Source organism: Mixophyes fleayi, chromosome 1 (assembly GCF_038048845.1).
Source record: "Mixophyes fleayi isolate aMixFle1 chromosome 1, aMixFle1.hap1, whole genome shotgun sequence".
NCBI lineage: Eukaryota > Metazoa > Chordata > Amphibia > Anura > Limnodynastidae > Mixophyes > Mixophyes fleayi.
This window is the reverse complement of record NC_134402.1, coordinates 327,921,011-327,993,099: the sequence shown is the minus strand read 5'-3', so window position 1 is coordinate 327,993,099 and position 72,089 is coordinate 327,921,011. Positions and strand designations below refer to the sequence as shown.

Genomic DNA, 72,089 nt, shown 5'->3' with positions numbered 1-72,089 from the left:
AATGCACAATTAGGGAGGACACCCCAAAAACACTGAGGAGTGCTAAAAATTATTGAGTAGATACTGCTGACAGATATGACTTTTGACAGCCAGAAATATTAATGCACAATTAGGGAGGACACCCCAAAAACACTGAGGAGTGCTACAAATTATTGAGTAGATACTGCTGACAGATATGACTTTTGACAGCCAGAAATATTAATGCACAATTAGGGAGGACACCCCAAAAACACTGAGGAGTGCTACAAATTATTGAGTAGATACTGCTGACAGATATGACTTTTGACAGCCAGAAATATTAATGCACAATTAGGGAGGACACCCCAAAAACACTGAGGAGTGCTAAAAATTATTGAGTAGATACTGCTGACAGATATGACTTTTGACAGCCAGAAATATTAATGCACAATTAGGGAGGACACCCCAAAAACACTGAGGAGTGCTACAAATTATTGAGTAGATACTGCTGACAGATATGACTTTTGACAGCCAGAAATATTAATGCACAATTAGGGAGGACACCCCAAAAACACTGAGGAGTGCTACAAATTATTGAGTAGATACTGCTGACAGATATGACTTTTGACAGCCAGAAATATTAATGCACAATTAGGGAGGACACCCCAAAAACACTGAGGAGTGCTACAAATTATTGAGTAGATACTGCTGACAGATATGACTTTTGACAGCCAGAAATATTAATGCACAATTAGGGAGGACACCCCAAAAACACTGAGGAGTGCTACAAATTATTGAGTAGATACTGCTGACAGATATGACTTTTGACAGCCAGAAATATTAATGCACAATTAGGGAGGACACCCCAAAAACACTGAGGAGTGCTACAAATTATTGAGTAGATACTGCTGACAGATATGACTTTTGACAGCCAGAAATATTAATGCACAATTAGGGAGGACACCCCAAAAACACTGAGGAGTGCTAAAAATTATTGAGTAGATACTGCTGACAGATATGACTTTTGACAGCCAGAAATATTAATGCACAATTAGGGAGGACACCCCAAAAACACTGAGGAGTGCTACAAATTATTGAGTAGATACTGCTGACAGATATGACTTTTGACAGCCAGAAATATTAATGCACAATTAGGGAGGACACCCCAAAAACACTGAGGAGTGCTAAAAATTATTGAGTAGATACTGCTGACAGATATGACTTTTGACAGCCAGAAATATTAATGCACAATTAGGGAGGACACCCCAAAAACACTGAGGTGTGCTACAAATTATTTAGTAGATAATGCTGACAGATATGACTTTTGACAGCCAGAAATATTAATGCACAATTATGGGGGACACCCCAAAAGCGCTGGGGAGTGCCAAATATGAAGAAAAAATAATAAACCTCTATCCTCCTCTCTGCACTAGCGATTTTGGTTAGAGCAATTGCAAGAACAATATGGTATTCTCTGTCCCTGCTCTAATTAGCCTATGACTACACCCTGCTCTCTCCCTCTGTCAAATGGCGATGGATTGCTGTGGAGGCGTGTATTTATAAAGTTGAAGTATCGCGAGAACCGAGTCCCGAGATCCGACGACGTCACAATGACGTTCGGCCTCGATTTGGATTCGGAATGGGCGGGAGAGTACCGAGCTGCTCAGCTCGGTACTCGGATACCCAAAGTTCGGGTGGGTTCGGTTCTCGGAGAACCGGACCCGCCCATCTCTAATTTATGCACATATGAGTCAGAGTCATCTCAAGATGCATCCAGCTCTGCACCAGTCACATATGGCCCCGATTTACATCAGATATACTTACACCCAGATATACTTACAGCCAACTAGGTCATAAGCACAAAATGTTTGAACATTTTGCTATTAGGTTTGATTTAAATAAAAACAAACTGTATAATACAGCAGGTGTAATCTTCCTTCTAATGTGCTAGAGAATGAAAGTAGCCAAAATGAAGAAAGCACCTATCAGCTTTAGAGATTAATCCGCAAACAGCCAATCAGAAGCAGCTAGCTAGACCTGGCAACCGTCATCATTCTCAGAATGTATTTGCACCAAACCTCAGGCACCCGCAAGCGATACGGCAACTGACAGGTGTATATGTGTCAGTGTGCTGGTATATTTCAGTTCAAGTGCAAAGGACCCTTACTACAGCCATGATTTCAGGGGCGGAACGGGGAGAGGAATGGGTGTAATAGTCAATTTACATTAAGGGCATGCCAAGCTAGAGCGCACGCAGCAGCGTCCGATTCAAGCTTTGGGTGTCTCAAAGATACTTGTTTTTTCAGTTGTAACACTTGCATTAGCTACAGGTCTGGTGTAAGTGCCGTTTACTAGTAATGACGGTCGCATATGTAAGCTAGAACATGTGTTTGCAATCAGGAGCAACTGTAAAAATGCATTTTATGCACAGTAGATATAATACGTCATTTTTGGACTTTATATTCCACATATGTATTGGATGTATCCTGCAGTGTATTGTCTGTTAGAGCAGAGCGTATCTTTACATTGTGTATGCCCATTTTATGTTCTAAAAATATGCACAATACATTCGTTTTGCGTTCCTTGATGAATGAGGCCCTATAGTCTTTTGATTGCAGAGCATTTGCTATGATTGAAATCATTACTTGAATTCCACAAGATATACTGTATATGTTACAAGAATATCTCTCTCTTTTTTATGAGTGTGCGCTTTTATTTGTATCTATAAATTAATTTTATTCTGTGGTTTCATTAATTTAAAAAAATGGATAATTTTTATATTTTTAATCCTGCTCATTATTGGGGTTTTTTCTTACTTTATCATATTTTTTGTGCTTTTTAGTGTTTTGCTTGCTCCTTTCTTTTCTCTTTCTTGCATTAACTCTGGTGCCATCAACAACTGATAGGAAGCTTATGCAATCATACCAAAAAAACAGATGATGGTTTTATTTCAACTTATGGCTCAACTTGATAGTCTTGAGAATCGTTCATTTTTATATGTTCTTTATTTTAGTTTTCCAGGTAGTAATAAAGTCACTGTTACTGAATATATGACTTTATAACAAATCAGACTAGAATAGTTAGAATATAAACATTACTTCAAAATTCTGACAACTAACACTTTAGGGCCACCCCGGTAGGAATATACCTAACAATACTTGTTCCAATATAAAGGGTGTGAAAGATGCAAATGTCATGCCATTGAAAGTTTACTTTGAGGCTTGGTTTCCAGCATGTCTGAGGACCTGTAAAGATCCTATTTTTTTACAGGAATCATCTTTAGCCCCAGTTAAAGGGCAAATATATCTCAATATGAGTGATATCTACCCAATGTCAATTAGCAAAACAAAAACTTATTTTCATGTAGGAGCGTAAAGAGAGTCACACGGGCGACTAGGAACTGCCACTAAAGGCCAGCGGACAACAGGCTTAAACTAAAAAAAGAGATGTGTGTACAAGGAATTGACCATAAATTTAACATTTCTAGGAGTCTGCATTAGCTTTAAGCAAGGTGACTGGACTGGTGATCCCTAATTCACTCTCCATAGTGTAAATATGATATGGATCCCTATGCATAGTTTTCTTGCTTGGATTTAGTTCTAGTGTTAAAAATGGTTCATCATTATTACCAGCTGGGGCTGTGATCCTGCACCTCTAAATGTCCATAGTAGTGTATTAGGGAATTATGGGAAATTTAAAGAATAGAGGTCATTTGATATTTGATCAGGAACACATTCTATTAAACATGTCAATTTAGATGGATTGGCCACTATTTATGGACTGCAGTGACTTTAGATCAATAATATAACCTTGATTTATGTAAATATTGTATTTGTTCTTCATAAGTATAAATTGATATCATGTATTAATGTATTGATATTACTCATCCCATCCCTCTATTATCTTACCTGTCAATTCCACACTGTTTTTTAAAAATATTGATAACATTCTTTAAATAATGTGTCTACACAAAGTGCATGTCTTAAAAGCATCTACAAGTACACTCTCTACACAAAGATGAAATATTTTAAATATATTAGAGTCCACTTCACCATGCTCTTATGTAAATAGTTAAAAAAAAGTGAAACATGGGGGTATATTTAATAAACTGCAGGTTTGAAAAAGTGCAGATGTTGCCTATAGCAACCAATCAGACACTAGTTGTCATCTATATAATACATTCTACAAAATGACAGCTAGAATCTGATTGGTTGCTATAGGCAATATCTCCACTTTTTCAAACCCGCAGTTTAGTAAATATACCCCATGGAGTCCCACAAACTGAAATGTTTAATAGTATATATACGTTAAAAATAAATAAATGAAAACATATCCATATATATATGTTATATTTCTTTTTTAAATCCTTATACTGTAAAGTAAATGAATATTGCTCTATATTTAGCACCAATTCTTTCTCTGTCTAGAACAGCAAAGGAGATGGCCTCCTTCTCATCAAACATAAACATTTGCATAAGTGAATATTGTTAGTTTAATAATTATTAGATATACTTTAAGACGAAGTAGAAACCACTACTTTTGTAGCAAGGTATATTGCTTTGCGTTAAAAGCGGTGTAAATTGATCTCTAAAAGGCAGTATTTGCAGATTATCCAAGAATCTCAATAATGTCAATATTAGGCAGTTTCTATGTATTCTTATGGTATATGATTGATATTCTAATCAAATGCTGCAGGTATCTGCAACGATTATGTTTGTTACATGAAACATTTGACATATCTAATGTTTTCCATTACTTCAACTTGATTTGTAGGCCTTGCAATATTTATCATATACTGATGTTAGATGTAAATGTCTATAGGAACCAAAATATCATGTCAGGACTTTCAACTCTATATATTTAGCACACTTCTGACCAACAATGTAAAGTGCTTGGTTCAGCTGCTTTGAATAGGGGTTACGTCCAGATGACTGGGTACATTGAAATATGTGATGACTAGCAGCTTCCTAAGCAGACACTGATGAGCTATGAGTTCTATTGTCCACCACTATTTCGAGTCTGCCTTTGCCAGGGTATAAATTCAGGGTTCGGCTGAACCTTCAGCAACAAGCCTGGTAGCTCCAGCAAGGAACAGCTCTATCAGGTAAGAAACAGAATTAGTAATAAGCACATGACCAACTCTTGGTGATAAATATGTAAGTGGTAGAAATGGATGAGAAACTTATTGTTCATGAACAATCCATACTCCTATTTATGTGCACAAGGCTCCATAAGGTAGAATAATCTTTCTCAAGCATTGTGACCTTGTTACCTTGATTTCATTATTTAGGTAATATACTATCAAATCAACATAAACTAAGATTTAGGCTATGTTTGAACAAACTAGGTTAGATATTAAATATATATATATATTTTTGTTTTCATAAGGTCACATTTTTTGCAGTTTGTAATTATTTGTTTATGGTAAAATTAATTATGAATAATTGTAGAATAGTCACTACTTTAAATACTATATTGATAGGCATGCAATTGTGTAACATGCCCATGCTGACAATGTCATTTTATGTGGCTTTTAGAACATAAAGGCCAAAATGTCTCAAACACCTAAAGCTGCTGCTGCTGCTGCTGCCAGCCAGGGTATCGATGCCAAGGAAAAGGGTACCCCTACCCCAGCACCCATCCCAGTAAACAAGCCCACAAAAACTGGTGAACCAAGCATCGGATCCTTCAAGGTAAGCATTTCATAAACATGTTCACTGTCTCCATGTACAATTATTTGCTAACTGCACACCATCAATGATATATATATATATATATATATATATATACATACACACGCTCACACACACACACACACACACACACATTTATCATTTGTTCTGAAGTGATGGCACTGAAACTATTAGTAGTAGGTGTACAACTAATTTCTACACAAATATATACAAATAATAGTGGTGTAGTGGTTAAAACTTTGGGAGAGTCATCTATTCGGGTATAATGCTTTCAAGTGCCCAATTTACCAGTACAATATTATTCCATATTGAGTCGAGATGCTGATCGTATAATGACAATATAAAGTATCTGCACTTTTTAAAAATGTATATCACTATTTATATCACTATTTATAGCACATATAGGCTATAAGCAACATGGCGCTAAATCACACCAAACTCAAAGGACTATCAAATACAGCACCTGGTAATGAGATATTTTTGCATGCTAATGTGACCAGTCATGGCTTTTTAATTAAAAAGGTGATCAGCTCCATTTTCGGCACTATTTTAAAATCTAGAATACCTTATTGGTACATTGTACAGACAATACATATAAACACAGAAATAGATCAGTATGATTTGATTGTTTCAAACAGGTACAGTGACCTTGGGTAGCGTTTACTAGGAAATCATCATCACCAGCTATTTATAGAGCGCCACTAAATCCGCAGCACTGTACAAAGAACTCACTCACATCAGTCCTTGCCCCTTTGGAGCTTACAGTCTAAGTTCCCTAGCATACACACAGACAGAGAGACAAAGGTCAATTTAATAGCAACCAATTAACCTACTAGTATGCTTTTGGGAGTAAACCGGAGCACCCGGAGGAAACCCACGCAAACACGGGGAGAACATACAAACTCCACACAGATAAGGCCATGGTCAGGAATCAAACTCATGAACCCAGTGCTGAGGGGCCGTGGGAAGTGCTAACCACTAAGCCACCAAATTTTTATGTTAATATATTTTCTACAAGTTTTATATTAATACATTTACATCATAATACATAATGAAACTCGGTTATACAACATTTCACACTGTGTCTGTTAACAGTGATGTTAGTGGTTCATTTACCGTATTTGTCACTGTTGTAATTATTTTGAGGAAATGTAATAAACATTACATTAAGTATGCATTCATTCCTGGAAAACCGTACATTCCCATTCAGTATATTAAACTAAAGATGACATCGAAAATAAGTATTCATTTTAAGTTGTTGGCTTAGTAGTGCTGTGAACATATTCAATGTACAATTATACCGAATTCAGATTTTTGAATTTCTGTACAGCTTGTTAGGTTTACACAACCCAAGACACCAAAAAATATTTCAAATGACACAAAATAAACTCATGAATAATACATAAAAACAGGTTTTATTGTTCAACACATATATACACACAAAACAAATTACACCTCAAATTGTGTTGTTGACTAAATACAATTCATTCTAAAATGTACATTTTATTTGCTGTGTAGGTGATTATCTTTGAGCAAGAAAACTTTCAAGGAAGACACATGGAACTTCTGAATGAATGTGTAAACCTTGGGGAGAGGGGCTTTGACAGAGTACGCAGTGTTATTGTCGACTCTGGACCGTAAGTACTGAAGCCCCCACTAACATTTTCCCTTCTTAATGTGACAGTATATTGTTCAAACAATGTTTGAAGAATATACCATTTTTTCAAATTTATTGTTTTCATTTTTATCTGCTAGTGGTGTCTGAATCAGCAGATGTCACAAGAAGATAGTGTTCATATAGTATATCTATTTATCCTTCATTTATTTATTATATCACAATATTTTTTTTAAATTATCTTAACAGATGGTTATATTGATTTGGTACATAGAATATATAATGAAAACTGGCTAAATAATAATTAAATGCCAAATTATGCCAGATGGCGGGCTATCCTATGGTACTCATAATAGATTTGTGATAGCAAACAAATATGTTTTGAGTGTGGTTAGTATTTAATAGGAGAAATAGAAAAAATACTTGGTACTCACAGCATATCTGTTTTTTGGCTTTGAATAGGCAGTTACTGGAGTTTTAGAGTTTATAAAATCATACACCAGCAACTGCCTAATCAGAATCCTAAAGACAGGTATACTGTGAGTATAAGAGTTTAAAGACTATTATTAGTTTTCCAGTTCCATGATAATTTCCCTTTAAGGATTCACAGTATTCTATCTGATCTGTGCTTAATCACAACTCCTTGATTAGTTTACTGTAGTTCTATGTGTTCAAAATGTCCTTATAATGGTAGAGCTACATTAAAAATACTAAATTACTTGACCATAGAGATAAAATAGATTCTATTAACATATCTGATCATTAAACCAGTAATATCCATGTTATAAAATAAAACAAAAAACTGTGTTCATACTTTCACATTGAAAATAATTTAACTGAAATTGAACTGTACATATTACTAAATATTTTAACAATTGTAATATTTAATTTTTCTTATAATATTATTTAATATGTTAATAATTGTAACAGTGTTCTTACTTATAATTATCCCTAGCATTATAATTGGCCAGTACACAGTTATTTTAAGCACTGTATGTGATAGGTTAGGACAGTATACCTCACTCTTCTGGTGAACCTCAGTTACTGTACCCATCTGATGTTTCAGAGGGATAACAAATTGGAAATATCATAGTTACCTTATAGAAATTTCATAGCTGGCACCAGAGGCTAATGTTCAACAAAGAGAAGATTGAAAGTGACTGTGCAGTCCAGGATGTCCTTTGCTGATTTATGAGTAGCAGTCTGGCCCATGAATATGACAGTTGGAAATAAGTGAAAAATGTACACAGCAATAAACCCCCATGTCTTCCCACACAAGAATGATTACATCGGTGTGTTTATACACAGGAAAATATATTGAAATGTATATAAAGTATATATGATTTATTAGCCCAGAACACGATTCCTCAAAGTATGGTAGGCCTGTTCACTGCATCGGTGCACCTTGATAAATAACCCTGATCATGTATTGCATTTATTTTAGAAATATGCAAATGTGAGGCATAGCAAGCACCTATAATATCCACGTTAAAGTGATCCAAATTCCATTTAAGCTAACAGCTATTATCAATATTAATAAATTTACAGCGGTTATTTAAACCATGTGCACCACAAGAAATGCTGGATATTTTGATACAGTTGCTTAAAAGGCAATTCAGGGAGATCAGCATATTTATAGTTAAAAAACAAATTGCCTGCTGGGAGGAGGAAAGGGAGAACAAAGAAATAGAAAAATGTCACGAGTTGATGGGCGATGTGAAGTTTCTTCAATTTTCTCCTTGGTTTTCTATTTTAAAAATCTGTGATACAGAGAGGAACATTTATTGTCAAATATAGCCTTCGGCAATTTTCATATACAAGATACATATATTAAATAATGTCTCGACTTCTACATTCTGCTTGTTAATTAAGCCCTGTATTTTGAGCAAATTCCTGTTCACCAAGTTTGGTAACAGTTTAATGCAGGTAGCTATGGATGAAGGTAACTGCATTAGTTTTGAACATTGATCCTATAGATAATTTATTAAATATAATGCAGTATCAAGGGGGTAAGATATTTGATAGATTGTGACACGTTTCCATATACTAAAATATAAAAGTTGCAGCATTCTCATCAGATTTGGTATATGTGTGTTTTATGTAGCCTTATGAATTATATTCTCACTATTTCCTTTCTCTACCCTATGTCATCATCTTGTGTGTGTTTCGTGGTGATCTTTGATGTCATTCTATCCTATCACTCTGGTTATTATGTGATTTGTGGCCTCCCTGTACACATCTTCTCAGCTGGGTTGCCTATGAGCAGTCCAACTTCCGTGGCGAGATGTTTATCTTGGAGAAGGGCGAGTATCCTCGTTGGGATACCTGGTCTAGCAGCTATAGGAGCGACTGCTTCGTGTCCCTACGCCCCATCCGAATGGTAAGGTCCATGTGTAACTGCTTTGAAATATTGATTTGAGTGGGAAGAAAGTAATTACTTTAATTGTACTCCATTGATTAATACTACTTTAATCCTAGCAACATGAATGGGGTATGGAAATATAAGGTTTTACTCCCAAGTAATGTTTATATTAGTAATAAATGCTACAAAGGTAATATAATAGGGATCAAACAAAATAAATTATCACACAAACTCCATTAGTAAAAAACAAAAGTTAAAATAGATACTAATTGGAATGTTCTTGAGTTCACTATTCACATATTTTTTATTTGAAAAATAATAAATCCTTGAAATACTGAACACTGCAGGACATTCAAGGTTTTCAAAAGATTATCTTAGAAAACATTCAGGATTGAGTCGAACATTTCACGGAAGTATTTCACAAATCTCAGTGTAAACAAAGGAAAGCAGTCCAAAGCTTGTATTAGAGCCAAGAATAATATCCATTCGTTAAGCAATACTTAGTGGTTTTAATGTGCATCCATAAGCTTGATAATGATTTTTTCATGGCAGATATATGTCTTAGATCTACTTTTCTTTTTCCTCTATAAGTATTCTGTTGAGTTTCAGTGTGGTTCTGCTGTTTTTATAAATTGCTTAACACCATATTCTTGGATCAGTTCAATTTAGCAAAAGCAAGTTTATTCTTTTAGCGTGATTCTGTCTATAGTTGTCTTTGCTGTCTTTTGTTGGCCAATATCCCAGTATCCAAATCCAGCTACCAGTCACCGTGTCATCAGAGTGGGACTATGTTCAGAATCAAATGAGTGTGAAATAATGGGACCTTAACCAATTCCTACTTTTAAAACAGCATTTTATTTACAATGACATATATTGTAGTTTATTGCTTGGGGGGGAACTAAAGTAAAGTATAAGTATAATTGCAATTAATAAGATTTGTAAACAATAATTAATATTAAAGCTGTTTCAAATAGAGTTGAACAATAAGTACATGTATGTCCAAGACAGTTTTTTAATATGAGACATTACAGCACGGACATGAGTTCTATTTGTCATGGACATTATGATAGTGCAACTTTATAATTAGCAATTTCCAGATAACAAATCATTTGTGATTAAAAGTGTATTACCCTGATGTTTTGTCAGCACTTGATAACTATACAATTGAGAAATATGTAACGGTTGCTTAAATGCTATAAATCTTATACACGTTTGTCTGAAAACCTTCAGGATAGTCAAGAACATAAAATCGCCCTGTTCGAATCCGCGGACTTCAAGGGCAACAAGATGGAAATCATTGAGGATGACGTGCCCAGCCTGTGGGCCTATGGATTCTGTGACCGCGTGGGAAGCGTGAAAGTGCCTAGTGGAACGTAAGTCATGCTTCTTTCTGATTGGTCAGATGGCAGGCCATTGATTAATTCAAACACTGCATCTTATCTCCCAGGAGAATAACACACCAATGGATAAACCCACACACAAGACACACAGACACTATTTCTAGTTATTCTACGGCATCATAGGTTAACATTGTCTTAAGTTCTTTTATATGGTATGTCAAGTCTGTTGACATGATTTGCTGAGATACCAGCAATACCAAAGCAAATTAAAGTAAGAATAAAACATTGAGAATAAAATCCAATGAAGTAGTTCTTTAAGGACATCTGCTGTCAGGCTTTACTCTTTTACATGTTTTAATTACCTAGTACAATATGTAGTCAAATAAATATAAGATAGCGGTATATAGTTGTAGCTTTTCATTATATATTATATATGTGGGGAAATATGGTGATGTGTCTGAGAGTCACCTGCAAATGTGCCAGACCCAAAGCAGCAATTAACGAAGACACCTTTGGGAAAGTCTGTTGTTCAGCAATAATATATAACATCCTGATCCTCTTCTCTACAGCTGGGTCGGATATCAGTATCCCGGATACAGAGGCTACCAATACCTATTTGAAAACATTGATTACAAACATTGGAATGAATGGAGTGCATTCCAGCCCCAGATCCAGTCTATCCGTCGCGTCAGAGACATGCAGTGGCATCAGAAGGGATGTTTCCTTATCCCCACTACCGCGGCCACCAAGTAAACATACCAGACTCCCCTAGTTTGACAGAGAAGCTTCAGTTGCAAATTGACTTAATCTTCATTTTTTAAACTACTCTGTCAACTAATTTGTTGTATATTACACATTTACTGGATGTACTTTACTTTATGATGCAAATAAACACAATTTCTGAGGTATAACGTTTTCTTGTGTTGGAAATGCCAAAATGTTTAAAATGAAGACTCTTTAGATTACCTGGTAAAAATAAATTGAGCAATTGTTAATGTTAATAGTATTTCCTTGAAAGACTCCATGGCAGCACAAACATATTGGTTAACTCGTTAGGTAAGTAGAGACAGGAACAGCAAAAATAACACTCTCGGAAGTTATATAAGGTGACTCCTTCCCTTTGGTGTCTTTGATAATCTTCCCAAGCTGTCCTGAATAACATAAACAGACAACATGGGTGGGAAATATTTGATTACCATGAAGTCTTTCAGGGAAATAAAATTACCAGTAATAATTATTCCATTTCCTTTTCAAGACCCCAAGGCAGTTACTGTACCCAAGCAATATATTACACGGGTTTGGTTACCGTAATAATCAGTTATTGAGCCAGTTTTGCAACAGAAACAAATACATTAATGAATCCGTTTGAAGCCTTTTCCTTCCAAACTGAGCTTTAGCAGGAGATGTCACATCCAGAAGATAATGTCTGGCAAAGGTATGAAGTGATGACAATCCTGCAGAGCTGGCGCAAGGTGGCAATCCCACCCTACTCAGAAGCACACACACCCTCCCTACTAGGGCTTTGTGCACCCATCCTGTTGCCATTTACCTTGGCAGGCAGGAGGTGGGGATGGCATCCTTGGCTGCTCAGGCTGTGACATCATGGCAAACACCCCACACTCCCAGAGTAACACTGATGTGGAGGTGCAGCAGCCAGCAGCTTTATATGAAAGAAGCTTCTTGCCCCTTCTCCTTCATGTCAGTTGCTGGAACTCTATGTGGGGGCGCCGCAGGGGGCATTATAAACACCAGTATTAGTGACATTATGTATACAACTATTGGCGCCCTCGGCACCCAGCTTGGTAATGCCTAATGGCAGTGCTGGCCCTGGCACACAGCTGCCCTGCATAAATCATCTGCTGAGGCCTGAGCATTCCTAAGATCACCACCACCCTGGCAGAGTGTTCTTAATATTTCTGGCACCTCACCTCCGTTACTCTTGTAAACCTGCACACCTGACCTTATTGATGTCTACATGGAGCATATCCTTGACAAGGTTCTGTTGGCAGAATGAAAAGTTGATCTGTCTTTCTTAGTTCTTTCATTCCAAAAATATAAACTGAAATTGCCCTGACAAGATCCAGTTAATGTATTTGTTCTTCTCTTTCATTAGTTGGTTGTTGATAGAGAGAAGAAAGTATAATTTCTTGATTGATATAAAAAGGGTAAACTATGTAATGTAGAAAAGTAGAGCATCTAGTACCATATTAAGATTCCAAGGTGCTAAGAAAGGTTTGATACAAGGTTGAATTTCAGGGTAGTGAGAGCAAAGTCCTTGTCTAATCCATCCTGTAGAAAATCCAGAGTCTGTGGAATGGTAGCAGAATCTGGATCAAAGGATTTATGTTTGCTCCAAAGAATGAATTTGTTCTATATCGTAAAATAAATAGAGGAGGATTTTTTTTTCCTGGCTTTTAAAAGTACCTCAATTATCTGAGACTCCCTTGCATTTCAGCAACAACCACTCAATCTCCATGCCATCAAAAACAAAGTCTTTGTGTTAGGATGTAAAATTGATCCCTGATGTAGCATATCTGACCAGACTGGTAGAGGCCAAGGTTATTCTAAAAGCATTCCCAAGGCACCTGCAAACCATGAGTGGCATAGCCAAAATGGAAGTAGCAATATTATTTCTGCTGTTCCTTTGTTGATTATATATATGTGGGTAATGAGAGTATATTCCCAAACCTTTGGAGCTGGAGTCTGTGGTGAGTACAGTCCATTGTGGATGTGAGAGGGACACTCCTTTAACTCTTAGGGGTAGATTTATCAAACCTTTTTATAAATAAAATAGAGGTGTTGCCCATAGCAACCAATCAGATTTTAGTTATCATTTTCTAGAATGTACTAAATAAATGTTATCTAGAATCTGATTGGTTGCTATGGGGAACTTTTTCTTTTTAGAATGTTTGATAAATCTATCCATTAGTCTAGTATTTTACCCCTATCTAAGGGATTCCTTTGGAGTATTTATAAGTCTGATATGTTGATCTAGGGAAATTGGATTGCAATCCCACTGACTGAGTATGTCCAGTTGAAGACTTTGCATATGCTATATTTCCCAAAGAGAAACATGTATGGTTTATTGAAAACTTTCCTAGCAGCCACAGATAATGCCTTATCAGCACCTTTTTCTGAAGTTGAGTTTTGCAAACTAGATGTTGAGGTATAATAGGAATATGGAGATATGCCAAGATGCCAAGATCTACTGTTGTAAGAAAGCATTACTCCTCTATAGATTGGAGAATAGATCGCACTGACTCCATGCTGAAATGTCTTGCAAAAATGGATTCTTGAGTTGTCTCAAATCTAATAAGGTTTGGAATATAAGCCTTTCTGTTTAGCAGAAACTGGAGAAATTACTTTTTCTTTGTCCCTATCCACAAAGCATGTGCAGTTACGCAATGGTTTTATGAGCATGACATTGATGTTATTCATATATAACAGCCTCCTCAATCACCAGATCTGATCACCATTGAACATTTATTGGATATCCTAAAACAACAATTTTTAAAATTGGCCAGGAGATCAAGGGCAGGCAGCAAGCAGGAGTAGTCCAGATAACAACGCCAAAGGGTTAAGGGCAGGCAGCAAATGAGAGTGGTTCAGATAGCAAAGCCGAGGGGACAGATAACAGGTAGTCAAAATAGCAGAACTCAGACAGAAAGCAGGCACAGCAATTGCAGGGCAAGAATGATATAACCGGCAGGGAGGCTAAGCCCTCCCTGCCTTTAAACGAGAGAGGACCAATCAGTGGAGAAGTAGAGGCACACCGTTAGCCCACAATGGTTAGTACGATCAGGTGATGCAGTGCAATTAAATGCGCCCTGGCTGCATGTCAAACAGCCGAGGGCAGAGTTATACCCTGGTTGCCAAGGCAACAGCCGGGACGTAGAGGGGAAAAGTGGTATCCTGGCTGCTTAGGCAACAGTCGGGATAGAAGTATGTGCCATACTACAGTGCGGCAGCTCAGGTGGAATTCGGGGGCAATGAGCTTTTGACTACAGTACTTCCATTCTTGAGAAGGGGTTATGCAACCACTACATCCTGGTTTGGTCAGGAATCGTTTGAAAAAGTCTTCAGTCTTTCTGCATGAAGATGCTTCTCCGAGATCCAAGACCTTTTTTTCCAGGCTGTATTCCTTTCCAATGGACTAAGTAGTGGACCTGGTCGTGCACTTTCTTTGAGTCCAGAATTTTCTAAAATACAAATTCTTGATGTCTATCAACTTTGACAGGAGAGGGTCTAGTAGGACATCGGAATCCAAGCTTATTGGAAGGAACAACAGATTTGAGGAACGAACAGTGGGAGGTGTTGCGTATCTTTAGCGATCCAGGAAGTCTTAGCCTGAAGACAAAAGAGTTCACTTGTTGAATGGCAACAAAAGGTTCAATAAACTTAGGTTCCAGCTTTCTGTAGGGTAGCCAGAGTTTGATGTTCCGGGTAAACAGCCAAACTTTATCACTATGACATTGGTCAGAGCAAAAATTTTGAATGTAAGGAAGCACGGAGCAGAGCAGAATGGACATTTCTCCAGATGGACTTGAAGCGCTATATCTGGCAAGGAGGCTAAGCTGTCCCTGCCTTTTAAACAAGAGAGGACCAAGCAGATGATGAGTACAGTCACACCCCCAGCCCCCAATGGTGAGTGCAATAATGTGATGCGTGCAATTGCGCGCGCCTTTGCTGCCTGTCAAACAGCTGGTGGAGAAGATATACAGAGACATAGAAGTGGCGTCCAGTCTGCCTAGGCAACAGGTGGAATGGAAGTATGTGTCATACTACAGGGCGTCGGCTCACGTAGGATTCAGAGGCAATGATGCACTAAGATGCATACACACCTGTTATGAGCCTAACCTATTGCATCTGTTAGAGGATAGGTGCAAATACACCATGATGATGATGTTGGTCGCCAGCACTACCTAGCCACTTCTGATTAGCTGATTACACATTCACCTCTGAAGCTGATAGGTGCATATATTAAAGTATTTTGTGGGCATAATTTAAAAATATATTTTTTTTTCTACTTTCATTCATACGCGAGAAGGAATATTATATCTGCTATATTATATGAAGCCTAATAGCAAATGTGTTTTTAGCTATTAAAATAAATGGAAACAATCTTTTCTTGTGGTTATGACCTAGTTGTGTGTATGCATATGCTAGTGAATGCATGCCTGATGTAAGTCTTGCGCATATGCTATAGGTGGAGATCTGGACACATCTTGCGGTGCATGCAGCTCAGCATATGGGCGTAAATATGCTATATTTATTGGTGGATTTTTTTAGAGTAAATTACACCTAACACGCATCTGAGTCTAGTGGCTGAGCAACAGGTATTTCTGAATTAGCATACTTTTCTTCTTTAGCTTACTTTAGCTATGTATTACCCATTCCTGTCTGCCTCTAACTCTGAGTTTTGGCCTGTGTCACAGTGATTACTTCCCTAATCACCAGGGCTGCCAAGAGGAATTCAGGGCCCGGGTACAACAAATTCATGGGGCCCCCCTCATAGTCAAGTAAGCCCCCAAAAAAATTTGCGCCGCCTTATGGCGGTGGAAAAAAAATCAGGGGTGTGGTCATACATTCAGGGGCGTGGCAATGCGTCGTTGGGGCGTGGCTAGCCTAACAACGGTGCAAATTTTTTGGGGTGTGTGGTCACACATTTGGGGCGTGGCAATGCGCCGTTGGGGCGTGGCTAGCACATCAAAATCACTAGGTCCTGAATTCACCAGAACGTCACATATGTCCCAGCACTCCTGACTTTTAAGACATCTAGCACCACAGTGTAGTATACAAAGAATGCAGTGTGTACACATACAGTTCAGTCTTGGCCTGCACCTTACATTGGGCACGACACTCACCAAAAATTCCCATTGTCCCTACTAGAATCACAACATTTCACACACTCTGCTGCTCTCTCCTACCTGTTGTTCTCCATTTCACCACCTGTAGCTGCTGGTTTCTTTAGTTGCAGCTTTGTCTGCATCCTGGAATGTTGAAGGACCTATTTGGGGGGAAAAATGGCTACATTTAGAAAATTACAGCCAGACGCAGCATTAAATCAATAGCACCCACGATTAATAATTAAGCCTTCCTCCAACCCCAACATTAAAATAATAGTATTCACATTTATTAAATAAACCTATTTCCCTTCCTGCAAACAGCCTAGCAATACCTATTTCCCGCAACCATCACGGCCATTAATAAATTCATAGTCACATTTAATAAATATACCTCATTCTCCCTAAACTCACCCCATATTCAATAGCCCCCAAACCACCCCATCTTAAATTAATAGTCCCCATTATTAAATGTGCCTCTCCCCTTTTTTTTTTTAACTCTGTGCTTCTCTCCCCTTTTTTATTTATTCTGTTTCTCTCCCCTTTTTATTTTAACTCTGTGCTTCTCTCCCTTTTTATTTATTCTCTTTCTCTCCCCCTTTTTAACTATTCTGTTTCTCTCCCCTTTTTTATTTATTGTTTCTCTCCTTTTTTATTTATTGTTTCTCTCCTTTTTTATTTATTGTGTCTCTCCCCTTTTTTATTTATTGTTTCTCTGCCCTTTTTTATTTATTGTTTCTCTCTACTTTTTTATATATTCTCAGCCTCTCTCCCCCGTTGTTTTACTCCCCCTTCTTTATAGCACTGTCCCTTTCCACCCCTTGCCTCTCCGTTTCTTTACTTACCTCCTGTCAGCTTCTTTCTTTTTCTCTTCTTCTCTTCTGTCTTCTCTTCTTTCTTCTAGCTGTGTCTTGTCCGGCGCTCCTCACTGACTGACGGGTGTGACTTGATGACGTCACACCCGACAGTCAGTGTGAATGGAGAAGTGGAGAGGAGGGACGCAGCGCCGCGCTCACGTGAGTATTTTTTTTTTTCTTGTTTTGTTTTATTGTTCCAGTTCCCCCCACCAACGAACCGACCCGACCCCCCCCCCCGCCCACCGCGGAGAAAAAAAAAATACATAAAAAAAAAAGCAAGATGTAAAAAAATAAAACATTTAAATTACAAATTAGAACCGAGGGCCCGGCTCGGGCCCCCTGGCAAGCCGGGCCCGGGTAAAATGTACCCGCTTTCCCCCCCTCTCGGCGGCCCTGCTAATCACAGATATGTTTTCAGATCCTATAGCTAAGCTGACACCGGTTTCTGCTTTTGTTCAGAAATTCATGCATTTCTAAAACAGTAAGTGTGGCAGAAAATATTTACTGAGAGCCTGATTCATTAAGGAAAGTTAAGCAAAAGTAAGCAAGTAAGGCAAAAGCATGTTGCATTGAAGGGGGGGGGGGTAAATTTAAAATTTGATGGCAGATTTATAGCTGGGGTAGAGCATGTCCTAGATCAACTTTAAATTTCAGTGTACAGATAAGCTATCAAGTATTTTTGTGCTACATGAAAGAAACAGCCAGTATTTTCCTTATGTGCAAAATAATAAACTAATTTGCACCCCTTCCATTGCAACATGGTTTTGTCCAATTTTTGCTTAACTTTCCTTAATGAACCAGGCCTTAACTCTTTCAAAAAAAAAAGTCACAAAACTCCACACAGCTTTTACTTTGGGCTTTCCCTATATAAACATAGCAAGTATTAATATTATTATTATTATTATTATTATTATTATTTATTATTTATTTATTTATTAGGAATTATTTATTAGCAATTCTTGCCCAATTGGAGCTTAAAATCACTACCATAAAGACATACACTAGTGTATATTTTATCAGAAGCCAATTACCCTACCCACAAGTTTTTGGACTGTGGGTGGAAACCTACACAAACACAAGAAGAACATATAAACTACACATGATAGTGCCCTGGTTGGAATTGAACCAATTACCCCAGGGCTGTGAGGCAGCTCTGCTAACCCCTCTGCCAGTGCGCTGCCCTAGAAAAACAAATAGTTTTATTTGTAATCTTGGTTACTCCCTCAAACCACCAACTACCACCCGTACCCGCAGGCATAACATGACAATATCTCAAGAGATCAAAGAGATCATAAGACTGCCTACAGTAACTGAAACTGCTGAAAGGAGATGATCACCTTTATGTTAAATATGTGAGGCTTCAAGGATTCCTTTCATCTATAAAGTAGATTGAACCTTATAAGCCTCATATAACAAGGGCAACAATTCAAAGGTAAAAATTATTTTTATTTCTTAAACATGACTATTTTAAGTGTGGAGTTTCCAATCATATATAAGGCAAAGTGTGTCAAAAAACAACATGTTATTCACTGACAAAGTATAAATCTTCAGTAACTCACAATAACCAATACACAATACATCTTGATTGTTCTAGTGCCAGTTGGACAATAAAAGCAAATGACTGATTGGTTTATATTAGGTTTTCTACACTTTATTAGTGATAAAAGGAGGTATTCTCCAATAGTGTGCAGCACTTATAACACAGATTCTTAGATGCTGATGATGTTATATATATAGATGACAAAAAGAGTCTGGAGGGAGCTGCAACTACAACAAGCAGTTACACGGGAACAATTTGGGTCATCACTACAAATGCAACACTTTGTGGACTGAAAAGTATCATTGACTTGAATGTTACTTGATGGTAGCATTGCATTTACATTATATAGCACAAACAGAAATTACATTGTATGGCACAAAGTTCAAATTCATAAGATAACCCTTAATGTATATTATTATTATTATTGCTAATATGGATGAACTGCTTAAAGCTACACTCCGAGAAAATCACCATATCCAGGGTGCCATTCACCACAGCACTCGGGCTGCACCATGCAACCTTTCCACACGTGTCTGTGGTGTTGTCCTGCTGCATACTGAACACCAGGCTGTTGTAGTCCCAGCTATATTCATAGACTATAAATTTATAAATATAGTGGGAAATGTCATTCCATAGAATGGTAACTCATAAGTTGAGCTCAATTATTTTGACGATTGATAACTATTTTTATAACGACACACCTCTGCAAAATGGCCCGTTCCACTGCAAAACTTGATTACTCTGAAATTTTGCAGCTTGCCGGTCTTCCCACAAATTTTGCTATGGGGCCTGGTAATGCCGCATTTTGCCCCTGCTTCAAACCATTTCTCACAACACTTCTGCCTTGTAATGTTTGCTATTTCGGACTGCCTGCCAGCATTCATAAAGCCAGGGCATTGTATCCTGTCAGTGTTATCAAGCTCGCAGGTAAGCTTTCAGTCTGCTGGATAGGTCTGCAATCATCCTTGGCAGCCTTTCAGAAGAATTCTGAACTACCCATGTAATTACAATTCAGAGATGTAATGTGCAAAACAACCTCTAATCCTGACTTTTTTTAAAAAAAAAAAAAAAAAAAATTATTTAACTAGGCAGCAGTTAAAAAGTGGAAGAAAGAAAAAATCTAAACAAAAAGTAAACGATAAATAATCCCCAATTCAGAGGAGTAAACAGGCATGGATATACAGTAGATGCAGCATTGATATCAAGTGATGTTGCAGTTTGTTTTTCGCTAAAGATTTTTATTTATAACAGCAGGAAATACAAAATATAAACATTATAGACCTAGTTACAAATCACAAATCTGGGAATACAAAAACTTATAATAAAAACCTTATAGCTGTATACATAGCACACTAGCGAATATGTAAATCGAAATTATAAAACATACAAGTGAAAAAGGAGACGAGTAACCAGTTTTAAAGTTTCCTGTTGTAGAGGAATTTTTATTTTTGAATAGGGTGGAGGTAGATGGGGGGAAGGGAGATCTAATTCTCTGAGCAGCCTGCCCAGCGAAAGAATAGAATGCAGGGAAAGGGTGGAGGGTATTTCTGTCAACACTCACAATGGTAAAATTAAGAAGAACTTTAAAAATGTTAAATATTTAAAGGAATCCTGGGATGGGAGAGTTATTAAAAGAGTACCAGGGTTCCCATAATTTTTGGAAGCTTTAAATATGGTGATGCTGACATTTTTTATGTTTTTAGTGGGTATGGGTATGGTAGGGGGCTATAGGTGGGTGGGTGAACGTGCATGTCTGAGTTAGGGGGTAACCTGATGCATCATTCTGGGGATAGGGGAGTTATTAAACTGATACCAGGGGTCCCAAGTTTTGTGATATTTGGTTAATGTGTTGTTTAGCAAACCCTTGGGGGGGAAGGGTATAAGTTTTTTCCCCCTCACTAGTTATTAAAGGTGTATTTCATAAAGGAGTGTAAATCCCAGTGCCGATTGAGAGTGATGACATGCTAGAACATGTGTTTGCAATCAAGAGCAACTGTAAAAAAAAGTGTATGTACGGTAGGAGTAAATAACATCCTGATTATATTATTAACAGGTGCTACTGTATTTAATTTTTCTTCTATCTGTGTATTCTGAGGGGACTTATATTGTACATATGCATTGTGCATATCCTTCAGTGTGTTGTGTCTGTCTGTTTACAGCAAGTTCTGTGAATTGCATTCGCTTTGCTTTCCTTGATGAATCCTTGAATGAATGAGTTTTGCAGCATTACAGATATTCATTATATCATCATCGCCATTTATTTATATAGCGCCACTAATTCTGCAGAGCTGTACAGAGAACTCATTCACATCAGTCCCTGCCCCATTGGAGCTTACAATTTAAATTTCCTAACATACACACAAATTGACAGACAGAGATAGACTATGGTCAATTTGATAGCAGCCAATTAACCTACTAGTATGTTTTTGCAGTGTGGGAGGAAACCAAAGCACCCGGAGGAAACCCACGCAGACACGGGGAGAACATACAAACTCCACACAGATAAGGCCATGGTCGGGAATTGAACTCATGACCCCAGTGCTGTGAGGCAGAAGTGCTAACCACTTAGCCACCGTGCTGCCCTGTTGGCGAGTTTGCTCAGAGGTTTTAGTAGGTTTTTTGAGGAGAAATATAAATGTGTCGTTTAGAACCCAGATTTCAGTGATCTGTTCAATGAAATTTGTGGTGCTGTTCCAGAATTGGCCCACAACGGGGAATCCCACCAAAAGTGGAGGAATGTGCCCATCTCTAATAGTAGACCTTTCTAGTTACAAAGTTATTTTGTATGTAAATTCATACTTTTGAATAATATGTAAAACACAATTGGCCTGATTCATTAAGGAAAGGAAAGCACAAAAAGGAGTAACTGTGCACCTTGGCATAACAATGTTGTATTGGAGGGGGAGGTAGATACATTTAAAATGTGATGGCAGATTTCTAGTTGGGGTAGGCCATGTACTAGATCAACCTTAAATTTCAGTGTAAAAATAAACCTATGAAGTATTTGTGTGCTACATGAAAAAACAGCCAGTATATAACTTATGTGCAAAATAATAAACTAATTTGCACCCATTGTATTGTAACATGGTTTTGTCCAGGAGAAAATTTTGCCATGTCTACCCTACAAATCAAGCCATCATGGTTTGATTAAGAGGATTTTGGAGAAAGTCTTTACAACCTAGGCATCCTCATTTCTTATCCTTCCCTCCTTCCATTCTCTCTCTCTCTCTCTCTCTAACAGTGGTTCTTGTGCAGGAAAGCACAAGAGCTCTTTCAGACCTCTTTGTGCTTTGAAAGCCTGAGTACTAACTGACACACTTGCAATGACAGCTTGCCATTTAGTATTAGATTATTGTTGCTGTTATTATTATTATTTTTAGAAACAAAAAATTGTATTAGTAGATATTAAAGTAATATTGTGCCACGAAGTACGGTAAGAGCAATATTACCATAAATTAATTATCAGAGGTGTGTCTACAGTTTTAAAGGATGCATACTAATGCTCTTTTGACTTTGACAAATATAAAATGCTCACAATACAATAATATAACAAAACAAATAAAGTTATGTGAGACGTTTTTACTTTCCTTTATAAGTAAAAAAAAATATTATGGATTTAGCACTAAGTGAACCATGTTAGTTAAATAAAACATGTACAGTTGCACATTTCTTTATGATGTAACTTTTTATGGATAGATCAAATTCTGCAACACTAGAGGTTTTATTTTTACATAAGAGCTTTGTCAGCAAGACTGTCTATCTGATCTCTATCAAACACAAGTAAGAAGCTTACTGAAGAGGCCTACGGACCCACGCTATCTACAGATATACTAGCAAGCTTTAAAGCACCCATGTTGAAGTTCTAACATAATTAGTGTACACTGCAGAACACTATGCAAACTTTCAGAAACAGTAGTTTAAAGAAATCCATCTATGCTGTTTTAATATATTTCAAATATCATAAATGTGTTAAAAAATTACATTTTTAGACAGATGGCAAGAAAGAAACATATGTGCTATTTCCTGTACACTGAACCGCCTTTGAGATCTCTACAAAATGTGTATCAAATTTTCCGATCTATATGTTAGGGGGGAAACCACAGTCTGCATTCACTTCTCTTAGATTTTTGTTGTAAAGGTTGCTGTCTTGCATTACTTCTATTGAATGTTAGATAAGCTTGGTTGAAACTCTTTTAAAGGTTGATCATTGAATACCATTTTTCTGAGTAAGTCTTTTCCACTTTCCTTTTAACTGACTTTGACCAATAAATAAATTGCCCTTAAAGTAGCAATTTATGCTAAAACTAAGGATGATTTTTTCACATATCACAGATCCTAAAAATATTATTGTATAATGTTTGCTCTCTGTCAGCAAATGCTGACATGGTAGGACTCATGTAATTCAGTTTAACATAGCTTTAGCTAATCAGGGACTGCACTTGCATAGTGCAAAGGGGGCAAATGGCCAAATTCCCAAGTGGAATATTGGAAAACATTACACATTTACCAAACTGATCCTCCTAACTACGCTCCATTCTGTCCACTTTGCACAAGACCACGCCCCTTTGCTGACTCCTCCACCCCTTTTGAAAGGCAGACATCCACACTGTCTTGGGGAAATAAAATTTTCTACAATCTTCATTCCTTATACAGAAATGTATCTTTCGCAAAATATGCAGTGGCAGGATGCCATATGTACTATAATTGCTATGAGTATGTGAAGGTTCTGTATATTTGTGGAAACTTGGGTTGTTGAGTAGAAAGAAGCAGGGGGCTCTAATTTAATTACACAGACTGTAAATATTGGGGTAATCTTTAGTGTACTGAAAATATATATCCAACTGTCCCATATAGATTTTAATTTTTGTCTCCCTATGAGCACCATATACTTTTGTTTTGTATACTTTTATTATTTTTTGTTGACAATGAAACAGCATCATTATTGTTCTTTATGTATATTCTGTGTATGATTGTAATAGTATGGAAGCTTCATCTTTGAACTCTGCCCTGTGCATTTTGTAGTCTGAGATCAGGACAAAATATAGTTAGAATTTTTAAATCTATGCTTATAAACCTTTTGCATTGAGTTTCAAAAAATATCTCCATTTGTTTGTGCATTTTACAGCAGGCTAGATTTACTTTTTACATTTGCTCAATAATCTATTCACTGACACTTGAGAAAAAGTCCTGCAACTTAGTCAATTGAATGATGGCAAGCATAGTGACAGAAAAGCATACTGCACCTACTGTATATAAGAGGATACATCCGTATTTGGCTTGATTCCAATGAAGCCGTTTCCCATCATTGTGTTTTATTGTGCATGTATGATCAGAATCATTGTGGCAATGTGGTTAGCATTGCTGTATTGCAGTGCTGTGAAATGGGTTACATTCTGTGGGTTCTCTCTGTGTGTATTTGTTCTTCCCTTGTTTGCCAGGGTTTCTTCCAGTCTCTCCCATAGTCAATGTGCTCAGGTCTCCTCCCAAAGTCCAGAAACATACTAGTAGGTTAATTAGCATGTGACAAAAAGAACCCAAATGTTTAGACTGTAAGCTGCAATAGGATAGGAACTGATGTGAATGATTATTGCAATATAATAATGAAAATCCTCTTCTCTCTCATAGGATCTAGTTTTTGCACATGAAGCTTTTTGAGACACAAATCTGTATTACTCTGGTTTTCTATCAAAACCTTAAAATTGTAAGTTACAAATTGAAACCTTTACAGCAGCTGTTACATGGTATCTACTAAATATCCATAATAAATGCTTTCAGGGAAGTAAGAATAATATAATGAAATGTTCAAGATGGTGCCATTCAGCAGCAGCACATCCACAGGAAACAAGGGTATTTATAAAGGGTTTTAATGATTTTTCTGTGACATTTTTGTATATAAAATTCCTCTCTGTACTACTATTTTGCTAAGGTGAAGATCAATTTTAAAGCAAAAGGAAAAAACTGTGAAAAAAACACAAGTGGAGATTTTTTTATATTATAGTGAATTTCGCTGGGAAGGTGGTTATCCTCCCTGGGACTCAACTCACTCGGGCAGACCAGAATATATCCAAAATAAGGCTTTATTATGAGAGCACAGCAAAATAAGAGCTTACAGCAAAATAAGAAGGTACGGGGGTAAATGGTAGCATGTACCCTCCAGCAGCCTCTTGCAGTCAGCACTCCAAAGTAACAATCTCAGTATCATATGCTCCTACAGTATTACCACTACCGATTGGCTAGACAGTTTATATGTCGTCCAGCCTGGGATACTTGCTCACCCAGACCCTGTCCTGGTAGGGTTTCCTTCGGCGGCACAACGATGCCTGGCCCAGAGTCCTTTGAGCTGGTGTTACGGGTCTAGGTCCGCTCTGCACTAACAGACAAAACACTGCAGTATACGTCCATTACATATGTGGAACATAAAGTCACAAAAGAATGCACAAAAAAAATATTCAAATCATGTCACAAGTTATAGTTATAGTTATTAATGACAAAACATTATTTCTTTTCCAAAAAAAAACTTTTATTATGAATATTTATGAATGTCTACTGTACATAAAAATCATGCTCTTGATTGTAAACATATGTTCTAGCATGCAGACACATCCATCCTCGCTATCACTCGGCACTTACAGTAGACCTTTAGCTGGTGCAAGTGATACAACAAAAAAATACCTACCTTTAAGATGCCCAAAGCTTGAATCAGATGCCGCTGCGTGTGCTCGAGCTTGGTACGCCCTTATTGTACATTGACAACATACACGAGCCCAGTCCCATTCCGCTCATGATATCGTAGGCTGTAGCAAGGGTCGTTTGCATCCGAAGATGAATTAAACGTTGTTGTGTTCTCTGGCGTATGGTTCATTTCTGGGCATGCGCAGAGCGATTTTACACAAAGTATTGCCCGTAACAGCATTTAAGTGCCTTAATGCATCTCCAAGTTTCAGGTCTATAAAAAAATTTGTAGATTTATACAATGTTTCCTATAGTAACAACTGTCATTTTTGTTTCAGTTAAAGATTTGTGACTGCAGAATGGATAGAAAATGAGGCAAAGTATTTTATTTCAAAATAAGACCATGACTTCTATTGGAAACTTACAAACAACAAGACTTAAAAAAAAAACTATAGAAAGTCACTTTATTGTTGTACATATGAAGCCTGTGTATCTCTCTGCATTTAAGCAACTTCAAAATTGCTTTGAACTTACAAGGAGGAATATCTGACAGGATATATTGCTACTGCACAAATCTGTCTTCTTAGATATCCATTAAACCTGTTGAGTGCTGCGGGTCCTTGGTAGGGTTTACTATTTCTTAGGCAATCTAAAGAACTGAAATCTTGGGAAAAACAACTACACTGAAATATTGATCTTGCTGCTACTGAAAATCTGATATTTAATCTGTGTAGATGTGATGCTTCACAGTGTTATCCACATATGTATCAAATAATGTCCAAATAAATTATGTATGTAACACATACCCGTGAATACATGCTGTACATGCTCTATGCTATTTTACTTGTATTTTGTATGTATTTGTTGAAATAAAAACATATTAATGTATTCTAAGACTGCAAAGGCCCCCAATGGGAAAAAAAGCTAAACTGCTTCTCCTAAGTTTTACATTCTTAGATTATCTAGACATGGGTAAATATCCATCCACCATTCCCAAGCAGAGTCACTATAATGCTTGAGAACTAGTTTGCTAGTTTTCTCCTGACAAAATATATTCAGGTTCTGTTTTTCATTTTCAGGAGGTGATTACTGACGAGCAGACCAAACAAAATTACATGTGTAATTGTGTGATGTGGGAGAGACAATGGGCTAAGACAGGAAAGGCAGAGAATGGAGATCAAACCCAGAAGTAACTGAGAACTTGGAGGCTAAATGCATTAACATGAGCACAGAAAATTTGAACAATTCCTGTATGCATGGCAAGACAATAGCCTCTTTCAATACATAAGACAGTTGCTCAGAAACCTGGGCAAAAAACTGATTGTTGGGTGTGTACACAGATTATGAGGTTACAGATTATTCATTATAGGAATTTATATGTCCATTACCGCACCTAGGATGTTTATCTGAAAATAATAGGTTCATTGGATGATTTTGATATCTGTATGGGGGTACCAGCTAATAATTTTTTAGTAGGGACAGGGAGTGCAGTGTGGAAAAAATGGTTCCTTGAGAGGTTCAATTGTGCCAAAGCACACAAAATGTACAAAGTACATGGGATTAAAAACAGCAAGGGTGTTGCTGTGATTCTGGATAGCACAAAAGATCCATGCAAGGGTATACACAAAGAAATATGTCCAAGGCTGGGTACACACTACAGTGATTTCAGCCGAGTATTGGGTCAATCAAATGATAAACGACCGTTCGGCCCAATACTGCATTAGTGTGTACACTCCAGCAATAAACGAGGATCATTCCAAAGCACAGATCATCGTTTGATTTGATTGTTCAACAGAACTATAAATCTTGTTCAGCTATGGAACAATGTCCTTTCAATCTTGTAGTGTGTATGCACTCACGATCAGGATCCTCGTAGAGTTTAAAGAGTCATGATCTTTTCAGCCAATGGTTATGACAGATGAATAGCACAGATCTAAGGGTAAATCTTTTAAAACATGTATAGTGTGTAGACATGAATCGGCATGCTGATTGTGACTTTTTTATTTTTTTTCAGTCATTGGTACAATCGTTGTATATATATGGTCGTAAAATTCTGTAGTGTGTACCCAGCCTTATTTGGAAAATGTCCAATAAAATAATATGGAAAGAACAATCTTACATACTCCACAGAGGTCTCTATTTCATATATGGATGAAAAGCTTATTCATGGATACCTGCAGGTTCACAATGGACCTGTTATCTGGGAAGAATAATCACAGCAACTGTGCTAAGAGACAGAAATACCTAGGAACACAAAAGTAATGCAAACGACAAATGAACGTTTCAAAAATAAGGCAGACCAATTCTTTTATTCTCTGTTATCCCAAGTAGGAGGCTTATTGCCAGATAGAATACAAGAATACTCTTAAATTCTACATGATATTTTAAATAGAGCAGAACTAGGCATCAAACTGTCAAATGAAGAAATGGCACGAATAAGGAAAGTGGCATTGCAGAATAGAATTGTTTTAGATTTTATACTTAAAGCAAGAGGAGGAACTTGTGCATTAATAGGACAAGAATGTTGTATTTATATTTCTGATCATGAAGCAGAGATAAAGAAACACTTAGAAGAGGTAGCTACATTGTAAAAGAAGGTAAGCAACATAGGAGAAAAACAGCTTAATCCAGCAAATTGGTTCTCTGGAATTGGAAGCTAAGCATCCAAACTTATTGGAGCCTGCCTGGATTTTGTGCTAGTTGTTTGTCTTGCTGTGTTTATAATAAATGTTATCATACACTGTTGCCCTAGTATAATATCAGCATTATGCAAAAAAACAGAGAGTAAGAATAATAATGGAACAAGCACGCTTATAGTCAGGTTATAAGATTGTTTAATAGGTGTTGTGAAAATAATTCACAAAGGCTATATTATTAAGGTAAAATGAGAATCTTATTAACAGAATTGGTTTTAAGAACAGAGTTGGCTTGAAATCTAAATTGGATGCGAAAATTAAATATAGACTGAATCTGAAATGAATGCTTAAGTTTCATTTTCTTAGAACAAACATAAGAGCAACCTTTGAAGGTTCGGAGGGCCTGTTGTCCACCGCTGCAATAGGCAGTTTCCAAAGGGACAGAAATGCTGTACCCAGATTGCATATTGGTGCAATTACTACACAGGGGCAAGGACCGTGTAGTCATTACAAACATAAACGTCACATCATACTTTTCATTGTAATGTTTTTGTCCTTTATCAGATCACAGTAGGACATTGTGCACACGATGTGGGTTCCATTATGTGTAATGAAAGCAGGAACAATTACTCTAACCCACATTACTTTTTTAAGAGATGTAGTCGCACATCAATGTATTTTATCTTAATATTAAATTTGGGGGGTTTAATTGTCCTTTGACTTTGGAGAGTGATGGGTTGGAGATTTGCAGATTTTTTTGACCGATTTGGTAGTTTTATCAACATGTTCAAGCACAGCACCGTGTGTGACTTCACAATGAATCATTCAAAATGATACAAATCTGTTCAAACATGATTTCATCATCATCATTTATATGCCTCTATAGCACCAGACAGCTAGTTACAAATCATGCAAATTACAATTGCACATAAAAATCAAACAAGTGCAGATGAGGTTGAGTGAGATAAAGGATAAAGAGAAAGCAATGCTGAGACATTGGATTTGGTGTGACAAAAGTGGACAAGAAACTGGAGCTGGTAGAACATGCAAGTGGAGTGGAAAGGGGTTCAAAAAGAGAAAACCTGAGGATCATGAACAGAGAGTATATGTCAATAGTAGAGACACTGAAAGCGTGTTCAGAAAGGAAGGAGGTGAACCAGGAGAGAACCAGTGCTGCAAGGGCCAAGGGAGTGGAAAATGCCAAGGAGAAGACAGTGGTAAAAGAGAAGAGGGTGGTTGACTGTATCGAAAGATGCAGAGAGTTCAAGGACAATGAGTAGGGGGAAGGGACCCTTCGAATTTGTCATGAGTGGATCATTGATCACTTTAGTGAAGGTAGTCTCGGTGGAGTGTAGAGGCTGGAAGCCCGATTACAGAGAATCAAGAAGAGAGTGAGTGGAGAGAAAAAGGGGTTAGACAGTAGTATACAAGCTGCTCAAGTAATTTGGAACCAACAGGGAGGAGAGAGATGGGGCAGCAGATGGTTTCTTGAGGATAAAAGAGTTGAGCGCAAGAGAGAGACAGGTGAAGTAGTGCGCTAGCTGTCAATAAGCACTGGCAACTGAGGAAGCGGAGTAGCTGGGATGGAGAGGGGACCGGTTGAGGGGAAAGAGGAACAGTGGAGTATGAAAACATTGTCTTCAGTAATCACAGAGAAAGAACTGAGGGTGGGTAGGTAAGTGGAGAAGGTGAGTGTGGAGTGATGGAGCTGGCAAAAGTAGATTTCTTGATGGATGGTGTTCATTTTGCCATTAAAGTATGTGGCAGTCATGAGCAGTGACGAAAGGGGAGAGGGGTAGGGGGGGGGGGGGTGGACAGTGAAGCGAGTTGACAATGGCAAATGGGTGAGTGGGGTTGGTTGACTTGGTGGTTATTAAGGATCTAAGGCAGGTTTGCTAGGTGAGAGAGTGTGTTATAATAAGAAAAGAGGATAAGTTTGTAATGAAGCCTGCGTTTGAGTAAGATTTTCTCCATTGGTGCTCTGTTTTACAGGAGCACTTTTGCAGGTGTTTGGAGTGCCAAGGTTGGGGTTTGGATCATCGGAGACTCTATGTGGTGACTGGAACTGCCTCGTCTAGGGCTGTAGTTAATGTATTGTTGTAGAATGAGACTCCAGCATTAGGGCAGGACCTGGTAGAAATAGGAATGGTTCAAGTAAGACTGAGAACTAGGTCAAGGCTATTTAGGTGTTTCCAAATGCACACAGATTTTGGAAGGAAAGGAGGTTATAGTCAGAGAGCGGAAAGACAGAGTTTGAGAAGCTGGAGCTGGCGCAAAGATGAGGATTATGCAGTGCCCATCGCTATGGAAGATGATGTCCATGGGGAGAGATTGTAGGATGAAGACAGCATGAGAAGTTCAGAGGTGGCAGTGCCCATAGGGTTGTCTATGGGGATGTTGAATGTATTTTATCTTAATATTAAATTTGGGGGGTTTAATTGTCCTTTGACTTTGGAGAGTGATGGGTTGGAGATTTGCAGATTTTTTTGACCGATTTGGTAGTTTTATCAACATGTTCAAGCACAGCACCGTGTGTGACTTCACAATGAATCATTCAAAATGATACAAATCTGTTCAAACATGATTTCATCATCATCATTTATATGCCTCTATAGCACCAGACAGCTAGTTACAAATCATGCAAATTACAATTGCACATAAAAATCAAACAAGTGCAGATGAGGTTGAGTGAGATAAAGGATAAAGAGAAAGCAATGCTGAGACATTGGATTTGGTGTGACAAAAGTGGACAAGAAACTGGAGCTGGTAGAACATGCAAGTGGAGTGGAAAGGGGTTCAAAAAGAGAAAACCTGAGGATCATGAACAGAGAGTATATGTCAATAGTAGAGACACTGAAAGCGTGTTCAGAAAGGAAGGAGGTGAACCAGGAGAGAACCAGTGCTGCAAGGGCCAAGGGAGTGGAAAATGCCAAGGAGAAGACAGTGGTCAAAGAGAAGAGGGTGGTTGACTGTATCGAAAGATGCAGAGAGTTCAAGGACAATGAGTAGGGGGAAGGAACCCTTCGAATTTGTCATGAGTGGATCATTGATCACTTTAGTGAAGGTAGTCTCGGTGGAGTGTAGAGGCTGGAAGCCCGATTACAGAGAATCAAGAAGAGAGTGAGTGGAGAGAAAAAGGGGTTAGACAGTAGTATACAAGCTGCTCAAGTAATTTGGAACCAACAGGGAGGAGAGAGATGGGGCCGCAGATGGTTTCTTGAGGATAAAAGAGTTGAGCGCAAGAGAGAGGCTAGCTGTCAATAAGCACTGGCAACTGAGGAAGCGGAGTAGCTGGGATGGAGAGGGGACCGGTTGAGGGGAAAGAGGAACAGTGGAGTATGAAAACATTGTCTTCAGTAATCACAGAGAAAGAACTGAGGGTGGGTAGGTAAGTGGAGAAGGTGAGTGTGGAGTGATGGAGCTGGCAAAAGTAGATTTCTTGATGGATGGTGTTCATTTTGCCATTTAAGTATGTGGCAGTCATGAGCAGTGACGAAAGGGGAGAGGGGTAGGGGTGGTGGTGGGCAGTGAAGCGAGTTGACAATGGCAAATGGGTGAGTGGGGTTGGTTGACTTGGTGGTTATTAAGGATCTAAGGCAGGTTTGCTAGGTGAGAGAGTGTGTTATAATAAGAAAAGAGGATAAGTTTGTAATGAAGCCTGCGTTTGAGTAAGATTTTCTCCATTGGTGCTCTGTTTTACAGGAGCACTTTTGCAGGTGTTTGGAGTGCCAAGGTTGGGGTTTGGATCATCGGAGACTCTATGTGGTGACTGGAACTGCCTCGTCTAGGGCTGTAGTTAATGTATTGTTGTAGAATGAGACTCCAGCATTAGGGCAGGACCTGGTAGAAATAGGAATGGTTCAAGTAAGACTGAGAACTAGGTCAAGGCTATTTAGGTGTTTCCAAATGCACACAGATTTTGGAAGGAAAGGAGGTTATAGTCAGAGAGCGGAAAGACAGAGTTTGAGAAGCTGGAGCTGGCGCAAAGATGAGGATTATGCAGTGCCCATCGCTATGGAAGATGATGTCCATGGGGAGAGATTGTAGGATGAAGACAGCATGAGAAGTTCAGAGGTGGCAGTGCCCATAGGGTTGTCTATGGGGATGTTGAAATCCCCTTGAATATTGATATATTCTATCAGAACGGAAAACCAGACTGGCCAACACTGAACATTGGCGTATGTGTGAGGTCAGTGTATGACCTTTTAGTGGCATATTATTAACATTTTTGCATTGGAATGTATTTATATAGTGCTGCGCATTCTGCAAGTACTATATTGTGACAGAATTCATGCAATTTGGTCCTCAATGTGTGGGGATTAAATAGTCATAAATCTAGTCTGATGATTTGGGCCAAACAATTGGAATACATAGTTTGCAGGCACCATTAGTTCATTTTTTTAATACCAAGAGGATGATCAGTAAAATTGGAGTCTGCCTCAGGAAAGGCAATTTTACTAGTTGTCCAGCAGCTTCATTCTAAAAGGCAATAAATAGAGACAGATGGCTCACATTGACAATTGTTCAGTAACTCAATTATGTGGCAATTTTATTGTAGTTGAAATTGCTCTTGTAAGTGAACACACAACATGCATCATAAAAATAGGAAGAGGGACATTTTAGGAACAGATAGTGCATTTGCCTGAAACTGACATCCTTGAGCCTTTTTGACCAGAGGACAGCTGATGAAGAATTGATTTTGGATGTACAGTTATCTTTTAGTGAAAACTTGAGAGCTTTAAAGTAAGACACAGAGATAATATACATTTGGTATAATAGTATTTGGTATACCTCATAGAAGACAGGGAAGGCATCTGTTCTCTCTACATTCAACATTAAAACCACTGACAAGTGAAGTGAATAACATTGATTATACAATGGCACCTGCAAAGGTTGGGATATATTAGGCAGCAAGTGATCAGTCAGTTCTTGAAGTTAATGTGTTAGACATAGGAAAAATGGGCAAGTGTAAGGATCAGAGAGAGTTTGACAAGGGCCAAATTGTGATAGCTAGATGACTGAGTCAGAGCATCTGCAAAATGACAGGTCTTGTGGTGTGTTCCCAGTATGCAGTGGTTAGTACCTACCAAAAGTGGTCCAAGGAAGGACAACTGGTGAACTGACAACAGGGTTATGGGTGCCCAAGGCTCACTTATTCGTGTAGGTGGGTTGGGTATGAAATGTCTACATTCATAATGTTAATGTTCAAAATGTCTACACTGTTATAATGTCAACAGTCATAATGTCTACACAGCTAAAATGTCTACATACATTATGTCCACACATTCAAAATGTTGACATGTAAAATGTGTACAGGATTATAATGTCAACATTCAAAATGTCGACATAAATAGATTTAAACAAAAAAAATATCTGTCTCCCCAAGCAGCTTAACCAACCACACTGGTGTCGCACTGATTTTACTATTACCAGAACTAGACTTTGCCAGCCTGGGCTGGTGGCAATCTAGCAGGGAAACCCGCAGCGTGGGACCCTCTGTCATAATGCCAAATTAGCTCCAGCCCATTCAGCACAGGGCTGGGTTCCCTAGCGAGATCAGGTCTGCAAACAAAATGCACACCCCTCCCTAGGTTTAACCAGCCTCTGCTGATAGCACTAGGACTCTTCCCACGCCCCTGGGGCAGTGGGTGTAGGGTAATATTAATAGTTTAATTGTAATAATCCATTTTTTCCCTGGTGTACCACAGGTCCCAGCATGCACAGGCTGGCACTGTGTTTTGGCATAGTACTACAAGCACCAGCATACCCATGGTTGTCAGGGTATGCTGGCACTTGGGGAACCACAGGTGCCAGCATGTCCTGGCACCGAGGGTCCACTGAAACCTGTAGTGCACAAGGGAAAACTGTAATTAAATCACACACACACACGTATAAAAAGACTTACTTGAAATAAAAAATACCCTTACACTACCCTCATTCACCCTCTTAGTTGCTCACCTATATCCAGGCTCTTCATCTGTAATAAATCCAGAGATCCTTGGCCTGGCAAAATAAACAACCCTCATAAGCGAAACAATAATGGCTCACAAGAGCTCCCTGGCGCAAATGAGCTCTTATCGGTGGTTCAGTCATATATACAGTATATTACATTGGAATTTCCCATGGCTTGAACTCAGGGCTTTTGAATGCAAGCAGTGGGAAATCCCCATGTTATATTTATGACTGATCCGCCAACTGGGAGTCGTATTTAGTTCTTACTGCCTTCAACTGCCATTCATATTTTTGTCTTCTGGGGGTCTCTAAGAAATTCGATTTGATCCTTAAATAGTATCGAGTGAGAGACAATGGTTATTCTGTTTGCCAATATCTGTTGTGTATTGAGTGTCCTATTGTGTTAGTATATTAATGGAAATGATAAATCCTATTCATCTATTAATTGTGTGTTAATGGTAACATTTTAGCAATAAAATGTTAAATGATGAGTTACTTGAATGAAGCGCTAGTAAAGGTGATTGTGAACTTTTTTCTTTTCTTATATACTCTTGAAATTATTATCATTGTTAAGTGCAAAATCAAAAAAATGTTTTTCCTAAGTTAATTTAAAAGTTGGAAAGGCTTATACTGGAATTATATAAACTGAATTGATTAAAACAATAAGTGATTAAACAACTAGAAAGATAATAGTAAAATAACCAAATTAGGTGAAATGCTAAAGTAAGTAAATAATTCAGTGTAGGATTATATTTGTTTCAACTCTCTTTGCTTATTTCAGGGCTCATCACCCTCCATACCTGCTACCACACATGTGCAATACTAAACAGCCATCAAGGTAAGAATATATTGAATTTCTTCTCTTTTTTACTCCCAAGATCATCATAATTGTACACAGATATGTAATACCTTAAAAGTTAAACTTTGTTGTGCAAAATTCCACCTTGCATGTTTTATCTAACAAAACTATGTTCAGCGAGCTACAGACCATTTAAAGACAAAGGGCCTGATTCACTAAGGAACTTAAGAAGTTTCTTAATTAAGTCTCCTGGACAAAACCATGTTACAATGCAAGGGGTGAAAATTAGTATTTTGTTTTGCACATAAGTTAAATACTGCCTTTTTTTCATGTAGCACACAAATACTTGATAGCTTATTTGTACACTGAAATTTAAAGTTGATATTTGTGTGCTACATGAAAAAACAGTCAGTATTTAACTTATGTGCAAAACAGAAAATTAATTTTCACCCCTTGCATTGTACTATGGTTTTGTCCGGGAGACTTAAATAAGAAACTTCTTAATTTAAGTTCCTTAATGAATCAGGCCCAAAGACTGTATAGATTTTATTTTCATTGAGTCCTATAGTATCTACCAAGAATAGAAATATTGATTCTTTTTTCAGTAATTCCCTTTTTCTATCTCCTCCTCTGATCCCCAAATGTATTTTTTTCCATACTGTAAGCTGTTAAGTGATTGGATTTGCTATTATGTTTTTCAAAAAGTGTTTGGCTACTGTAGTCAATGATTTAATTTCCTTACCATCCTGTTCTGCATTTCAGATATTGCCTATGTGTAAAAGTAATCTCTGTTTGAGTACTCTGTTTGTCATGCCTATATAATTTAGTCCCCAGATGCATGCTAGACTGTATATTACTGCCTGTGTATTGCAGTTAATGAATGACTTGATCTCATGTTTTTTATATGTTTTTTTGTGTCTATTTACACGCATTTTACCTTCCACAGGGGAAAAAATCTCCAAACTGTATCCAATCCCTTATTATTTTCTTCAGTATAATGACTTTTTTCCAGCTTATTGGTATCTTTTCACATATTATCTCTTTATAGGTTAGTTTTAAAGTGTGTTTATATTTTAGAAGTATACTTTGTCTATTTTGCCAATAATTCAATGTGCCAATGAATCTTATTTGTTCCTTCTCCACCTTTGCTGTCTTTTGAGAAAATATAAGATCTTCTCTAATAGTAGTTTTTGCTTTTTTGTATGTCCACTTAATTACTCTTTGAAATTCACCTGTTGGTATTCCATTGATTGCTTATGATAAATGGGAACTAAAGGCATGTAGAATGCTGTTTGTAGCTGTTTGTATTGTGTGAATGTCTGTTTTAGTCCCTTGTTGTCCGATATTGAGATGGTACTGTGGAGCACTGTGGCACTTTACAAATCCACGATAATAGGTTAAGGCTAAAAAAGTGATGCTTTTAGAATTGATTTCATAGGTTGATTTTAAACTGATGCTATTAATATTAAATTCTGTATGAATTCAATAAAGAGATTGTCTCCCGCCCAAATTATAAACACGTCATCAATGAATCTAAGTCATATGGCTACAAATTTAGTATATTTCACATTTTCTGTGATAAAGACGATCTCTCGCTCCCAGCACCCTAAATAAATATTGGTATAAGTCCGGGCACACCTTGTCCACATCGATGTGCCTGCTACATGTAAAGAATTTATCAGCAAAAGTAAAGAATTTTTTTTGCCAGGATGAACTCTAATTCCAGGATAAAGTTGTTATGATCACGGCTTATTTTCATGTCCAAAAATATTTTACTGCATTTAATATTATATACATGTTATCATTTATATAGCTGTTCTGTAATTTCTCGAGAACATCCAGTGTGACACAGATGTATGAGGGCAGTGTTTGAACAAATGCTCTCAAATATGTGTCTACATATACTGGTATAAATATCTGAGCTTGAGGACAAATCGCAAAAATGAAGATTTATTTTTTAATTTCACATCTCTGGATTTTTCTGTTATTTGACTTATCTGATATTTGCCTTCATCTTCCAATAATTTTATGGTTTCTTATTCTTGTGTAATGAACAGATTTTCTCTGCATTGTTTTTTCATGTTTTTTTGTTTTTTAAATGTTATCCTACTCTTTCAATTTCTTACCTAATTTGGTTATATCTGTGATCAACTGGTCAAGCTTAATCTGGTCATATTTTATTAATACTTTTATTAAAGCATTGAAGAACCTAAGTAGGATTTGTTCCCACTCCTCTTTTAAAGCTTCATTGGCCAATTCATAGGCTGGGTATAGCTTTGTTCTTAAGCCTCTAGGTATTAGAATTTGTTTACTATAATTATCAAATTTTGTTTTGTTCCAAAAGGTTTCAACCTATTTAATTAATTAATTAATTAACAAATCCTTAGTCAAATGTTGATTATGTATTTCTGTGAACCTCTGAATATTGGCTCATTTCCTTGTTTCATTTTTCTTCTGACTTAGTTCCTGTCTCAAGTTGACAGCTGCCATAGTAAATGTCACACCCTCCTACTTCTCAATTTGACATCCAATCACCGTTTTTAAATAAATTTCAATGATTTATTCTAATTATTGTGCTGACAAAGGAATTTGAAATAAATCAAAGATGATGACTAAATATAGTTAGAAAATGTTGCACCTATAAAGTATTTAAGGACTGTTCTTCCCTAAATTATAATTTTATATGATTACTTATATATTTATGGGGTGCTACTACTAAAGTAACATAAAGATAAATCCAAAAAGAAAAACAGTTTGTAAATGCAGTGCACAAAACTGTCCTGTTGTTTAATAATACTGAATTATTCCTCTCTTAAAATTAAAACCAAGTTTATTGCCTAATATTTAAAATAAGCTATTATTAAAAACAGCGAAATAATTGTGAATAGTGAATAGGAATATATAAACGTGAATTAAAAACACTGAGTGCACCGTGTTTTGATTAGTTCTTGATAGTGTTGAGGTTTAATGTCCTAATAGTTCAGGAATGAATTTGCCTCCGATAAAGTTGTGTCAATATTTTAGTGTATGTTATTACTCTCTGAACATAAAAGACAAAAATGTGAATGGCAGTTGAAGGCAGTAAGAACTAATATTACACAAATATCAACTTTAAATTTCAGTGTACAAATAAGCTATCAAGTATTTGTGTGCTACATGAAAAAACAGTCAGTTTTTAACTTATGTGCAAAACAGAAAACTAATTTTCACCCCTTGCATTGTACCATGGTTTTGTCCAGGAGACTGAAATAAGATACTTCTTCATTTAACATCCTTAATGAATCAGGCCCTAGTGCTATCGGCATTAAGGTTGGGGGGTTGAAGCCAAGCATTTTTTAGTTAAAAAAACCTTAGTACCCATTTTTAAAAGAAATACAAAAAAAAGCTAAAAAAAATTAATTTTCTTAAAGGAAATGCTAAATAAATTTTATTAAGTTATATGATTTTTTAAAATATTTTTTGGGGGTTTTTTTATCTTGTTTTTTTGATCCTTAATGAATCAGGCCCTAGGACTCTTCCCACACCCCTGGGTGGTGGATGTGGAAGAGTAACAGTGTTTTAATTAAGTCCAGCAGTGGGTTAAAGGGCAATGGCAGAACAGACCAGGCATGGTCTCTCAATCATAGGGGCATACCTCCTATTAGTGCCAGGCCTAGTGGCAAAGTTTGCCTACTGTAGTAATAACAAGCACCTATTCATGACTGCCAGGGCAAGGGGCATGCCGACACTTTGGGATTCACAAGTGCCAGCATGCTCTGATACCAGAGACCACTGGTGTCTATAGATGAGCAAAGTAGCATAAAAAAGGGGACACATTTTAATGAAAATTAAACCCACCACTACACAACCCTCACTCATAGAATATGTCATCCAACATCCCTGTATTGTTTGGTAAATAACTAACAAGAGTAGTCAGTAATACATGAACGCCTGAGAGCTGCATGCCAATGTTCCTAAACCCATTCACATGCATAGCGATCTCTGTCGCACATAGAGCCAGGAAGTACCTAGCGGACAAATAATGTTACTCCCGAAGTCATTAAGCAGCGTATGTGACGATCTGTGTCTTGTTGACTTCGGTACTACACGGCAGACAGTTCTGTGCGGTTTCACCCAAATGCACGATGTGCCCAGTATGTGTGCCTTAATGACTCATGCCTGAGGTATGTAACGAGAGCAATTGGTGTTGCTGAATGAACCTAGTTTAAATAAGTTTACAGGTGTCCAATCCGGAATTAAATAAAGTATGGGTAGCCGTTGGGATACTAATTATCTAACTCTGACAGTTACAATCTCCATAAAGCCCCTAGTGAGAATGGAACACTTTGAGAGGCAGTGAGCAATTCATTATATAAACAACTGTGTGACGCTAGCCACTTGAACATGGCGGATTTGAGCACCATGCAGCCCCTAGAGAGGCAGAGAGTAAAACATTACCTACCGTAGCTGCAGCAGAAGTGGTTACAACTTTATTGAACCACATTGGTGTCCATTTGTTAGCATCTGCAATAGATACAATTTAACCACTCATCATTCTACACAGTAGAAGTTGGAGCAGTTACATAGTAGATACTTGCAGATTACAATTTACAACATAAGAACAGAGGCATAATCAAAGAAATGCCATAAAATCTTGTTTGGAGTGACTGTAGATGCCAATCCCAGAATAGTTAATTTATGGGAATTGTAATAAAAAATGTAATGATTGGTCTAAATTTATGTTCAGAGAGTAATAACATACACTAAAATATTGATATAACCTTATCAGAGGCAAATTGATTCATGACCTATTAGGGATATTAAACCTTAACAAACTCAAGAACCAATCAAAACATGCATTTTAGTATTTTTAATTCACGATTATATATTCTATTTCACTTTTCTCGATTATTTCATGGTTTTTAAAAGCGTATTTTTTTTTAAACTTTTTAAAGGTTTTTATTGAGTTTTTAAGTGAACATAAAACAAATAAAGCAGTGATTACTGGTTACAGTTCAAGAAGTAGAATAAAATGAACAATCAACCCTGCCGACAAACAAATTAAAAACGGATTTTAAAAATTATACAATAAAGTTGCTCTTAATGGTAAGAGACAAATAATCCAGTATTATTAAACAACTGACAGGGCAGTTTTGTGCACTACATTTACAAACTTTTTTTTTTATTTATGACCCCTGTCCACCACTGAAAGCGACTACAATGAACACGTGAGCGCCAGAAACTACACCAGTGTTGGCTAACCTGTGACACTCCAGGTGTTGTGAAATCACAAGTCCCAGCATACCCTTCCAGCAATAAGCTGCTGTATATTGGCAAAGCATGCTGGGACTTGTAGTTTCACAACATCTCGAGTGTCACAGGTTAGCCAACACTGAACTAGACAATGGAACAATGGAAGAGGGTGGCCTGGTCTGATAAATCACGTTTTCTTTTACATTATGTGAATGGCCATGTGCGTGTGCAATGTTTACCTGGGGAAGAGATGGCACCATGATGCACTATGCCAGCGGAGGCAGTTTGATGCTCTGTGCAATGTTCTGCTGTTTAACCTTGAGTCCTGACATTCATGTGGATGCTACTTTGACACTTATAACCTACCTAATCAGCAGACCAAGTATACCCCTTCATAGCAAAGGTATTCCCTGATGGCAGTAGGCTTTTTCAGCAGGCTTATGCGCCCTGCCACACTGTAGAAATTGTTCAAGAATATTTTGAGGACATGACATAGTTCAAGGCCTCCAAATTCCCCAGATCTCAATCCTATCGAGCATCTGTGGGATGTGCTGGAAAAACAAGTCCCCATCTCACAACTTACAGGACTTAAAGGATCTACTGCATACTTGCCAACTCTCCTGGAAAGTCTGGGAGACTCCCGAAATTCGGGTCAGTCTCCCGGGCTCCCGTGAGAGCTGGCATTTCTCCCGCATCCCGATCCCCTTGTTCAAAATTACGCGATTCACCGATAATCGCGTCATTTTAGCCCCACCCCCGCGACAAAATGCCATTTTACTCGTGGGGGTGGGGCCAAAAGACGCAATTCTAGGTGCCCCGCCCCCTCCCGTTAGTCATGCCCCTCTCCCAGACGTTGCCTACTGGATGTAGGCAAGTATGATCTACTGCTAACATCTTGGTGCCAGATATCACAGGACACCTTCAGAGGTCTTGTGGTGTCCATGTCTCGACAGGTCAGAGCTGTTTTGGATGCACAAGTGGACATACACAATATTAGGCAGGTGTTGTTAATGTTTCGGCTGACCGATGTGCCGCTATAATATGCAGGTAACTGCTCTGCATAGTGTGCGGAAGTCAGGCGCGGGCTGGCAACATGCAGCCTGTGCGCTGACGCGGGATGCGGCCGCCGGTAATAAGAGGAGATAATTTATCCGGGAGGGGGGGCGGCCGGCCGGCAGCGGTAAGACTGAGCGGCCCGGGGGGGGGGGGGTGGGGGTGGGGGGGCGCTGCCCCCCTGCCCAGTCTGCCCCTGGTGGAAGTACCATTGGGCATAATGTAACTAGAAGATTTTAAATGGATCCCACCTGTAGGCACATCTTGCTAACATCCCCTTGGGTGCCAAAACAACTTGTCAGCTTGAAAAAAGATAATGGATTCCCCGTGGTAAACCACCAAATGACCATGACATTTTTAGCATGTTAATCCTGCACCTTTGTAAAGCTGTCTGGTCACAGCCAGACACACGGGTTTTTTAAACCACTATTTATTGTACTATATTATTGTACTATCCACCACAGTTCTATTTACGCTGCAACGACGCCGTTTCCAAATATAGCAGTTTCACTACAGTGTTCACTCTCCTGTTTCAACGTTAATTCTGTGGCTATTTCTCTGATACTACAAGACAACGTGTTATATGTCTCATGTTGCATCTTTTTTTTGTTGTTCTTTGCTTAGAAATGTCAAATCTATTCTTTAAATAAAACTAGAAGGACTCCAGCAGCCCCACTACACGGCACACATAGGGAGAGTGTCTGACAGTTCACAGTCATCCACCACCGACGGTAACACGACGAGTAAGAAGAGGAGGCCTCTGGCGTACACAACTAGCAGAGCTGCAGCCGGTGGCGGCCACGCGTGAGGGGGGCGGGGACTCGGTGCGCGCGACCCCCGGCCTTGCGTGGGCGGGGAGTGTGTGTGTCTGGCTGGCTGTAGAGGAGGAATCGCGTGCGTGGGTGCGCGCGGCCGTGGTCGCCAGGGGATAGCTGTTACTGAGCGAGAGATTCCCCCGTGTACCTCCTGCTCCGGGGAGGGGACAGTGCGAGAGGTGAGTACCCCGGATGGGGGTAATAGGACCAGCAGAAGGCTCGGTGTGGCGCCTCAAGTTTACAGGAGGGGGGGTTTCTGGGGTACAATAGACCCAGCTATGTTATAGTGGGGCACCCTCATACATCACTGGGCTCAATTGGTCTTTCCAACACATTTTAATTGAATTACTTGTGTGTGTGTATATATATATATATATATATATATATATCTATCTATATATCTATATCTCATCAGTGAAACGTTTACTGTTACTGTAGGTATATACATCTGCAGACTTGTATTACTACTGCCACTGTCCTCAATGCTGATGTCCTATTTTGTTTCCAATAATATGATTTTTTTTAACACGTTCCTAGACTGATGTGCTCTCATTGCACTGTACACACTCACACGGTGCAGAGCACTGACTCATAAGTTAGTGGTGAAAGTTAGTAGTTCAGTCAGTGGTTTCCATTTTATAACTAGATTTACTTTGTCTTAGTGTCCTGCCAGTATAAAAACTTGTTTTAAACTTCAACTCACTCATTGCTAGAGGTATGGATTGTGACATTGGCACTTCTACCTTATGTAACATGTATCCCCCACACCTCTTAAATTTGAAACTCATTGGACAGGGCCATCTTTACCTTCTGTCTCATGTCATTGTATATACTTTATATGTGTCAGGAATCCCCTCAATGAACAGTGCATAGTAATATGTCAGCTCTTTTATAAATAAAAGATAATAATTGGCAATATTTTTTATTTAACATTGGAAAATCTCAGCAGAAAAAGTGCATTACATTATTTTCTATAAAGCTATAGAGCTTCCTCATTTTTTTACTTCCCAATTGTGTAAAAGTAAATGAGTGAGGGGAAAAATAAGTGTTGTTATTGTAAAATTAATGTTTAAATTTGACAGGAATAAAATGTCACAACCACAGTTGATTATCATATGTTTTCACTTTGATAGTCCAATTGAAGATCCTATCACAAGAAAAGTAATATTTATGTTCAATCTGAAATGTCATTGTGTGTCAAAACTTTGTTTAATTGGTGGTTTTGAGGTTCAGGGCCAGTGTATGGATAAGATTATGCTAAATGCCTGTGTTTTTTTATAAAAATATAAAAGTAGAGCTATCAACAATGTTTTTCAATGTTTGTCAAATGTATTATCCACAACACTAAGTATATCAGACCTGTCCATTTAAGTTTTGTACGCTTCTGAGGCATTTTTTAAACCTCTTGCTGACACGCAGAACAATTGTGGTTCCCTGAACTTCCCTGGGACCCCTGTTGCCTGAAGCCAGGAGCTGATCCTGCTGTGAGCTTGCACTGCTGGAGGAATGGAGTCCATGATGTCTCCTCTTGTAGACCTGAATAAGAGTACTAAGCTCTGGAAGATGACCGACTCCTTTCTGCACTGCAAGCTCCCAACATGATTCTTGCAGTACCTGAAGCCAGGACACAAAATATCAGTGGGGAGTGACAGGTGTGATTCCATGGAAGATTGCATTTTTCAGTCTTTGCTGTTCATCCAAATATGCTGAACATTGAGTACAGCTTTCTAGTTGGTTTGGAAGCATACACCTACCTTACTGAATTCTAGATTTTTATTAATCCAAAATGTTTGCCCGTCACTGTTGTGCAGCTCTGCTTATCTTCACAAGTCTATTAGTACTTTGTAGCGTTATTGACAGGGTATGATGTTGCCATGTGGTGTGTTTGTAAATGCATTGCATCAATTTGGTCTAGAGAGAAAATTAGTAAATGCTAGACCAGACAATGACATATGTTTCTCAAGTTATTCACTAGGTCAGAGATATAGTCTTAGGTCAAATGGAAACAAGGCAACGTTGCTCACTAGAACATTTTATTAAGACTGCAGTATAAAAACCATGAAAGGCACTTGATTTATACTAAAACATTATTTGACAATCCCAAAGGTGCTGAAACTATCCAGGGGTCAGGCATGTCATCACTGTGGCTGAAGTAGACATTTTTCCTTGGCAACCAGGGCAAAGTGTAAAAGAGTTTACCTAGTATGTCAGCGATTATTGGGTAGTTATCCTACCTCTTTAAAATGGTGGCATTATGCCTTTTGGTTGTATTGACAAAAATAATTTTTTATTAAAATAACTCAATGTACAGATGGATATCTAATTCATCATTATTTATTTATATATAGCGCCACCAATTCCACAACGCTGATACAATATAGAACTTATCTTCCACCTTTGTTCGATGCTTTGCACAGAGTAGGGTCTCAAAGGTAGTGTCGTCAGTTTGCTAATAGTCATCTGGACTGTACCTCTTCTCTTCTGGACTAGCCATATGCCTCATGACTCTTTGTGCTTATAACTGTTGGAAGCCCGGTTTACTTACTGCATACTGCATGAGAGTAAAGCAAGCAAGCGCAGGATTCAGAACTTAGAACACTGACATATTGGATGGGGGCTGGCCCATGATAGGTTAAGCAGCCGAGCATTAGCATTTGGGGCTTCTCCAGGGTTGAGAGGCAAGTCATAATTTTTTGTATGTATGTATATATATATATATATATATATATATATATATCCTTAATAACAAATTGCAAAAAAATACTGTCCATGCTTACTATCCAGAAAGGGTAAACAAACAAGAAACCTTACAACTTAAGTTTATAAACCAAAATGCCCATTAGCAGTTAGTGTTCTGGTTTACCACTTGCATTATATTGACCTATAAAGTTGTGTGCACAAATCTCACTGTTGAATAAACTGTGATTTAAAAAAAAATACCCTTCCCATTGATTTATCGCTGTTATTGATTGTCTTTACTAATAGGCCAATAAAGTTAATTCGCTTTTAGGCCTTCAATAAGTCACCTGAATGCAATACCGTACCATGTGTAGACTGGGACTTTTGTTTTGTCTATTTTGAACAACCACGGTCTTCTAAGAAACTTATTTCAAAATGAAGATCATTCAGTAATACTTAGCAGGCAAAGCTGATAAAAGACTCTCTAAATGAACTATTCAGAGTAGCAATTTCTTTAACTTAACAGAAATTAACTATGTTATGAAATGGAATTGACATGACATTTGTTTGTTAACAATTATTAAGCCTGGGTGGATCTGTTCTACGTTGTTGTTTTGTGACCGTGAACTGCACATGAAATTGTGTGGGTAGATGGAGAATAGATTCTATCAAACACCAACAGGTCTTTAAAGATTCTCGCATTTGGTGAAGAGATTGAAGCTAAACAAATTTAGTGTACTTGAGCAAGGTGATCTGAAACATATGGTAAATCAAAATTAACCAATTTAATTTTAGTGCTGTTTTTGTTTTTGAGTCATCTTAACATTATTTTTGCAGAAATATACATCCATGACAGATTTTATCTAACACTAAAAGAAGAAAGCTAACTTAAAGAAATCACCTGTGTGCCTTCTTTTGTATATGGTGTACTTTACATTTCTAAATTTTGACACTTTTCCTCTAAATCATTTTATTTAGAATAAACACCAATATTTCATTTGTACCTGTATTAGATTCTTTTATCAATTTGGTTTTATGCTCCACTGGTTGGACTTTTGAGGTCTGGGGTTAGATAGTTTATCTACAGATTAACCATTTTACTACTGACGCCACAAACCTAATTTTAACTGGGCTTCCTGTCCAAATTGCACAGCATACATTTTGTGTCTAGAAAATACAGAAGAAGATTTGAGACTTTTTGCTGGAATCTGTTAAAATTAATGAGAAAGAATCATGGACCTGTGCACACACAATTCAAACGTGATTACACACATCTGTATGATTGTAATGCGTGCTTACGTGTAAAAAAATGTACATTACATTTCTTCCACTCCCACTGTTTTCGCAGAATAAGTTCTCAAATAAGCATGCCCTGTATTAGGATTGTCCATGGCCTGTATTTACTCCCACATGGAAATAATATTTTTATATTCAGATTTAATTATTTATTTTAAACTTACTTAATAGCCATATCAAATTAACTCAACCTGGCCCTTTATATTTCCTCTATATCCCCCAGTCACTCTTGCTGCTCCTCCAATTGACATCAGGAAAAGGTGCACAGTGTAGGTGTATGAGGAACCCACTCCTGTGTTGCAGAGATTCCAGTGACAGTGGGGGATATATGGAGAAGAGAAGTGTTATATTGGGAGCATGAAGCTGCTCCTGGGATAATTCTACCCTGTCCTCCAATATCTCCCGGGTGTCGCCTTGCACTCCTCTGAATGACAGGAGAAAAAGGGTTAGACTTGTCCTACTCTCTTCAGTGCCATCCTGCCTGACACGAGGAATTCTCCATATTTGTAAAACTAGACACCCACGTTAGCCAAAAAGACTTTGCTCTGCCCAAAAGTGATTAGTTTGTGGAAGTTGTGCTAGGCTGAGCTGTGAGCTGCCGAGGAGAGACAGAATATCTGTTTTACAATTAGCATAGTGGGGACTGCGTAATTTGGGGTCCTCTACTCAAAAAAACAATAGAAGAAATCTTTTATGGAAAATAAATGAGTACAAAGCCCACGTCAAAATGATGATATCTTTTTTTTTAAATATATAAATTGTGGTTTTACGTTTTTTGTTTTTTTTTGAAGACCTAAATATTATAATTGTGTGAATAAAAATCCATAAGAGTATGAGCACTCATTTATGCCCTGAATTTAATAAGACAGACTAACACTAATGCGCTCACAAAAGTAAGCAAGTTAATGGCACAATTGCTTATACTAAATACTCACCATTAAAATGCAACATCAGAAGAACTCCATTGCAGATCTGAATGGGAGTTGGACCTCGCCTCACCAAGGAGGAGTGCTGACTGGAGACCAGGGACAGTGCTTGCTGCTCGTCTATATCGACTCTGATTAAGGAAATGGTATTTAAAGTGTACTATAGCCCAGGCAAGATAAACAAAATGTTCCCCACATCTGATCCAGCTTGGAGGAACTGCAAACACAGGGAAGCTTTCTACCACACATGGTGGACCTGCCAAAAGATATCCCTATTTTGGGACAAGATCCACACACTCCTTAATTCTGTGATGGAAAACAACTATTGCATCCCATTGGAAATATGCAGACCCTCCACTTTTGTCACGGTTCAAAACCGCATCTGGCCACATGCGTGTAAAAAAAACTACTTGCCATCTTCATGACAGACCAAATATCTTTTTCCAAGTTTGGGCTCCTGACTTTTCAAGTAGGGAAATAATCTTCCCTAGCCCAATAAAGAATTTACAACACCCATTGAGCTCTCCTCTCTCAAATTCTCTTCATCTCTTAATTGACACAATGGACGTCAATTATATAAATACCTGTCCTTTGGCTACACCACCCACTCTTATTTCTTGTTTCATGTTTGGTTTAAATATTGATTATTTACAAAAAATTGTTTTTTTTTAGTTTGCACTGATTGTATTTATCACTTGTCTGACCTTAAACCACAGTTTTTGGGACTGCACAAATATAATTAACGGGGACAGATGCTGCAGTTTTTATAAAGGCAAAATAAAAAATAAAATATTTGTGTATGATTTCTATCTGGAAACAATTTTCCAGAATATTACAAAACCAAGAAAGGAAAAAAGTAAATTGCTGCTGTCCGCTGATTATATAGACAAAGTCACCAAGTATTTCTTCCTACTTTAACTAAAAGAAGCTCTTGGTTAAAGAAGGAAAATGAAGCCAGGGGCAGTATGGGGTAGCCATCTGTGTGGGTCTTTTTTTTTTTTTTTAGACACTCAAACCACTTTTACCTTTACTGATAAACAGATTTAAAATACAGCAGACATAGCTAGAGAATAATGTTTTGAACAAATAAAGGAGAGACTTTTGTACTGCTATGTTTGTCAATTCCTATTGTGTGTGGGTGTCACAATAGTTCTTACTGGATAGTAATATAATCCAAGTGATTTGCTGCCCAGTAACATGTTACCCCAATAACATACACTCATTGACCATTTTATTAAGGTACACCTTTCTAGCATTAGGTATAAATCCTCCTGTGCCCCGAGAACAGACTGAATTGTTTGTGGCATGGATTCAGGAAACATCCCTTAGAGATTTATTTGTTGGCTGCATATTTCTGCTGTGAATCTCCCATTTCACCACATTTCTAAGGTGCTTTTGTGGGATTGATCTGATGAATGTGGGGGGGCAATTAAATTACACTGAATTCCTTGTTATGTTCGTGGAATCAGCTTGACATGTGCTTTGTAACATGGCACATTAACCTTCTGGAAGTAGCCATTAGAAGATGGGTACACTATGGCCATTCACATGGTCTTACCCTACCATCTTGTTGCAGCAAAATCAGACCAGGCAACAGTTTTCCGGTGTTCAACTGTCCAATTTTGTGAGCGTGAGCACACGGTAGCCTTAATTTCCCTGTTCTTAGATGACAGCAGTGGAACCTGGTGTGGCTGCTGTAGCCCATACACTTCAAGGTTCGACAAGCTTTGTGTTCAGATATGCTCTTCTGCTACCACTGCTTGTAATGCACCACTGCTGTAATGCATGGTTCTTGAGTTACTGGTTATTTTGTTTTGCGCACCATTCTTTGTAAACTCTAGAGACTCTCATATGTGAAAATTCCAGAGATCAGCAGTTTCTGAGTTGCTCAAATTACCACATCTGGCACCAACAATCATTCCAAGGTCAAAGTCACTTATATCACACTTCTTCCCCATTCTGATGTTTGGTCTGAACCTCTTGATCATATCTTCATGCTTTTATGGTTATATAATTTCATTAACAAGCAGTTGTACCTAATTAAGTGGACACTAGAGTAAATATTCTTTTAAAAATAGTTCTCTGTTACAGCACAGATATAGTTTATTGTTGACAAACACAGGTAAGTCAGACCTGTGCCCTTTTAATCTGAACTTTACCACTGGACTAAGTCATCAATCATCAGTCAATTGGGCTGTATTTTATCCACCTGTGTTTACTGTGAAATCCCTGCAAACCAGCCTGATGTTTGGTTCTGATTTTCTGGATAAATTTGCACTGCAAAGTAGGTAATCCTCTCCAACCTTATGTAGTGTGGTGAAAAACAAGAATAATTCAAAAATTTGTTTTAATGTATTTTAGTCATGATGCTCCATAACACCAAGACATGTTAGATTTTTTTTTTCTTTTATATTCTTGGACATGCACTGCTCTCTCTCTCTCTCCCTTTTTATCTTGCACGGTCTCTTGTCCTTTATCTTACTGTGTTCCATCCTATGCCATCTTGTTGCTCTTGCAGTCTATATGCTCTCCTGTTCTTTTCTATTTCTCTACTATCCACGCATCCTCTCTGTCCAATAAATAGCCTTTTCCAGCAATACATGTTGCAGAGCTGTTGTTGCTTAATAAAACAGTGCTCTGTGTCTGAACACTCTTGCTGCAAATGTGTCTGGTAAAGCTGAGCAATTACTCTTCCATTTTGCAAGGAAAAGCTGTCTGCATGCAACATTTTTGAATGTGCATAATATTTTTAAAGCTGCAACATAAGAGTTATGAGCACTATAACCTGATTAATATATTATGTATATTGGAAATTCTGAGGCAAAGATGAATTTTATTTTGATGTTAGCATGACAGCTCTCACTCATATTAATTAATACACACAGAGTAATTATGTATTGTGTTGAGTAACCTTTGCCTATATAGAATAGTCGTGGCCAAAATATTATTTTTCACTATTTTCAAATAACCCAAAATTCCCTCTAAATATAAGTTGATATTAATACCAGTATTTGGTCTCTACAGTTTTGTCTCTATTAATATACAGAACCTTTGTTTTTTATTTTGAATATAATGTATATCATTTTAAATTGGGAAATAAAAAAGCAATGTCATTGACAAAAATATTGACACCATAAACTTAACATTTAGCAACACAGCCTCAGGTTCACAATAACTGCAATCAGCCACCTCCTTTGCTTCACTACTTTGGTCCACTCTTCCTTTTTCGAAGGAATTGAACGTGTGATGCAATGTGGCAGATTTATTACCAAACATCTTATGTAAATGTACACTGGTGATATATCCTTTATATCTGCTGCTGAAACACTTGCAGAAAGAGGGGCAGAGCTATTTTTTAACTGTGGCCTTGTGGGGCTGAATTCTGCTGTCAAACATTTTCTTTAGTGTTGTACAAGAAGAGATAGTAGTCACACACTTCCAAGTTTTGCCTCTGTTAGAATTGACATTGGTTCTAGCTAAAAGCTTCTCCAAATGGAATCATATATGACTGTTAATTAAATGTATTTGAACCACTGGAAAAGGGGGTGGAGATCAGACTTATTAAAAGCACGCCTGTTTTTTTTTTTTTTTAAATAAAAAGGTTAATTTCAGGATAGAATGAGAACGGAATGCAGTAAAATAGGATAGCTTTAGTTTTGGGAAATTCATCTATGTGAAAACCCATTAGCATTTTGCATGCATTATTTAACACTAGTAAAATGTGTATAAATCATAAATTGGCCTTTGATATGTGTGTTGCTAGCTTTTTTTTAAGCTTTCCAATGCATTGAAAGGCATAGAAAATGAACAAGAAAAAAACAGTACTGCAGGAGAATGCATTCACGAATAGAAACATCAATGGGTCTTAGTAACAATAGAAGCAACAGCTACCATATCAATTAGTGGTTTACAAATAATAAGAATGCTTTTATCCAATAAATATAAAGCCTTAAGGGAAGACCTTGTAGAAAACTAGCAAGTTGGCTTTCTCTTGCCCTGGCATCATATGTAATAAATAAAGAGAACATAAATAAAAGGATTACCAAGATTAGCTCATAGCAGAAATTGTGGATTTAAGAGAAAAGTGAGAGATACTTTGTTACTACACCCCCAAGAGACTTCACTGTTGACATAGAATTAATTAGTGGATTATGTCAGTCCCTGGATGATAGGCTGTGAGGTATCATAAAGTCTTTAACTGCACAGACTGTTGTGGTCATTTTCTGGCTTTGTTGTGAATTTATTCAATTAGGTTTATCCCAAACATTTTGAATGGCTAACAGTCTGATATTTTATAGACTGCTGAAGCATGGAAGCATTTATTTCTAGCTAGTCTCTCTTTCCAAAGCGTTTTGAGGGTGTCTGAGCTTCAGATTGAGAACAGGGATAGGGAGAGTACAAAGCAAATGATTTTTTTAAAAGCAATTCAGTTTAAGTATATATTCTATTTAAATACATTTTTTCATTTTTTGGGGATTGGCAGTCCTTTAAGAAACTATTCTGAGCTGACATCTGTCTGTAGCCTTTAACCTTTAACAATTGAAACAGCCTTTGTACAATTGTAGTGTTTTTTTGTTTTTTTATTTCATTGTGGTCCGGATAGTATACTAGATGCACTGACCACAGGAGTAGCTTTTTAACATCATTTTTTTGTGGTGCTTCCTCATACAAATGTGAGATAACTGCAGTGAAAAAAAACTGCCTTCAAATGCAAGATGCATAAACAATAATTTACTGCTAAACTTGCATACATGTTGAGGGCTTACAAAGAGTTTTTCAGGAGGCTTACAAAGAGAATGGTTCCCTTTAATTCTTGATAACTCAACCCAAAATTTAAAATATCGTTAATTTATTGAACTGCATCTAAAACTTTAATACTTTATATTGCTCACCTGGGCAGCAACATTCGTCCCAAACCAAAGATGAGTCCTCTGATGTCGATAATGATCCAGCAAATTAACCTAATTACAATAGGTTGCTACCCCATGATTGGCTATCTGATCTGAACGGCAGATGCATGAGTATTTGTTGCATGACTGCATAATTGAAATCTTGCTCTGCTCACTATCTTATAATGCAGGCTTACGTTTGGAGTTTACTAATAAAGTGCTAAAATATTTATATAATAAGCATTATTATATTAACCAAATTATGTGTTTTTCACTTGTAATGACTATAATTTATTAGATTGTACGTGCTCTCCTGCAGTTTTCTTATATACATTGCTTTTTATTTCTAGCTTCCTTCTGTGGTTTTTATTTTTTGCCAAATATTTTTTTTTTTATTTTTCCTGCCCAGGAGTATAACAAATCTTGCCTTCATTTTATACAATTTTATCAATGGAGCAGGGCAACAAAAATAACTGCAAAAGGAAGCCATAAAAAATAAAAGTTGCTTTGTATGTACAAACCAGTAAAGTCATTGGACAGACAGATTGGTTTTGCTAGCTTCTATTACTCCGTTCGCAATCTCGCTCACTTTTTTTCCACGTTTTATTTATACACATGATAAACAGTAACACTGCATTTGGCTTATCTTTGACTCCTGCACCAGGGCAGAAATTAGCTACCCCAATGCATAAACTTTTTTGGGACATGTTTTACTTTTCACAGTTGTCAAATATACACAGTGTGTGGAATAAAAAGGATGTTAAGTGAAATATTATTGAAATGGAGATTGGGCCTATCCTCAGAGGGGACATTTCCCCTGACATCTGAAGCTCAAATGTTTGTGTTTTCAGTTGAATTGATTTTGTACATTTTCTCATACAGAACAAAGAAATGGATTGTCCCTGGCTTATAAATTAATAGCATATACAGTTTAATGCAAGATGTCTGTCCTCTCTCTATTAACATCCATGGTGATCAGTCTTGGATTTTCCCACTTCTCTTTCATGTATGAAATGTGCTTTGGGAGCCATGGTATCAATTTGGATTAGTTACCATTTATTATCATGACTACAGGGCTCCTAATATAGTATAAGTTGCTTTTGTTCACCTCCGGAGGAAACTGCATGCAAAATACACTTGAAAGTCAAACAGTCACACAAATGTAAATTTTATTAAAAGTCCATGTGAAATGCAGCTATCTATTTGTCACTTTGCGTTTGATAAATTATTAGATACTAACTTGCATAGCTAAACTTCCCCCTGATTTCCCCTCAAATAACAAAAAACCCTCAAGCTTCTGAGTCTCTTATTTTTATGATTTTGCATTATGTTTTTCAGCAAAAAGATTTTTATATTGTTTTATTTGTTTCAGGACTTCTAGGAGTTTCTTTTGGTAACATTGAATATATATATATATGTTTTTATGTTAGCTAGAAAAACGGGGGGGGGGGGGGGGGGAATCATAAAAACAACACATTTCATTGTTTCCATGGTAACGTTTACATACTGTGAGGAATCCTAAGGCCTTGTCCTGAAATCTACAGATAATCTTTAGCTTTTGTTAGTGCTCATCAGTAAAACAGGGCTAGCATGCAAAGAGCTACAACAAAAAGTTCAGGAGAACAAACATATAGGAACTGAAATGTGCATGGCAGCTGTGCTTTTGGAATGGCTGCAGGAAAAATAGTTTCTTGTGAGTTATTGTGAAATCAGTTCATTCTAAAAGATAGCTGTAAAAAAATCATTTTACATATTTCTAACTTGTGCCATATTGTCATACAGTACACACGTGTTCTTTTCTTATTATTATTTGAGTCATATAAGTGTGATCTGTTAGTGAATAGCGTGTTTGACCCACTATCACATCTTGCTGTTATCTTTAGGATCGTTTCCAAAAAAGTGACAGCTGTGCGATTAGCATCACACGAAACACTGGTGACATTCATCTGTAAACTGATGTACTGGTGAAAATGGGGGTTGCTATGGAAACCCAGCAAAGGAAGACTTTTACTTATTTGCAGTGTATTCTGTCAAGCTGTTGAACCTATAAAGCGCAGAGACAAAAAGTTAAATAAAAGTATCGGCCACCAGCCTAGAATTGATAGCTGTATTCCAGACTCCTCAAAGCGAGATATGAAGTGGCCTGGGCCAGGGAAAATCTAAGGCATGGGGGGATGGGAGTAGTCTCTCCCAAGTGGGCTTGATGACTCTCCCACCCTAGATTGCATTTTCAGTCACAGCAGTTCCATAGGATATAGTTAAATATGAGACTTGAAACAATTGCTGGTAACTGCAGCTTAGTAGACTAGCTGGGGTTTGGCACTTGCTGAAATGTGGTTGTGATCCTTCAGTAGTTTTGAATTTGATTGTTTTATTCAGGCACTTGTATTTGGTCTGTTTGGTTTTTGTTTATCTTAATACCTCCAGTGCTTGTGTTTGTTTTAAAATATCTATTATTTTTATTATTTTGTTTAAATCATGGCAATCAACTAAGGGCTCATACCCACTTTAGCGTTGCTTGCGTTTTTTTATGCTTCTCAAAACCTATATAAAATGTACTTGGTATGTATTTTTACTAGCATGTTAGAGATCACTATGGGCTTCACAATGTGTTTACCTGCACTTCGCTCAATAAAAGTAGCATTCATAAATAAGTTTCCAACACGACTAAAATTCCAATGGGTATGATAACACTAGAAATAATGATTTTTAGTGTCTGACCCTTTGAATGCATTACAAATGCATTTAAGAAATGTCTATGGGTATAATAAGCCTTAAAACATAGTTATCATTTGAGTTCATAAAATCAAATCAGTATTAATATATTGATATTAGAATGTATGTCTAGGAATTATCTTTAAACATTTGGAAGCAATATCTTCCCAAATGATTTCTGAAGAAAATCCAGGGTTTGCTGCTTTTAAAGAGACAGTTTCATAAGATGTGCAGGTGTTTTTTTCCTCTATAACTCTTTGCAGCTGTAATCCACAACACAAATGCACATGTTCAGTGCTGAAGCATACTGTAGCAAATTCTTTGAACATGTCACATTGGCTACGTGGCAAGTCCAGATTAATGACTTGGAACGTTTTTTTTTTCTTTCAAGTTTTACATTTTAAAACCAGATATACAAATGCTCAACATTTTTCTTTGTTTGTAAGAAATGAGCAGAGTTCATATGAGGGAATAACTAATTTATCCTTTCTGTGCTGTTATCCATAAACTCTAAGTCAGTCCCAGGTTTTGCAGGTATGTCTCTAGAAAGTTTTGACCGTTGTTGACTTTTTATTAAATAGGAGTATTTGAAACTTATCAATTACAACTATGCCATGTAATGTTGACAGATAGTGTGCTGTGTTTGCATTTTGTTCTGCAATTAACACACTAGATTTACCTGCACAAAAGCATTGTCATTAGACGTTGTTTTCAAATGCAAGCAAGCGTGCTCTGTCGGCCACCAATGCGCGAGGGTGGGGAAGCTCTTTGGATTGCCTTGTAATCACAGCTTCCTGCAATATGTCTGTTTAGCTATGAACCACAGTGCATGATGGAAGATTCCAATTTTATTATTAAATGGACTAAATTGGTCTTTAAAATATTCACTGTTTCTGTTTAGTATGTGTGAGAATTTTTGTTTAGTATGAGAAGATTAGTGTCAATGATGTGACTCTAACATCCTAATTGTTCTGCAGTCAAGTAACTTTCACACAGGGCTGTCATTAACGTTGTGCAGGAAATTTTCCCACTACGCGGGTGTGTGTTCTCCTATACTTTTACTATTATCTAGTCGTAGTGTAAAGGAGTCCATCCATTTGCAGTTGTATACAGGGTAATTGTGATTTATTAGCAGAATATGACATGATGTTTTGACTGAACAGCCGTCCATTGTGTTGATGGGTAACCTGAAAACAGACTAGTTGCTGTAGTGCATTTCTTGAATGGAACTTCTATATCTATTTAATTTATCATGCTTGATGGTTAGTAATTTAATGAGGTGTCATTTATTTTACTGATTTGATACTAAGGTGATTTTCTACTCTCTGATGTTTAGAATGTCGTAATTAATACACTGAAGCACTACCCAGGGTCCACATCAGCCCTGCAAGGCTAATCTACAGATTGTATCAGAATGATTCTCTGGCAGACAGTATACTGCACAGCTACAGGGTTTCCAAAGATTGGAGTGGAGGTGATCATGGTGCTCCTGGCACGCCCCCCCCCACCCCCCCCCCCCACCAGCATGACATGCTGTGTGGCACAGTTTTGCCTCCACAGGCTACACTTTAATGTTGAGAGGTTTTGTATTACTGCAAATTGTTTCCTAACTTTCGGTAATACTTATTTCATATTTTACTTTTTAAAGCAAGTTAGGTTTCATTGTGGCTCTTTCAAAGTAGTACACTCTCACACAGATGCTCTTGAACTCTTTGTGATGCTCCACCAAACCGTTCCTGAACAATTTTTGCAGTGTGGCAGGGCTCATTATCCAGCTGAAAGAGGCCACTGCCATCAGGGAATACCATTGAAGGGGTGTACTTAGTCTACAACATTGTTTGGTGGGGCGTCTCAAAGGAACATCCATATGAATGCCAGAACCCAGGGATTCCCAGCAGAACTTTGCCCAGACCATCGCTGCCTACACCGGCTTGCCTTCTTCCTATAGAGTATCCTGGTGCCATCTCTTCCTCGGGTAAAAGATGCACGTGCACCCGGCCGGTCGGATGTAAAAGAAAACGTGATTTATCAGACCAGGCCATGTTTTTCCATTGCTCCATGGTCCAGGTCTGAAGCGCATGTGCCCATTGTAGGTGCTTTCGAAGGTGGACAAGGGTCAGCAGGGGCACTTTGACTGGTCTGTGGCTTTGCAGTCCCATATGCAGCAAACTGCAATGCACTGTGTGTTCTGATACTTTTCTATCAAAGCCAGCATTAACGTTTTCAGCAATTTGTGCTACAGTAGCTCTTCTGTGGGGTTGGGCACCAATTGACGAGTCTGATGACAGTGACGATGACTATACCAACCAAAAAAATCTGATTTGAAGAATGCCTATAAAAAGAGAATGCAGACTTACCATAATACTTGCAGTTTTCTGTATTTAAAGCTGCAAGGCCAGCAGCCGTGTGTAATGTAAAACCAAACGTAAGTCTTTGGCTGTTGGCATTGCCGCTTTAAATACAGAAAACTGCAAGTCGCTATGCTAAGTGACGGAAATACAAACTGCCGGCATTGGCAGCCTTCGGTATATAGTGGAAGCATGTCGCTGATGTACACTGTCGTTATTATGGTAATTCTGCATTTTCTTTTTATAGGCATTCTTCAAATCGGAATGTTTCTGTAGGTATAGTCGTTGTCGGCGTCATCAGTGTCATTATGATTGCTACTACCGTTTGGGATTGGACAGATGGGCTTGCCCTTGCTTCCCACGTGCATCAATGACCCTTGGTCATTCATGACCCTGTTGCTGGTACAGGTTGTCTTTCCTTGGACCACGTTTGATAGGTACTAACCACTGCATACCAGGAATACCCCACAAGTTTTGGAGAAGCTCTGACCCTGTCATCTAGCGCCGCAAATTGGCCTTTGTAGAACTGACTGTTAACTTACTGCCTAATATATCCCACCTCTTAACAGGCGCCATTGTAATATAGCGCTAACATATACCATAGCGCATTACAATTGGGGACAAACATAGTAAACTAATAAACAAACTGGGTAAAACAGACAGAGGTGAGATGGCCCTGCTCGCAAGCTTACAATCTATGATCTATGTTATTCACTTCACTTGTCAGTGGTTTTTAATGTTGTGGCTGATCGGTGTATATTATAAAGAATTATAGTAGGAATGATATTTTTCAAATATATTAAATTTTTTGGGGGGGGACATTCACAAGTTGGGCTTATGCTTTAGAAACAGCTGTTATCGGGTGCTTTATAATCAGTGAAACTCTTTGTAATATAATACCTCTTCAGTGCTAAAATGAGTGTTGATTTCACTGCACGTTTGACCACATTGGCTTCCTAATGGCAATAAATGGAAATAGTTCAAAAACACAGTGACAGGTTAATTGGCTGCTAGCAAAAAAATCGACCCTAGTGTTTGGTAGGGAATTTACACTGTAACCTCAATTTGGGGCACGGCCTGATCTGAATGATTCCATAGAAAAGCATGCTCAAGATGGCTGCCTCCCCTCTGCAACAAAATGCTTTAAGTCCTGTTTGTAGAAATTGAACTTTTTATTAACCTAAAATGTGAAATTACTCTCTTGATAACATAACATTCATGTGTGATATGATGCACCAATCTATTGTACATTATGTTTTTCGGACCTTATACTGCACTAGTATGTTGTATTTTTTTATTATTATTATTTTTTTATGAATGGACATCCCAAAGTGCAATTCCAAGATCTATACATAGTACCATTTTATTTATTTTTGCTTTTTGAATTCAGCTCTCAGCCTCCCATATTAAGTGGCATGTATCATTATTTTACAACTATATAAAACATTTTGCACAGAATTTGTTTCATAACAGATTTATTTTTGATGGTCATTGGATGTAATTATTTAAAAGATCTACATGTAGGGTTACATTTTAATAAAATGTAAGAAGCTACTAAATCATATTGTTTCTACATTTTTTTTTAAATGGGTTATAATTTGCTGCAATTATTATATGCAGATCACTAACATTAACTATAGTGTAAAATAGTATTTGTATATAATGTGTCACTTGTGTTTTGTTTTTCTATTTTTGTTCTTTTTGTTGCATTATCTGATGATATACTAAACACACATGACTCTTTCTCCTTCAGAATGTGGATTTTTAAACTGCAAGAAGATACCATCTTAAGATGTTTGCACCATGGATAGGTGGGTTAATTTGAATGAATATGGTTTGATATAAATATTTGATAATTAAATGGATATCCTTTTTCAGTGCCATTAATAATTGACTTACTGTAGATGGATTTGGAGGACATTATTAAGATAGCATAGCACAGTTTCCTTTCTATACTGCCAGCAAATCAATTAGATAGGATTCTTTAAGTGTAATAGCATTTGTCTGCTATAAAGCAATATTCCATGTATGAGGTTTTTGCTGAACATATTTTTTCATGCATATTCCTACCTTTGCTGTTCCTCTTTCCTTGCATTTTAATAGCAAATAAAGCAATTTGTTACATGTATCAGTGAGATAAATGCTGTTTGTTGTTTCTCTAAGAAAGCATAGATGGAAATGCTTATCGGTCTTGCAGTGTAGTAGTCTTACAAGTCTCCAAATTAACAAGGTGCACAAGTGAGGATTTATGATAGCAAGCCCAGTGATCATACAGATAGCATAACTAACAGTAATATGGTTTCCATCATTATTTTTCTGCTGTGTCAGAACCCATTAGGACAGTTTCTTAAAGATGTGGTTTCAGTTGTCTCAATCATCTTGTGGCCCCCAATTTTCACAGAAACTAGCCTGTATATTACATTGATACTATATTCCTAAACTAGCTTTGTAATTGAAGAAAAACAGCTCATATAAGTTAACCTGTTGAATGAGAGTCTAACATTGTGAAGTATGATAACACTGACAAGTGAAGGCAACAAAACTGACGTCAGAAACCACCCAGCACACATGTAAAGGTATCCAATCTGTAAGCACAGTGTGTGCTGCCCACAAGAGCTGCTGCAAATATAGTATTAGAAAAATGGCCTCAAATAATGGAAGTAGACTTAATTTTATTAAATAACAGACTTAACAGCAGGGGCTTGCTGGGCAGGGGGCATCAGCCTTCCGGCTGGTCCCATTGTGGGCTACCTTGGGCTGGGTCACTGGGCTAATGGCTTTTTTTCCCTTTTAAATTGAATTGTTCCTAATAGGCTGCCAAATCTCCCCCTCCCCCCCCCCCCCCCCCCCCACCCGACTAAAATTGGCAGCCAACCCCTGTTTAATAGACAACATAAAACGTATTTAATAATAAGTGATCACTTGTTCCAACCCTTAATGAAAGACGAGCATAATCACGATAGCCAATGCAATAAAATTAGTTTATAAAACGATGTTGTGTATGCTGTATTTCACATAGCTATGAAATCTCAAGGTTCAGCTGCACCCACTGACATGTTCTAGTTTAGCAATGCCTTGTCATTTTACTGGCTGAACAACTGTGTATGGAGGAGGAATTCACACTACTTGCTTAAGCATTAGTAAGGGGACTACTGCATTTAGTACAAGTGTGTGGATATCAGCTCAAATAAGTTTATATCCTTTAAGTAGCAGTGTCCTAATTTGGAATCCTGTAACTGAATTGGGTTTGTGAACAATGTATATGTGTTTGTTTTTGTAAACTCGGAGCTTGCAGTGTGAACACAGTTTAGCAACTAATTAGTCTTGTTCCCGCAACATGAAGTCTCAATTCATTAGGAAACACAAGGAAACATTGTTTAGGCAAGTTTCCGTAAGAATAAAACACTGACACATTTTGTCCATGTTTTGAATAATAAAATCATTAGTAATCATGAGTATCATGGTTAGTTTTCCATACATTTGAAATAAGTGAAATAGTGACAGGCTTTGTCCTACACGTATATGTGTATTCAGGGTTGGATTGGCCATGTCCCGGTAGGCCGATGGCCTCAAGAGGCCGACTGATGTCTTTTTTTAGAGTTCTATGCCCCCCCCCCCCCCCCGCGACAGGTGGTGGGGGGGGGAGGGTGGGCAGTGTGGTTCTAGGTGGCTGGCCCCTCCTTCAGCCACCCACCTTAAGGTGGCTGCAGATCCCTCTGCCGATCGGTCTCTCCCTCCTATCTGTGTCCGCAATCTCCGTGAACAGGTCACATGACTGCTAAAGCCTGTGTGACTGCTAAAGTGTGTGTGTCTCTGCTAAAGTGTGCGCGCCTCTGCTGAAGGGGGCACGCGCCACTGCTACAGTGCGTGCGTGGGTGGGCTACTACATGGTGGAATGTGAGGGTCTTAATATATTGTGTGATATGAGGGAACGGAGGGGGGCTGTCTTAATAGTTCATGGGTGGGAGATAGGGTATTAATTTAATGGTGGAGTTTAGGTTGGAGCTAATTATTTAATGGGTGCTAATTGTGGGGTGATCGTGGGGCAATTTAATTTATTGGTGGGGCAATTTCATTTAATACTGGAGCCTATTAAATTAATATGGAGTGATGAGACGTTATAATTTAATGCTGGTATGGTTTGGGGTTATTTCAATGTGGGGCTGAGTTTGGGGAGGAGACCTATTAAATGTGAATATTATTTAATGCCGTGATGTTTGTGGACAATGGTCATATTAAACGTAAATGCTATTAATTTATTGCTGGGGTTGTTTGGAGGGAGAGAAATAGGCCTAATTATTAAATGTGAGTGCTACTGATTAAATGCCAGGGATGGTTGGAGTTTTCCTAACAGTAGTGCACACATTTTTGTCTGTTCATTTTTCATATATGTTCACTCCCCTGTCTTAAGTGCCCCGGGCCCCCTCGGAGCCTTTATCCAGCTCTAGCCATACTTTAGTTGTTCTCGCCTTGATCCCATTGCCTGTCTTCTACCTTGCATTGGTCCCATTCTCAGATCACTTTGTTGAACATATGGTCAGCCCACATTGCACTAACAATATAATTAATCCTGCCTCCTTTGCACTTACTATATCACCGGCAAACCCTTGGAATAGCTCTCCCCTTCACTTATGCCATTCTCTGCCAACCCTCCCTGCACTTCTATTAAATCAAACCACCACCACCAATCACTGGGCACATTTATGGCTCATACACAATTGTTACAAAAAAAGTGTTTTCTTGTAGATGCTTGAAGCAGTTTACCTTTCTGGTGATCGCACTGGATAGCCATTTATTATAAGGATTATTTTTAATGCATTTATTTGAAACACACAGTACACATTTTTATATATTAAAGAAAGAGATTTGGATATCAGGGAAAGATGCAACAGTGCAGTGAGGTGCTCATATGCTGCTCTGGCAGAGTGATCAAATAGGATTCTGCCAACATGTTTTGTAATAGTTAAATTAATTAAACAAAGTCAGATATGTTTCTATGAAGGGAATTTTTGAAGGACGTGTTAGTAGGCAACTTAAGAAGTTTGAGCACAGAGACCTAAATCAGTCGCAGATAATGTAAAAGGATTCATGTATTTTTATAGACAGGACTGGCAGCTTTTTCCCTGATTTGCTTTAGAAATGACCCATTGTGTCTTAAATCCTCACATCTAGGTTTTCCTAAATGTTACTACAACCGAGTTCCAGTAGTTCTAAATCCCGCCTACTTTTGTGTTGGACCCACCCACATGAGGCCACTTCAAGAATTTTTTCCAGGGCCACTTTAGGTTCCCAATCTGCCCCTGTGTGTATTTGTATGGTGACACAATGTATTGAACACATTATTATTTATATACTGACAACATATTACATAGCACTTTACAGAAAATGTGTTACCATTCAAATCAATGGCTGTCCCACTGGAGCTTACATAATAAGCCCTCTGCTAGAAATGCACACTAGGGTTAAATTCATCAGAAGCCAATTAATCAAGCAGTATATTTTTGGATAGTGGGAGGAAAACAAGAAGAACATGCAAACGCTACAAGACAGTGCCCTGTTTGGAATAGAAATCTTAGTATTAGTGCTGTGAGACAGCTATGCTAGCAACAGTGCACCATAAAGCATAAAGTATAGTCAGGAAGCATTCATGAAAACTGTTTAAGTATGTGTACAAAAGGTGTACAAAAGGTGTGTTGCCCTTCGCAGATTCTGGTACAGTTTAGGAAATGAAAGCAAACACTTGATTGAATGCTGTTTTCAATAAACATCGCTATTTCTTTACAGTTTAATTTTGTTTTGTTTTGTAAAAACTTCCAAATGTACTTTAAGCAAAACTTAAACTTAAACCATACATGTAAGTTTCTGTATTAGTGAGATAAATCAAAGCGACTTGTCATTTCACCTGCCCAACAAGTAAGCAACGGATATGCATATAAACTTCCATGAACAGTATTATAGACTATTGCGGTTAAAACAATAATATGGTTTTCAGCTCATGTAGGTTTATTTGTGTTATTTGGCAATGTTCTATTTTGGAATCCTTTAATGTAATTAGGCATTGTAACAATATATATATGCTTTTGCTTTTAAGTGTTTGCTCAGAGCTTGTAGTGCAAACAAATTTTCTGGAAGGAACTATTTGTTTTTTTTCCTACTCAACAAATCTCCTTTCATTAGGAAACAAAAGGAAACTTTTTTTTTTTTTTTTTTTTAGTATAGTTTATACAATAGAAGAACATTGCCACCTTTTGTCCATTCATGGTAATGCATAATAAAATATTTATTAATCATCATCATCAACATGTATTTATATAGCGCCAGCAGATTCCGTAGCGCTTTACAATTGGGATCAAACAGTAATAATACAATACAGCAGAAGTATTTCTTACAGTTTTTCGTAGCTTTATAACCGTTGCTATTGTCATGCATGCATTGTCCTGTATGTATTTAAAGGCTTCTTAAGTGGCATAAAAGGATTGCCGCACCTTATTATTATTTGTATAATACCACCATGTTACGCAGTAGTTTACAGAAAATGTTTAATCATTAGCATCGGTCCCTGCCTCAGTGAGTGCAGGGACTGATAGCACTCACAAACTAGGCTTAATTTCATCAGAAGCCATTTAGCATTAAATGTTTGGACTGTGGGAGGGTTGGCAGTGCTGTCTCACAGCACTGAGGCCATGGTTTCTATTCTATTATATGCCACTGCACAGCATAAATAAAAGTGGAGGACATTTGTGAAACTTTGCAAGTATCTAGAAAACTTGGTGTTGCCTATAGCAGCCAATCCATTTCTAGTACTGTTTTTCTCTACAGATACTTGTATAACTTTAGCACCATATGAGATGTTAGTGTGTAAGATAAAGAGCATGTCCTAATTCATGTCAGGTAGCCTTTAACATTAATAGGAGTATTTGGGGTATTTTTAATAAAGATACATTTTTTTTTCGTTTGCAGGGTCCTTATGGAAACATTATCGCACTAAACGTTTTCTAGCTGCAGTGGTGGTTTCCGCATGTTGACCAGTAAGAATGCGGTTCACTGTGAAGAAGGTGTCGTTGGTGATTGGCTTCGTTGTCTTGGTGGCATTAGCAGCGCACCTTGGCCAACAAATGCTAGAATGTCAGCATATTCTTGATGAAGGTTATAGCAAGAAAAATCGGGGTGTCATGAAGCCGGAGAGTGAAGAACTCGTTATGGTAGATGCCAGTAATATAGAGTACAGATACAGTAAGGACATGCCCCTAATATTTATTGGTGGTGTGCCACGAAGTGGTACAACATTAATGAGAGCTATGCTGGATGCTCATCCTGATGTCCGTTGTGGGGAAGAAACACGAATTATTCCTAGGATTTTAGCAATGAGGCAAGCTTGGTCAAAGTCTGGCAGTGAAAAGATGCGACTTGATGAAGCTGGTGTAACAGATGTTGTCATGGATGCCGCCGTGCAGGCTTTTATACTAGAAATAATAGCAAAACATGGAGAACCTGCTAAATTGTTATGTAATAAGGACCCATTCACATTGAAATCATCAGTTTATCTTTCCAAACTGTTCCCTAATTCCAAGTTTCTTTTAATGATAAGGGATGGACGTGCTTCTGTACATTCCATGATAACTAGGAAGATAACTATAGCTGGCTTTGATTTAAACAGCTATAGAGACTGTCTAACCAAGTGGAACAAAGCAATAGAGATCATGTATGCACAGTGTTTAGAAATCGGGGAGCAAAAGTGCCTTCCAGTTTATTATGAACAGTTAGTTTTGCATCCCAAGCAAGCCATGCATGCAATTATTGAGTTTCTAGGCATCCCATGGAATGATGCTGTGCTACATCACGAAGATCTTATTGGAAAACCTGGAGGAGTATCCCTTTCTAAGTGAGTGCTGCTTATGAAACTGGTCTGTAGATGTATGTTGTTTGAATTAAATATATTTTAGATGTGACTACCCATTATCCTAAAGCTAATCCTTTTATAGGTAAAATTAAGTGCAATATATTGTATAAGTATGTGTGGTTTCTTTATTATTATTTAGATCATGTGTTGGGTTTTTTTGGGGTTTTTTTTTTCCTCTTTTTCATTTTACTCTGAGATCCTGGCTGTAAGTGTGCAGGTCAGTTGTGGAGCATAGTATGGAATAGCCGGGGATTGACAAACGGATATATTGTGTTCATCAACACAGTGAGCGAGCTGATCTAATCAGCAGGGTTACTGCTCAGACAGGATTTAATTCAGGGGGACTAATTTTGAGACGTAGAGGGAAGGACAATTTGACCCCTATTTTTGCCTGACAAACTTCTAGCTCAGGCTTGCATAGAAAAGATCTAGAATTCATTGTATTTTGCCTGCAGTCAGCCAAGTATTAGCACATCTTATGCATAGTATACAACAACTGAAAGATTTTAACAACTTTACAAACCAGACTGACATTTTTCACAGCCACTATTCATACTGATCTGTCTATTAAACTAAAATGGAACATTTTGGAAGAAAGTTATATGTGGTGTTTGTGTCCTGTACCGCTGCAGTAGATGCTCTACTAACCTTTTTCTTACCTCATGTTCCTTTTATTAAGAATAATATAGTAGGAGAGGAATTGCCTGTCTCAACTTCTGCTCTCTACAGTTACCATCCTGTCCATGAGATTTAAAAATACAGAAGTTTGTATAAAATAAAACATAGGAAAGCTTTTGGGCAAGTTGGTTGTGGAACACATTGGATTCGTCAGGTCAGCTTACAAACTGCTCTAGGTGGACTGCACAGCAGCTAAACTGATTGATGTAATATCTATTTTGGCTACGATAGGAGCATTAATGCAACTTATTTATATTAATTGTAATGAATGTTTCAGTTGAGTGTTGTAGTTCAGGAGATAAACACATGAGCAATTTTCAGAGAGAATGATATGAAATCTATATTACAGAATCTCCATAGTTTTTAGGAGAGTTTGGGGTAAGAGAAAATTTTGTTATCATTTCTTTATCTCTTGTTTGTCTGTCTGCTTCCAGTTTTGAAATGGGCGGGAATAGAACAACCTGTAGGCATCAAAATACTCGCCGCAGCACAGATTATTTCAGGAGATGAGTGTGCTGATCTAGTTGGAAGCGGTGACCTGTAGATTTCTATTTCAGGCTGCATGTGATAGTGTCATAATATGGAGAGTGGAATGGAGGCAGGCAGGAAGTCACAGACTGAATGTTGATAGTGAAAGGAACGACAATAGCTGAGAGTAATGAAGCAAGGCTCCTAATAGACTGATGCAAGAAGACTGTCAAACACAAATATATGAATAGAAGTTCATACTACAACTTATTTGTATTACTATTTTTGTGTTATTTTAAGAGACCACTGCTTCCTTACCTCAGTTTAACACAAGAAGTTACGGTATCATCATCAACCTCAACATTTATTTATATAGTGCCAGCAAATTCCGTAACGCTTTACAGTTGGGGGACAGACAAAATAATAAACAATACTGGGTAATACAAAGAGGTAAGAAGGCCCTGCTTGCAAGCTTATAATCTATGAAATGTGCCTTGTATAATGCCAATTCTTGTTAGACTTGGGTATAATTCTTTTTCAGACCCGCCAAGAACTGGTAATGTGGATTCCATAGTTGTCATCAACATTTGTGGATGAATTGCTAGTACCAGAATTTGTAACCTATACTAATTAATATTCTGTATACTGCCCACTATTTTTCTACACGTTTTCTCACTGCTCCAGTTTTCACTTTTTTTTTTCATGCCATTATACGATATCGCTTTTATATAAGGTTTTGCATTTACCAAACAGATATCCACTGCTTCTTAGCCACGGATGCAGTCCTAGCATATTCATTTTGTCATGGTTTTTCTTATGTTTAAACATTAAATCTAATCTTTGTGTACTGGATTAACAGTCATTGGAGCTTTCACATTCTTCAACGTATAACTTGGCCTTATACATTCCTAGTTTTCCCCTTTCAATTCCCTTCAATATTAATGGATTACTTTTTTATTTCCAGGACTGAAAAATCAACGGACCAAGTAATGAAACCTGTGAATCTTGAGGCTTTGTCTAAGTGGGTTGGAAAACTTCCTACAGACATAGTAGATGACATGCCTCGTATAGCCCCGATGCTTGCCAGGTTGGGCTATGATCCTTTTGCAAACCCTCCAAGATATGGTAATCCAGATGCCATAGTTGTCAACAACACACACAGAGTGAGTAAATGTGTATGTAAGGTGATGGTTCCTTTTATAAATATGTATGTAAACCCATTCTCTTACTGGCTAATGGAGGACACTCTCAATTCCACACACACATAAACATTCTCATTTTTATTTTCTGGAGTGAAAAAAGATTAATATACTTTATTTTCTCTGTGCCTCTTTGACACTAAATACACAGCTATCAATCTCATGATCTCCATTGTAGTCAAAATGATTTAAAATACAAAAATGCAATAAACATTATTTTTTCAATACAGTAATGTAATGCATCTGTATACCTACTGCAATATACAAATGTGATGAGCATTGTTGTCCCACTTTTATATATAATTTACAATTGCAATCTGTATCGATAATAGGTGCTGTTCAGAAACCAAACATTTTCTAATAGTTTAATATTGTTTTTGTAGATCTTGAAGGGGGATTTTAAAACACCAAGCAATCTGAAAGGATATCTTCAGGTTAGACTTGTTCATATGTTTTAGATGTACTTGTTTTTATTTTATTTTGTATTTATGTTTTTGTTCAGTGAGTTTTGTGGCTATGACATGCAGTGCAATTTGAAAACTCAATACATCTATAGTAGAATTTATTTAAAATGAAAGCTTTGCACAGTTTTACTCCATTATGGATTTGAGGACGCACTCTCATATATTTCAGATGCAAAATAGTCTATTTTATAACCTTGTTTTGCCCTCTTTTTGTTCAGGGTTGCCTGTGTTGTAAGCACAGTTAACAGAGATCAAGCTTTTGTTTTACTACCTCTGAACATTTAACAGGCACAGTTGATCAGTATTTTCTTCTACCAGCAGCTAATTTGTGAAATTTTTGAAGTCATTAGACATTTATCAATTACCAATCCACTGATTGACTAATTTCATAACACATGACTCATAACTTTTGGTCATTCTACATCATATATGTAATCCGAATTTACGATCAGCAATGCAATATGTTTCTGATAACTCATATTGTTATCTTAGGAGTCTGTGTACAAACTCCACACATTGATGAACGTGGTTTAGAGGGCCTTGTCTGTGATGATCATGCTGTCTGTGTTTATTTCCAGGTTCATCAGAATAACTCCTCACACTGGTGACAATGGCAGTTTAAGGTACACGATTTTGTAAATTCCATCTAGAAAAACAGAAGGTAGCCAGGGAATAAGGGCTTCAGGAAAGATGTATTTATTCAGGTCTCAGAAGATAATGTAAAGAAATGTAGATTTTTTTAAAAAATATTAGAAGTTAAAGACTCTCCTTCTCATGCAAAGTACTTGTGTAAAGTATACTGAGCAACCAAGGAATTGTTTTCATATTTACTTTACTGTTTAATGTTAATCAGGGTAGTCATATGTATTGACACGTTAAAATAATGTTAATATAATATTTAGGATAACCTTAAAATTGCATTAACTATGCAAATGAACTTGCTGTTTTTACTTGTAAATCTATATTATCATTTGAAATGTAAAGTGAGGTATGCACAGGAGTTGGAGATGATAAGGAGGTGACTGAGAAACAGAAGATAAGCTTGTATAACAAACACCTTGGAGGCACGATTTGATAAGTCAATAATGCTCAAGACTCAGTCTTCACTCTGAAGATGCAACATCGACTGGTTAAAGTGCTCTCTTACACGCTGTAATGCAGTTCCTGAACACTGCACCAAATCTCTAAACATACAAAGTTATCTCTTTTTCCCCTTTCACACCTTTATTATACTATGAGGAAAGCTGCATGCCTCCACCCTCTCAGACCCACACAACATGACAAACAGAATGTGCATTTCTGCAAATACATATATTTGCCACTCATTATACCTCTAATATCATGAAGAGAGAGAGCTGCCCCACTCAGGAGTAGGATTGTAAATCTGCTAACTTCTCTCCATGCTTCTCTTTCAGCCCCGTTAATAATTACTGATCACTTTCTTCCTTCTCTAAGTGCCAGTGGAAACTGTAGTACAACAAACCCAAATTCACCAGTATGCAATGTTACACCATTTAACTAGCAAACAGACCCTATTTGATCCCTCTCCCCCTCTTTTCTTTTTTTCTTTTTTTACAAAGTTTTTTTATTATGTACTTACATATACACATGCAACAGGAAAGATGCACACCTAGCTAGTCATAGTTCTTTATGCTGGTTCTCACTTCCCACTGGACACCTGCTAAGCTACCACTGTTCTATCTGACAGCAGACATTTGCACATTATTACCAACACCATCTTATTTAATTTCCACCATGACTGTCATTCAAAGTGATGTACATAAGTGTATCTTAACCCTCAAGTTGCAACCGGACAAAAATGGTTCGAAATCCTGTGGGTTGCCCATCCCTTACAAAAAATGGAATACGATTACCATAGTAAATAACCAAACTGTCACATAGTTTCATAGCAATTTGGTGGTTTGCCATTTTCTCATGCACGAAGTATATGAACTTGTGACAATTTGCAAGAGTAAGTTAATTCAATATCATTTTATTTATAAATTACTATTTTTGATAACAATATTAAACAAATTGCAAAATTTAGAATATGTGCACCAAGAAAAGTAGTAGCAATATAGTTTGTAAGGGCTTCATGTGCAATGTGTTGCTACAAGCAGACAACAAGGCAATACTTTCATTTGTGTAAAATGTTTGTGTAACAGTCATTCAACATTTATTGCATTGGACATTTAATTGCGTTTTCAGCATGGTGTTCTAGATGCACCAGGGGTCATATCTGAGCACTAGCCATGTGTCCGGAATGCCATTAAGTATAACCTTTTATAATAATATTTAAAGTCATTGCATTTATGCAAGTACGAAATACTTAAGCCTTCCTTTCCAAAGTATTTTTTGCAAATCCCTTTGTCAGATGATAAATAGCTACCTACAGTTATTTACAGAATTCAGATAATTTTGTAATGTACACATGAAATGCCACAGAGAACTCTAGTTTTTAGCCATATAAAGGCTCTGTCATGGCATGGATAATGCATTATTGCACTTCGTAAAGAGGCTTAGTCAGTATTCAGCCACCATAAAAAGTAAATGGTTAATGCAATTTAACTGCCTTGAGGTAGGTGTGTGTGTGTATGTGTGTGTATATATATATATATATATATAGAGATCACACACACACACAATATACACACTCTATTTATCTACAGGGGCTATATGCAGTTAATTGACTTTGTATCAGATTTCAATAATATATTTCACTTATCGAACGTGTTTATGTGTTTTTGTTGGTTTACATATAATATTGTCTTTATAGGGTCTGATGTTACATGCCATTAACAAGACAGAAGAAAAAAAATCCTTGAAGTTGTGAAAGGAAACCAGATATCCAAGCATATTGCTTGCCAAACATTGCCAAACTGACTGTCTAGATCGAATGTATTTGCACTTGTTTGTACTCTACAATCCTTCAATCCTGTAAAAATTGACATGTAGCTCATCTGACTTTACTGTGGAAAAGAAGTGATCTACAGATCTTTTATTGAATTTGCAGATAGTATTTTATAATGAGCCACTAGCATTTTCTACAACATTAAAGCACCAGGCACTGGCGTAAAAAGGTCAACATGCCATTTAAATTTCTATATGTCCTGAACCAATGAAGATGACTTCTCTTACACTTTACAGTATGTTTTTAAACGGTCACAAAACTTACGAAATGAAGGCGTGAATGCAATAAATTGTGGGGTTATTTTATTTCTTTTTTATATTAACAGAAGGAATCTGGTGCATCGTAAGTAGTCTCATTTTGTTCTAAATGCTTCAAAATAAAAGATGAAAAACAGACCACATAGATCATTTGCCATAGAAGTGTTTAACTGGTGACTTTTAAATGTACTCTTCAAATCTCTATTTAAAATTTTAATATATGATCCATTCATTTCATTCAGAGTGTACATTATTTCATTATATTAAACTGTTTTAATGAAGAGCAATTTCTGCCTGTAATTTATTATTTGTTTCTGTTTAGAAAATAATTGATAACACTAAAGTCATAATTGATAGTTGCTAAAGTTGCTTCTAACATTTTATAGTGGCGTAGCTGCCACTAAGATCACTCTAATAATTTTGACCATTATTAATACAACGATAATTCTTAATTGAATTTCATTAAAAGGGAGGATTACCAGAGTGCGTGTGTGTGTGTAGAGCAGGCCTGGACAACCTGCAGCGCTCCAGGTGTTGTGAAACTACAGCCCCAGCATACTTTGTTAACATTTTCTAATGTGGAATATACCTGTTGTTCATCATATCTAGATATACTTTTACCAACTCATACAAACAACTTGTTCTTATTCTCCATTGTAATATTGATATTTACTATGTGTTTGCTTTGGTTTCTAAATTTTCTAATCATTCTGCAGAGTTGCAGATAGATGGCAGTATTACTAAAACACCCATTTTCAAAACTAGATAAGCTAAATGGAGCAATAATGACTGGTGCTGGAATCTCCAGTGCCCCCCTGCCGGAGCTTGCCCGTGTGCAGTGAAGCCCCTTCGGTGGGCTTGCACATGTGCTGCTCACCCATACCGTTGAACTTATTCAGTTTCCAGCTCTGTTCAGAGCGTTGACTCTGAATACAAAGGGACATATAATATATTTTTGGGAGCTGGTGGGGTTCCCCGGTAAGCATGGGACT

At 37.5% G+C, this 72,089-nt stretch overlaps 2 protein-coding genes across 2 annotated transcripts; both read left to right on the top strand.

Moving 5' to 3' along the window:
• Positions 1 to 5,026: 5,026 nt before the first annotated feature.
• CRYBB1 (crystallin beta B1) lies at positions 5,027 to 11,868 on the top strand. Its single transcript, XM_075192375.1, has 6 exons — positions 5,027 to 5,062; positions 5,489 to 5,651; positions 7,170 to 7,288; positions 9,514 to 9,646; positions 10,859 to 11,001; positions 11,538 to 11,868. Exons 2-6 carry the CDS (start codon positions 5,511 to 5,513, stop codon positions 11,719 to 11,721), a joined length of 720 nt encoding a protein of 239 aa, XP_075048476.1. The 5' UTR covers positions 5,027 to 5,062; positions 5,489 to 5,510; the 3' UTR covers positions 11,722 to 11,868.
• Positions 11,869 to 42,360: 30,492 nt separating this feature from the next.
• Positions 42,361 to 71,378, top strand: TPST2 (tyrosylprotein sulfotransferase 2). The gene is made up of 7 exons (XM_075214508.1): positions 42,361 to 42,546; positions 58,974 to 59,031; positions 64,181 to 65,102; positions 67,231 to 67,429; positions 67,849 to 67,899; positions 68,508 to 68,552; positions 70,706 to 71,378. The coding sequence occupies exons 3-6, from the start codon at positions 64,255 to 64,257 to the stop codon at positions 68,535 to 68,537; spliced, it is 1,128 nt and encodes a 375-aa protein (XP_075070609.1). The 5' UTR covers positions 42,361 to 42,546; positions 58,974 to 59,031; positions 64,181 to 64,254; the 3' UTR covers positions 68,538 to 68,552; positions 70,706 to 71,378.
• Positions 71,379 to 72,089: the final 711 nt, after the last annotated feature.

Bases quoted from the DNA above. Each gene is read 5' to 3' on its own strand.
- CRYBB1 (XM_075192375.1), top strand. From the start codon at position 5,511: ATGTCTCAAACACCTAAAGCTGCTGCTGCTGCTGCTGCCAGCCAGGGT. The intron at 7,289-9,513 runs GTAAGTACTGAA...ACATCTTCTCAG, and splicing joins GTTATTGTCGACTCTGGACC to CTGGGTTGCCTATGAGCAGT. The intron at 11,002-11,537 runs GTAAGTCATGCT...TCTTCTCTACAG, and splicing joins GTGAAAGTGCCTAGTGGAAC to CTGGGTCGGATATCAGTATC.
- TPST2 (XM_075214508.1), top strand. From the start codon at position 64,255: ATGCGGTTCACTGTGAAGAAGGTGTCGTTGGTGATTGGCTTCGTTGTC. The intron at 65,103-67,230 runs GTGAGTGCTGCT...TTTTATTTCCAG, and splicing joins GGAGGAGTATCCCTTTCTAA to GACTGAAAAATCAACGGACC. The intron at 67,430-67,848 runs GTGAGTAAATGT...TTGTTTTTGTAG, and splicing joins TTGTCAACAACACACACAGA to ATCTTGAAGGGGGATTTTAA.